The 68,117-nt window shown below is 46.7% G+C and overlaps 1 protein-coding gene across 1 annotated transcript; it reads right to left on the bottom strand.

Moving 5' to 3' along the window:
- Positions 1-27,274: 27,274 nt before the first annotated feature.
- On the bottom strand, positions 27,275-33,146 carry PDX1 (pancreatic and duodenal homeobox 1). The gene is made up of 2 exons (XM_011281516.3): positions 32,312-33,146; positions 27,275-28,822 (listed from the first exon to the last, which is right to left on the bottom strand). Exons 1-2 carry the CDS (start codon positions 32,712-32,714, stop codon positions 28,377-28,379), a joined length of 849 nt encoding a protein of 282 aa, XP_011279818.1. The 5' UTR covers positions 32,715-33,146; the 3' UTR covers positions 27,275-28,376.
- Positions 33,147-68,117: the final 34,971 nt, after the last annotated feature.

Raw genomic sequence — 68,117 nt, 5'->3', positions numbered from 1 at the left:
GCAAGACTTGGAGACCATTGGCCAATAAACCGTAATATAGAAGCGTGTGGGAAGAATCAAAAGAAAGGCTGTGTGCATGTCTGGAATCCACATCCGTAAAATAAAAACATTTCCCCCCCTGAAACCACTTTATTTATTTATTTATTTATTTGCTTCTATTTTGGGGTTTTCGTCAAACCACTTCAATGAAAAAAAATTCAAATTTCAGAAATCCAAATTCCTTTGATTCTTTTCATTTTTTCCTGTTACAATTCTCATCATTTCTGCAAATCTGACATAGCCACCTTAGTACTTGGACATCTGCTAGCGACGCATTGTTACACACATTAGATTCAGAATGACAGGGGCGCCTGGGTGGCGCAGTCGGTTAAGCGTCCGACTTCAGCCAGGTCACGATCTCGCGGTCCGTGAGTTCAAGCCCCGCATCAGGCTCTGGGCTGATGGCTCAGAGCCTGGAGCCTGTTTCCGATTCTGTGTCTCCCTCTCTCTCTGCCCCTTCCCCGTTCATGCTCTGTCTCTCTCTGTCCCAGAAATAAATAAACGTTGAAAAAAAAAAAAGATTCAGAATGACATTCTTTAAAAAAAAAAAAAGTTTATTTATTTTTGAGAGAGAGAGAAAGAGAGAATCCCAACCAGGCTCCTCCCTGTCAGTGCAGAGCCGGAGGCGGGGCTCGAACCCACCAACCGGACGATCATGCGCTGAGCCGAAACACTCAGATGTTTCACTGGACTGAGCCACCCAGGCGGCCCCAGAATAACATTCTTGATTATTATTTTTTTGAGAGGAGGGGATGCAGGTGAGCAAGGGGCAGAGAGAGAAAGAGAGAGGGAGAGAGAAGAGGGCCTTACCCCAGGCTGGACATAACCTGAGAAGTCAAGTCAAGTCAGATGCTTAACCGACTTGAGCCACCCAAGCGCCCCAAAACGTCACTCTCGGTCATGATCTTAGGCCCACAGAAAGCCAACCAGCAACATTTATTTCTCCTTTCTAGGGCTAGAGTCACGCAACTCACACTTAGTTCTCATTGCGACTCTTGGGTGGACCCTTGGGCAGAACCGAGAACTAAAAGCCCAGATGACCAAGTGAATGAAATGACCAAACGATCGTGCCGTCTTGAAGCCTGGACGTGAGTTAGGTTTCTAGATGCGCTTGGTATTCCCGAGTAAAGCTAGCTGGGCGCCGCTTTTGCAAACCTAAAGCCAGGCACAACCGACGAGAAGCAAGCTGTTCCCTTAGCGGGAACGCCCACCTCTACCCCAGAGAAACCGTCTGGATTTGAGTCTTTGTTTTAGACAGAAAAATGGAAGAAAACTTCGCTCAGGCCCAAACAGAAAGAGTTATCCAAAAGAGGCTAGGGGGAAGCATTCCGCCTGGCGTCAAGGCATCTGCGCGCGGCCCCAGCCACCAGGGAAGATAGACCCTCAGGTGGCAGCGGCCTCACCCCTTCCCCTGCAGCCTGGATGCAAGCGTCAGCGTCCAATCCAGCCTCCCCGGGGGGGGGGGGGGGGGGGTTCGTGCTGCCGAACCGTCCCCAAGGCCCTGAGAAGCCGCAGCCCAAGCGACACGTGCCTCCTCGAGTTCTCAGCGCTCCTCGGGGCGCAGGTGGCGCGTCTCTCCCGCCCCCGGGCGCCGGTGGCCGCCTCTTCACCCGCAGGGCTGGAAGGCTGCGCCGGGGGTCGCCAGGGGTCAGACCGGCCGGCCGCTCGCCCTCGCTGGGTCTCCGCGGTGGCCCAGGGGGTCCCCAGCTTCCTCCGCCACGCCACCTCCCCCCCGCGTGGGAGCGCAGCTGGAGGGCCAGCCAGGTGCCAGCTCGCCGAGAAGCCCAGGGGACACCTCCGCGCCACCCTGGAAGTCGCGCTTTCGAGACTGCAGGCGCTCTCTTTTCCTTCTTTTAATTAAAAAAAAAAAAATGTTTAGCGTCTATTTTTGAGAAGCAGCGACAGCGCAAGCAGGGGGGGAGAGCAGAGAGAGGGCGACACGGAATCCGGAGCAGGCTCCGGGCTCTGAGTTGTCAGCACAGAGCCGCACGCGGGGCTTGAACTTGCAAACGGGAGATCAGGACCTGAGCCCAAGGCGGAAGCTTAACCGACTGAGCCACCCAGGGGCCCTGACTTTCTTTTCCTTCTTTGCGACCGTTTGGCTTCAGCCGTTGCTTGTGCTTATTAGTTGAACGTACCGCGCTTCTTCAGGGGGCGTAGCGCTTTGGCGGGGGCGGTACCGGGAACGGGGACCGCCGGCGCTGCCGGGACCCCAGCCAGCCGGGAGCTCGAGAGTCGCTTCCCAGGGCTCAGCCGAGCAGCCCGGGGGACGGGGATGGGGGGCGGCTGCGGCGGCAGCCAGGCCGGAGGGACGATATTTTGAACCGGACGACGGGAGCGTTGGCGTGCTCAGCGCCAGTCCGAGCGTCCCCGCCCCGCGGCCCAGCCCGCGTCCCGCTAGCGTCGCGGCCGAGCTGGCGCGAGTGCCCGGCAGGCGGCGCTGTTGTCCCGGCAACGCAGGCGAGCGCCGGGCCGTAGGGGGCGGGGAGCGGGAGGGCCGAGCTGCGGCAGGAGCGACCCTCCGCGCCAGCATCGGTGTTTCCCCGGACCTCCCGGCAGGGGGCATCGCGTCCGGGGTCTGTCGCAGCGGGTGTGGCCTCGAGCCTCGGGTGCGAACGAACCTGCCCCTTCCCGCCTTCCCCCCGCTGCGCTCCCGCGCTCCCGCCCCCGGCCACCAAAGCTGCGGCCTGCCACCTGGGGAGAGGCCACCTCCCTAGAGCCGGCTTGGGGCCCCTGGGTGCCCGCCGCCCTCGCGGCTCCTCCCGGCAGGGAACAGTCTCCTCCAAACAGGTTTGCCCCTCACCAGACTCCGGAGAATTTTCCAGCTTAAATGATTAGTGGCGGTTTGAGGGCTGATCCCCACCCTGGGCCCACTTTGGGAAGTGTGGGGGAGGGGTGGAGGCGGGATCATTCTTAATCTCGTCTCACAGCTAAATAATTTACTAGAGGTTTTCTCTCCCTGCCAATTCCCTTCCCTGCACTTGACTTCCTGCTTTGTGAAGCCCCGGGGAGAGAAAGGCCAAGTCTTAATAAAAGTTAATATTAATAGCGGTGGAGGCGCCCTGCCTGTGGTTTTCCGACACCTGATCATCCCCTCCCCTCCCAAGCCGAGTCCCCTTCCTCTGGTGTTTCTTTGAAAATGGGAGATGGGACTTGCGCTTTGGAGTACGTTTGGTAAGTCAGGACACTGGAAGAAGGACGCTTGGGCCACGTTCTTTGCAAACCACATCCTCCTGCGGCTCAAGTGGCAAAGGTCGAGCGTGCACACAGTAGCCGCCCCACAGAAGCAGCGCCCGCCCCGCCGCGGCTCTGGCTCTAGAGCACAGAGTTTAGAGATAAGCGGGCAGGAGAGTCAGCAGGTTTGACAGGAGAGATACCCGCAGGAAGGGAACGGGCAGAGCAAACTCAGTGGAGGTGGGAGTGGGAGGGTGGGGAGAGCAAAATTGACTGGCGAGGGAGAAGTGTTCAGCACGCAGTTAAAAAAAAAAAATACAAAAGCAGCGAGGCAACAAACCCCTCTTGTAAAAAGAATACCTAGTGTCGGGGCGCCTGGGTGGCGCAGTCGGTTGAGCGTCCGACTTCAGCCAGGTCACGATCTCCCAGTCCGGGAGTTCGAGCCCCGCGTCAGGCTCTGGGCTAATGGCTCAGAACCTGGAGCCTGTTTCCAATTCTGTGTCTCCCTCTCTCTCTGCCCCTCCCCCGTTCATGCTGTCTCTCTCTGTCCGAAAAATAAATAAAAACGTTGAAAAAAAAATTAAAAAAAAAAAAAAAGAATACCTAGTGTCAAGGTCACCTTTTCCTAACGTGTGGTCAAAGGATTCAAACATGCGGTCTTTCCTATAGAGAAGTCTGGTTTGGTGTAAACTTTTATTGATGGAAGCGGAGGGCTTGCACAAACAATTCCTTTCAGCAAAGTTAAACAGTGCAGAAGCGTGGGAAAAACAAAAGTTAATTTCTCCTCTAGTCTTTCAATCAGCCCCGGAGGTATCATTCCAAGAGCTTTTTGTGTTTATGCAAACATATGTTACATACTATCTTGTACTTCCTTTTTCCTTCCTTTAAACAAAAACAAAGTCAAGTCATATTTATGGGTTGTTTTTATCACTTAATAATGTATCATGGGGATTCCCCAGCCCATTACATGGAAATCCGACAGACTCTTTTTAGTGATTACCACATTTTGTAAATTTAGATAGGTCAGAATCCTATTCATTTAGTCAACAATTTCCTGAATGTTTATTATGTGCTGAGAAAACAGCACTAAGATCACAGACGCACACCCCAAACTAATGTAACATTGTGTGTCGACTAGACTAAAAAAAAAAATAATAATAACTTGCCATGAAAGGCAGATAACAACCCTGGTATCATAAAATTTAAAAAAATAAGTTAAAAAAAGGCCTCTCTTCCTTAGCCAAATTATGGAAAGAGCCTAAATGTCCATCAACTGACGAATGGATAAAGAAGATGTGGTTTAATGTACACAATGGAGTACTACTTGGCCATGAGAAAGAATGAAATCCGGCCATTTGCAGCAACGTGGATGGAACTGGAGAGTGTTCTGCTAAGTGAAATAAGTCAGGCAGAGAAAGACACCTTATGTTTTCACTCATATGTGGATCCTGAGAAACTCAACGGAAGACTAGGGGGGAGGGGGAGGGGGGAAAAATAGTTACAGAGAACTGAGGGTTGATGGGGGGTGGGGAGGCGGGGAAAGCGGGTGATGGGCATTGAGGAGGACACTTGTTGGGATGAGCATGGCGTGTTGTATGGAAGCCAATCTGACAATTATATTTTTTTAAAAAAACCTCTATTCTTGGGCAGCTTACGTTCTAGTGGGGAGAGACTGCAAATAACCATATTTAACGACTTCGCTACTGACAATATCCAAGTTGCCGTCAGTGTTTTGCTATTATAAACAGTGAAAAGGTAAACATTTTTTAACATATATCTTTTTAGAGCGCACCTGGCTGGCTCAGTCAATAGAGCAAATGACTCTTGATCTTGGGGTTGTGAGTTCAAGCCCCATGTTGGGTGTAGAGATTATTTAAAATAAAATCTTAAAAAAACAAAAACCAACCCCCCCCAACATACACCCTTTTAGACCTTCATATTTTTTTTAATTTTTTTTCAACGTTTTTTATTTATTTTTGGGACAGAGAGAGACAGGGCATGAACGGGGAGGGGCAGAGAGAGAGGGAGACACAGAATCGGAAACAGGCTCCAGGCTCCGAGGCATCAGCCCAGAGCCTGACGCGGGGCTCGAACTCATGGACCGCGAGATCATGACCTGGCTGAAGTCGGACGCCTAACCGACTGCGCCACCCAGGCGCCCCTAGACCTTCATATTTTTAAAGGACAGATTACTTAAACCGAAAATGCTAAATCAAAGAAAATGCCCATTTTTTACTTTACTAAATATAGGCATTGTTTTCCAAAAAGGTTTGTGACTGCATTAGAGATTATCTTTTAACTTTTTATTAATCTGATGGACAGAAAATGCTAATTTAACCTTAGTTCCATGATTATTAAGCAGGTTGAGCATATTTTCACGTGTTTATTGGGTATTTGCATTTTCCGTGATTTGCCTGAGTCTATTATTTTATACTAAACAGAAAGAGAAGTGCAGAGCATCCACATCCCAGGCCCTGTGCTTGAATCTTTAACTTAAATTATTTGATTTAATCTTTGCAACAACCAGCATATAGTCCTATAAAATGGATTCTGATCCAGGCCTGACATCAAACATCACGTTATTTCAACCAGTATCAAGTCTGATTCCTGAATATAGCAGACTTTCTAAGTATAAAGGCAAAGTAAGAAAGTATAAAGGAAATAATGGATAGCTACCAAAAATATCATTTCAAAAACTTACTTATTAAAATTTGTTTAATGTTTATTTATTTTTGAGAGAGAGAGAGAGAGAGAGAGACAGAGTGTAAGCAGGGGAGGGGCAGAGAGAGAGGGAGACACAGAATCTGAAACAGGCTCCAGGCTCTGAGCTGTCAGCACAGAGCCCGAAGCGGGGCTTGAACTCGCGAACTGTGAGGTCATGAGCTGAAGTCGGACGCTCTACTGACTGATCCACCCAGGCAGCCCCATCATTTCAAAAATCTAAAGGCAAACAAAAAAATGACAAAATATTATTTGCTACAAAAACGACAGAATTGTGATTTTTAACATATAAATAATTCAATGCAAAATAAGAAAGCCCCTAGACTTCTGCCACTCCTCCCTCAAATAAACCCAACATACAATGGTGGGACAGGTAAAGGACAGCTGCTACTGATAGTCCTGTTCTAAAGCAGAGAAAGCGGAAACACACAGCAGTCATTGGTTTATATTAATTCTGAAATCCATCCAAGTGTCTGTTGCCTGTTTATTGATTGGGACGCCATCTTGCTCCCTGGGAGTGGCCATCTGGGACTTTTTCCTCTGCCCGGTTGGCCTTTGTTCCTGTTCTCTGAGTCATCCTTCCTTTTTCCATGAAACATGGTCAATGTTTGCAATATTTTCAGCCTGCTTCACGCCTAGAAGTTTGGGCACCCAAAGATCTCAGTTCATTTTGTACTATCTTTGTTCCTTTCAACTGAAAGTGACATAATTACTTTAACATCCTTGTGGATTTCTTATGTTTCAATTTATAAAACTATTCCCTTAAATTAAATTACCCACAAATCTCTTAGATAAGTCCTTCTCTACCTTGAGTCCCCATGAAGCCGTTGTGCAAAAGTGCCTTTAAGAGTTTTAGAAACCCAGGGCACCTGGCTGGCTCAGTGGTAGAGGATGTGACTCTTGATCTTGGAGCTGTGAGTTCGAGTCCTCTACGTAGGGTGTAGAGATTACTTAAAAATAAAAACTTTAAGGGCGCCTGGCTGGCTCAGTTGGTTGAGTGCCTGGCTCTTGATTTGGGGCTCAGGTCATGATCCCAGGGTTGTAGCAACTGTGCCCCGTGTCAGGCTCCATTTTGAGAGTGGAACCTGCTTAAGATTCTCTTTTTGCCTCTGCCCTTCTCCCTGACTCTTTCTCTCTAAAATTAAAAAAAAAAAAAAAACACTTAAAGGATTTTTAGAAACTCTATCGTTTAACAGAGATTATTTGTAAGGCTTTCCCTAAAATCCTTAGAAGTCTGATGAGCTCCAAAGTATACCATCTTAAAATATGGCACTTTGGGGCCACCTGGGTGGCTCAGTCAGTTAAGCATCCGACTTTGGCTCAGGTCATGATCCCGTGGTTGACCCGTGCCTCGGGCTCTGTGCTGATGGCTCAGAGGCTGGAGTCTGCTTCCAATTCTCTGTCTTCCTCGCTCTCTTCCCCTCCCCGACTCATGGTCTGTCTCTCTCTCTCTATCTCTGTCTCTCTCTCAAAAATAAATAAACGTAAAAAAAAAAAAAGGATCAATTCATAGCCAATCGTGTTTCATTTATATCTCCTCCATATTCTGAAGAAAATGCAAAGCATCATATGAATTCATCTCTAAATGTTTTAGAGAGTACCTTTAAAAGATATGGACACATTTACCATTGTCGTACCTATTTTTTATATATTTTTTCATTATTATATCTTAAAACAGCACTTCTGCACAACAAAGTCAACTTTATGGGAGAAAATATTTGCAAATTGTATTTCTGACAAGGGGTTAATATCCAAGATATATAAAGAACTCACACAACTCAATGGCAAAAAATCAATCTGATTACAAAATGAGCAGAGAGGACCTGATTAGACATTTCTTCAAAGAAGACATACACATGGAAAGATGGTTTAACGTTAATCATCAGGGACATGCAAATTGAAACCACAATGAAACATCCCTTCACATCTGTTAAAATGGCTAGTATTAAAAGACAAGAAATAGCAATTGTTGTTGAGGATGTGGAGAAAAGAAACCCTTGGGCACTGTTGTTGAGAACGTAAATTGGTAGAGCCATGGTGGAAAACGGTGTGGAAGTTCCTCAAAAAATTAAAAATAGGACTACCATTACCATACGATCCAAGAATTCCCCTTCTGGGTATTTACCCAAAGAAAATGAAAACACCAACTCGGAAAGATATATGCACCCTATGCTTACTGCAGCATTGTTCACAATAGTTAAAACATGGAAACAACTAAATGCCCATTGATGGATGAATGGATAAAGAGAAGGTCACACACACAGAGAGAAATATTATTTAGCCATAAAAAAGGATATAATCTTGCCATTTATGACAAAATAGGTGGACCTTGAGGGCATTATGCAAAGTGAAATGTTAGACAGAAAAAGATAAATATCATATGATCTCACTTATATGCGGAATCTTAAAAAAAAAAAGGAGACAAAAACAGAAAACGGAACAAACAAAACAGAGCTCACGGATATAGAGAACAGAGTGGTTGTTGCCTGAGGTGGGGTGTAAAGGGGAGGTGAAATGGGTAAAGGGGATCAAAAGTACAAATTTCTAGTTACGAAATAAGTAAGTCATCGGGATGTCATGTACAGCATGGTAACCGTCGTTCATAATACTTTACGGCATACTGAGGGTGGCTAGGTGAGCGGGTCTTGAAAATTCTCATTATGAGAAAACAGTTTTTGCAACTACACATGGTGATGGACGTTAACTGGACTTATTGTGGTGATCACTTCACAACATATACAAATATTGAATCATTCTGTCATACACCTGAAGCTAATGTAATGTTATGTCATTATACTTCAATAAAAATAGCGATATTTCTTAATATCGTTAAATATGTACTTTGAGTTCAAAGTTACAATTGTCTTGTAAGTCTTGTAAATGTTTTTATTTTATAGTTTTGCTTAAACTGGGATACAAAAAGGTTCATAACATTTTGATTGATTGATATTTCTCTTACGGCTTTAATAATCTATAGTAGAGATTAACCCCTCAAATTTCTTTGTGTTTTTAATCTTACAATTTATTTGATGAAGAACATTGGTTTATTTGTCCCAGGGGATGATCTACATTCTGGTTTGTTGATTATATCACATATATATATATATAATATATATATAATATATGTATGTTCATATATAAACACATACATTCATATTCCCCCTTTCTGAGATAAATGGTAGTATACTATATATCTAGAGTTATTTTGAAAATATGATTCTGGGGCACCTGGGTGACTCAGTCGGTTAAGGTCATGATCTTGTGGTTCATGAGTTCAAACCCTGCATCAGGCTCTGTGCTAACAGCTCAGAGCCTTGAGCTTGCTTCAGATTTTGTGTCTCCCTCTCTCTCTGTCCCTCCCCAACTTGTGCTCTGCCCCTCTCTCTCTCTCATTCTCAAAAATAAACATAAAACAATAAAATAAAATATGATTCTAACTTTTAGCTGAAACGGGGGATCCAAACAGGTCTCCCAGAATTTCACCAGTAACTATATTAAAGACAACCGGAAGGTAAAAGTAGTAGATAAAATTAAAAAATAAAGTAAAGAAATCCATGGAGGATTTTGGCATCAGGGGAGGGAAAAGAAAGAAGGAAGCGGATGTGTTGGAAAATTATAACCTAATAAGGAAAACACAGTAAGAAGCATAATTGACGGGATGGGAAGGAGGGAGATGATCGTAATGTTGAATTAATTCACGTATTTATTCCTTTAGTGAGTCTTTCGCTGTTTGCTGCACACTTGCCAAACACGAGACTCTATGTTGTGTATTACAACATTGATAACACTATGAGAGGAAAGTCAAGATGGAAAGAGGAAACATTTGGAAAAGAGATATGGACTTCTTTACATAGTTCCCTGCACATTTGTTTACCTTAGCGTGTCCCAGAACCAGAGGCCAGAAAACAGTTGGAAGGCTGGGATAAAGTAGGCTTTCTTGAATGATGTACCGTATCAGAGGTGATATGACAGGTGGGATGTCCATACCTGGCCGACCCTCAGGGACAGTCTTCAGTTTCAGGACTTGAAAGTCGGTATTTACAATGAACACATTTAAGGAAGATTTGCAAATTTTTTTTTTTTTTATTTACATCCAACTTAGTTAGCATACAGTGCAATAATGATTTCAGTAGAATCCAGTGATTTAGGGAATTTTTGCAAACTTTTATTCATTTATTTTATTTTATTTATTTATTTTTTTAAAGCTGCTTAAGTATTTATACTTTAAATTTTTTTTTAACGTTTATTTATTTTTGAGACACAGAGAGAGCATGAACGGGGGAGGTGCAGAGAGAGAGGGAGACACAGAATCGGAAGCAGGCTCCAGGCTCTGAGCCATCAGCCCAGAGCGCGACGCGGGGCTCGAACTCACGGACCATGAGATCGTGACCTGAGCTGAAGTCGGATGCTTAACCGACTGAGCCACCCAGGCGCCCCTTATTTTAAATGATGTCTATTTTTTTTCCAAATGGGACACAGTCATGTGAAAAATACAAATCATCAGAAATACAAAATAAGAGTGGAGGCCCCCCAAAGTTCCAGTAAGGGTCTGTTAAATTTTTCTGGATTCATAATATTCTTTTTGCTACTTGCAAACATCTACAAAATGCGGAATGTCGATGACGAAAAATAATTTCTTCTTTGGAACTTAGCTAGTGATAGCTGACATTTATTGCAAGAACTTCAGTAATTTGCCTAGGGCTGCACAGCTAGTAAATGGTGGATCAAGAATTCAAACCTGGGGCTGCCCGGCGGGCTCAGCTGGTACAGCATGTGACTCTTGATCTGGGGGGATTGTGAGTTCAAGCCCTGCATTGGGGGTAGAGTTTACTTAAGGAAAGAAAAAAGAATTCAAATCCGGAAGTCCAGCTTTAGAGTACACACTAGAGAGGCTCTCTAGAGCAGGGCTATTCCACAGAAATATAATCTGATCCAGGGCGACCGGGTGGCTCAGTTGGTTAAGCCTCTGACTTGATTTCCACTTAGGTCATGATCACAATTTGTGAGAGAGAGAGAGGAGAGAGACGCCCAAACTGCCTCCACACTGTCAGTGCTCAGCCCGATGCGGGGCTCGATCTCACGAACTGTGAGGTCACGACCTGAGAAAAGTCAAGAGTTGAACACTTAACGGACTGAGCCACCCAGGCGCCCCACCGAGTCCTAAATTTGATGTGCATTTTGCACTTTCGGCACGTCTCGGTTTGGAGTAGCCACCTTTCAAGTGCTCACTAGCCACGTGTGGCCGGGGGCTACTCTATGGACGATGCAGAGCCCGGCAGTTTGACTTGTTCCTTCGATAAATGCTTCCTGCAGGCCCACTGTGCGCCGGGCGTCATGCCGGGTGCTGGGGAGTCAGTGACGAGTTAACGTGAGATCGTGAGCACCACTCTGAAAAGAGAGAGAGAGAGAAGATTACTAGAGACACTACCTTAGATAAGGTGGACAGGAGACATATTTTTCCACTTTGGACGTTGGAATAGAGAGCTGGGTGGGCCAGGCATTGGAGAGCTTATTGTATTCAGGTGCTGCTTTAAGTGTTTTCCATACATGAACTCCTTTCGTCTTCACAAAATCCAAGAAGCTGGGTCTATTATTGTCCATCTTCCAGATGGAGACCAAAATGGAAGACAGTAAATAAACTTGCCCATGTTTACACGGTAACCCCCTTGAGCAGGCTTCAGGAAGAAGAGGTGCTCGGGCAGAGGCATTACGGGGTACAAATCTCAGGGGGGCTGTGGCAGGCTGATGGGACCCCCCCATCTCTCTGGGTCCCAATCCCTGGCACTTGTGAGTGTCGCCTCATAGGGCAAAAGGGACTTTGCAGATATGATTAACTTAAGGGTCTTGAAATGGGGAGATGATCCTGGATTATCCGGGTGGGTCCAGTGTCATCACTAGGGTCCTTAGATGGGGGAATGCAGGGGCACCTGGGTGGCTCAGTCAGTTGAGCATCTGACTCCAGATTTCGGCTCAGGTCATGATCTCACGGTTTGTGGAACTGAGCCCTGCGTTGTCGTGCTCAGAGCGGAGCCTGCTTAGATTCTCTCCCCCTGCTCGTGTGCACCCACTCTCTCTCTCTCTCTCTCTTAAAAGAAAGAAGAGGGATGCAGAGGGGGATTGGGTGACACACATGATGACTATGGAAGCAAGAGGTCTGGTGACTGAAGGCAGGGGTAGGAGCCCCGGAAAGCAGGCATCCTCTAGAAGCTTAGACGTAAGGAAACAACCTCTCCCCTCTAGCCTCCAGAAGGGGCACTGACACTTTTATGTTAGATTACTGACCTCCGGGACTGTGAGACAATATATTCATGTCATTTCAAACTGCTGAGTTTGTGGTAATTTGATGGCAGCAATAGAAAATGAATATAGGATCTACACGTGCGTCCTTTCTCTGTGCTCGATCTGGCCTCCGCGTCTTTGCTCTAGCCGCTCTCTCGGCACAGTCCCTCTCCTCGTCCCCTCTCCTCAGCTGGACCACTTCAAACTCTGCTAACATTTTCCTGGATCCCCAGGCTTGGTTTCTCCTTCCTCTGTGTTCCTTGAGCACTTTATATAACTCTCTGCTGTATCACTTATTACATTATATGATAGCACACTCTTCTTTCTACTTGTCTGATTCTCGCTTCAAAAGATGTACTTCCTGAGGGTAGGCATCCTGTCTTCTGTCTCTTTCCATCCCCAGTAATCAGCAGAGGGCCTGGTAAATAGTAAGCAGTTCATCCAAGTTTATGGCATAAAAACAAACAAACAGAAAACCACAGTAAGAATCACATCCTATAAAGTTGCCTTCACAAAAACAATTTGCTTACCAGTACCTTGCGCTCTCTGGCCAGCTTCCAACGGCCACAAAAGGGGTGGGGGGTATCTTACCATCCTCATACTCTCCCACCCCAGGAAGACTTCCCATCCCCCCCTCAGTCAGTTTGACCTTGAACCGTTCCGTCTGATGGCACCCTAAATCAGACAGCCTTCCCAAGTACTGTGCAGTTTGACCCCGCGTCATTATTTCTGGTTGTTGAGGCTCTACAGGTCAGCCAATGATTAACGAGGTGAATGAAGTGTTTACAGACTTTTAAAAGCAGACCTCAGTTGCAACTCGGTACACTTGTTACATTGTCCGTAGATTTAGTCAATGTTCTTTTAGATCTTCCCATTTTTCTTCTCAACATGAAGTTCGTAAGGTCAAGTAAGAAAAAAAATGTAAAACGTCATCTGCAATCCTTCTAATCACTGATAACATTTTTAAAGTTTATTATTAATTTTAAAATTAGTACATTCCTATTGTCAAAAGTATAAACAACACAGAAGAACATCCAGTGAAATGTAAAGGAATACCTACTCCCACTCCCCAGAATTAACCGCTATTAATAGTTGGTCATTCTTTTATCTAGTCTTTAAAAAAAACAACAACGACTGTAGGGGTGCCTGGGTGGCTTAGTTGTTTAAACGTCTGACTCTTGGTTTCAGCTCAGGTCACGATCTCATGTTTTGTGGGTTCAAGCCCTGTGTCGCGATCCACGCTGCCAGTGAAGAGCCTGCTTGGGATTCTCTCTCTCTCCCTCTCTCTGCCCCTTCCCTACTCATACTCTCTTTCAAAATAAACTTAAGGGGCGCCTGGGTGGCTCAGTTGGTTAAGCATCCGACTTCGGCTCAGGTCACGATCTCGCGGTCCGTGAGTTCGAGCCCCGCATTGGGCTCTAGGCTGATGGCTCGGAGCCTGGAGCCTGCTTCGGATTCTGTGTCTCCCTCTCTCTCTGCCCCTCCCCTGCTCACGCTCTGTCTCTGTCTCTCAAAAATACATAAATGTAAAAAAAAAAAAAAATTCAAAATAAACTTAACTATAAAGCAACTGTTTACAAAAAAAAGCACAAGATCGCAACAATAGTAATGAAAACAACTAACGAAATTCCACAAAACTGACTAAGGTCAATTAATTTCAAAAATCGCAGTCTTATTTTTAAGGACAGCTAAACTAATCGTGTGCAGGACGCACGTTGTGACTGTGCACGAGCCCTCTGGCCGCCCCAACCCTCTCAGATATTCAGTATATTGTGGCAAGGATAATGGGATGGATGGGGACTCTCACAACACTTTACCAGCATTGTTTGGTTACCCACATAACACCAATTTTATAAGTGGTGAAAATAAAACGGCTGAGAAGGAGGCCTTCAGCCACCTTTACAAGCCGATGGCTGAACTGAGCAAAGAAACCTGGGGTCTTAAATTGTTTGTAGTCTCTGCTCCACTTTTCATCATCGAGGGCTTGACAGCTATGTGGCTCTCTAGGTGATAGCTTGGATAAATAAATATGATGTGTGAAGTGATTTTATTTAACCTCCAAGGTTAAATAAAGTTCAAGGTGGAGCCCTAGGGTTTGCCTGTCGATATGGCCTTAGTTGTGACTGTTTTCAAGAATATGGACTTTGTGGCTGATTTATTTTCTTTAAACATGCCTTATGCATACTTTCCAGAATCAGCTACAGGGCTGGCCTTGAAAAAGCACCCTCCTTACGTCCAGGAGAACTCGGTTATATTTGCACAACAGGTTGAAAAGAGTAACATCTGAAAAGGAGTCTGTATTTGCCATTTGTTTTCATGACAGTGCAGAAGATACGGACTTCACAAACAATAGTGAGAATCTTAACAAATTCACACTCACATTCCACCCTTGCCAAAATTCAGCTCCAATCTTGGATTTTGCTTTCCGGAAATATTTCTACCATCTATTCACCTTTGCCTTCCCAGCATCTAGCACCGGAAGGGGTCCACAACAGACCCAGAATCGTAGCCCGGCCTAGCCCAGATTCCACATGGGTGGGACCAGATAAAGAGGTAGAGACCAAGAGGCAAGGTTCCCTGGGGACCTCTGAGAAACTAGCTACCGCAAAGAGACATGCTAGAAGTCAGGGAAGGTTCATAGAGAACATCCAATGGTTGATGAGCTAACAGACTTGATAGAGGACCCAGGGTATCATCCAGAGCCTAGTATAGTTATTATTATATTATATTATAAATGTATATAATAAATAATTACAATTATTTATCAAAAAATCTTTTTTTTGAGAGAGAGAATGAGTGCACGTGAGTGAGGGGCAGAGAGAGAGAGAGAGAGAGAAGTAGGGTTCACCTGAGGCTCCTGTTCTCCTGAGGCGGGGCTCGAGCTCTCCCCATGTGGGACTCGAAGTCACAAACTGTGAGATCATGACCCGAGCCAAAGTCATATGAACACAACTGAACCACCCAGGTGCCCCCCAATCAATCTTCATGTAAGGGAGGATAGAAGAAATGAAGAAAGGCAGGCAAACACAGGAAGAGTAAGTTGGTGGGTCCTTCCAGCCAGAGGCAACAGAACATTGTTTAGAGGCAGGACCGTGGTTTTGGAACTTGCACGTATGCACCAATGGGCCCAGAGAATGAAGGGGCCTGTGAGTCCCCACTGGGGGTTTGGCCTTGATGCTTCAGCCTATGGAAGCTGCTGAGAAAGTTCAGGTAATGGAGAGTTAAGAGCACATTCAGGGGCACCTGGGTGGCTCCGTCGGTTGAGTGTCTGACTTTAGCTCAGGTCACGATCTCATGATTTGTGAGTTCGAGCCCCGCATCCTGCTCTGTGCTGACCGCTCAGAGCCCGGAGCCTGCTTCGGATTCTGTGTCTCCCTCTCTCTCTGCCCCTCCCCTGCTCACATTCTGTCTGTCTGTCTGTCTCTCTCAAAAACAAATAAACGTTAAAAAAAAAAAAAAAGAGCACTTCACGTACTGGAAAGACCACTTTGACCTAGGGACACTGCCCTAAGGACAAAGTGTGAAGGAAAAACCATGGTGGGTGGAGACAGAGGAGGAAGCAGATTTGATACGGTTCTGGAAGGGAGAATGAACAGACCAAATATTCTGAGATTTGTGGGGTGAGGATTTGAGTACATATGTTGAGGACATTTATCTTAACATGCTGCATTTCCTTCCACATATTGTTTATTATAAAATCACATATTGTATGTATACGATTTCAAAGTAAACACACCGTAAGAAATACTACATTCCCAAAGCTTCTGATGTGAAACCAGATGCGAACACAATAACCCGCTGTTTTAAATTAACGTACAGATTTTTCCTTCTATTCGTCCCTCGATGACATGTCCTGTGGGGACAAATGACACCTTGTCTTTCTTCATAGGGATCCCATCTCACCAAAGCAGTGTAAAAACATAATTTTAACAATTAAATTTCAGAGTCCAGTCCTTTGGGGCGGCGCCTGGGTGGCTCAGTCGGTGAAGCGTCCAACTTCGGCTCAGGTCATGATCTCGCGGTTTGTGAGTTCGAGCCCCGCGTCAGGCTCCACGCTGACAGCTGGGAGCCTGGAGCCTGCTTTGGATTCTGTGTCTCCCTCTCTCTGCCTCTCCCTGACTCGTTCTCTTTTTCTCTCTCTCTCTCAAAAATAAACACTAAAAAAAAAAAAAAGACCAGTCCTTAAAAAGATAAGCTAAGTAGTCAGATATTTTCACGTGATAAATTGAGTGCTGTCTTGGCTCGTCACTACTGGTCTATGTGGGGTCTCCAAGGAGCCAAGAAGGCATGCCCAGTGAAGTTTGGGAGCTGAAGGAAAAAGATAAACTTAAAATGTCCCCCTTCACGATTCATCCTTATCCGCAAAGCACACCGAATGGTCTCCTGGTCCAAGGTCTGCTCAGGAGACAGAAACCATGAAAGTTACGTCCCTCACATGGAGAAGAAGCAGACATGAGAAACTATGAGTGAAAAAAGAACACAAAGGTATCATGTAAGTAACGAATGCAAGAGCCAGCTACCCGCCTAGGGCTGGGACAACAAAATAAAGAGGCGGTGAATATGAAAACTGAGAAACTTGAAGAGGGTGCCCCTGGAGCTGAGGTCTCTGGGGAGGGGCTGTGGGCAGCCAAAGGTGATGATGTCTTTGCGGGATCATTGCTGCCTTTGCGGAGGTGTGGATTCTGGAAAAACCCCAAACTGGAATAAACAGCTGCGAATGGACTAAAGTGGCAAGAAGAAGCCTGTCCTGGCTCGCACTGAAGTGAGCAAGAAACAGAAACAAACCCTCCCTCCTGCCTCTGGCCACCAAACCTCCCCCTAGTGCCTCCTACTGGTTGGTGGAACCAAACCAATAACCAGCTGCCCCAGGAGAAATGTAGTGTTGGTGTCTCGGCTCAGCTCCAGCATCACAAAGGAGAGTATAGGAGGGTGGGTTTGAAGCCGAGAAATAAGAGCCTAACGGTCACATTTGTTTTTAAAAGTGTTTGACCCAAAAGTGTTTGACCCGAGTTCTCCCCACTCCTTTCTTTCTTTTCATTTTTGTTTTTTCTTTTTTTTAATTTTTTTTTAACGTTTTATTTATTTTTGAGACAGGGAGAGACAGAGCATGAACAGGGGAGGGTAGCAGAGAGGGAGACACAGAATCTGAAACAGGCTCCAGGCTCTGAGCTGTCAGCACAGAGCCCGACGCGGGGCTCGAACTCATGGACCACAAGATCATGACCTGAGCCGAAGTCGGCTGCTTAACCAACTGAGCCACCCAGGCGCCCCCATTTTTGTTTTTTCTTAAAGTTTTTTATTTATTTATTTATTTATTTATTTAAGCAATCTCTACACTCAACATGCACTCAACGCAGGGCTTGAACTCATGACCTGAGGTCAAGAGTTGAGAACTCTAAGGGCACCTGGGTGGCTTAGTCGGTTAAGCGTCCGACTTCAGCTCAGGTCATGATCTCGCAGTCTGGGAGTTTGAGCCCTGCGTCGGGCTCTGTGCTGACCGCTCAGAGCCTGGAGCCTGTTTCAGATTCTGTGTCTCCCTCCCTCTCTCTCTCTCTCTGACCCTCCCCTGTTCATGCTCTGTCTCTCTCTGTCTCAAAAATAAATAAACGTTAAAAAAAAAAAAAAAAAGAGTTGAGAACTCTATCCACGGAGCCAGCCAAATGCTGTTCCACACCACCACCCCCCCCTCATTTCTAGTCCTTCTCCCTCTAAAGAGGATTTGAGTTGGTTTCCAACAAAGGCACATACTGTATAGGACATTTAAAACAAAAAAGCTTAAAATAGTTGAAGTAAGGATCAAGCACCACTCAGAAGTGTTTGCAAAACTTTGGGAACCAAAGTAGAAACACGTTTTATATTATGACTTAGTAGACATATATACACATGGCTGAAAAGTTTCATAAAGTAATACTTATGCTTGCTAAGACTAACACAGTCTGATATTTTCTGTTCTATTTTGTTTGCTCTATATATTTTATATTTTGTTTGTTCTATATTTTTTGTTCTATATTTATGTTTTTCGAGCTCTCATAACCCACTGAACTGACTTCATCAATGACTAAGAGGTTGCAAGCTACTGTGTGAAAACTGCTAATCTAGAGGAGGGGGAGATCCAGCGTTATAGCATTACAGACAACATTTAGCGGCCATTTCCATATCAAAAAGTACTTTTCACACCCTTTGTTTTATTGAACTCTCACAACAATCCTGTGAGGTGGGTGTTTCCCCCAACTCACCAATGAGAAAACAGATTTAAAGTAAACCAAGCCAGGCTTGCAGTTCTAAAGAGTAATGAATGGTGAATACAGAACTAGAAGTCAATTTTTCTGGTTGAAAATCCCAAACTTCCTCAACATGCTATGCTAGAATGAGAGACGTAGTTACTTTGAGCTCTAATTTTATTTTAATTTCTTTTATTTAATTTTTTTAACATGTATTCATTTTTGAGAGACAGCGAGATAGAGTGTGAGTGGGGGAGGGGCAGAGAGAGAGAGAGGGAGACACAGAATGGGAAGCAGGCTCCAGGCTCCGAGCTGTCAGCCCAGAGCCCGACGCGGGGCTCGAACTCACAGACTCAGAGATCATGACCTGAGCTGAAGCTGGACGCCCAACCGAGTGAGCCACCCAGGCGCCCCTGAACAGCAATTTTAGGTTTGAGGTTTTTGCTAGAAAAGGCAGACGATGAGTTGTACGGTGCTCATGGTCTGAGGCAAGCAAGCACGCAAGTTTATCTGAACAAGTCTCCCAGAATGAAATCCAAGGACATGGGCTCCCTACCTGGACTATGTGTAAGTATTGTTTCCACATGTGTTTTTTCGCAGAAAACACCAAATTATTATGACAATTTTTATATAGACTCTTGGCAACTGGTAGAGATTGCGAGCTGTCCCTGGTATTCATTCTACTCTTCCTCCTTTAATGTTCTCCCTTCCCATTTTTTTAAAGTTTATTTATTTATTTTGAGAGAGAGAGAGAGCAGGGGAGGGGCAAGCAGGCTCCCAGTTGCCAGCAGAGTCCGAGTCTGATGTGGGGCTCGAACCCGCAAACTGTGGCATCATGGCCTAAGCAGAAGTCAAGAGCTGGATGCTTAACCGACTGAGCCAACCAGGTGCTCCCCCTCCCATTTTTAAATTTTTTTTTTCAACGTTTTTATTTATTTTTGGGACAGAGAGAGACAGAGCATGAACGGGGGAGGGGCAGAGAGAGAGGGAGACACAGAATCGGAAACAGGCTCCAGGCTCTGAGCCGTCAGCCCAGAGCCCGACGCGGGGCTCGAACTCACAGACTGCGAGATCGTGACCTGGCTGAAGTCGGACGCTTAACCGACTGCGCCACCCAGGCGCCCCATCCCCCTCCCATTTTTAATTAGACAAATGGCCATCTAGAATGAAGACCCCATTTTCCAGCCTGCTGTACAGGTAGCTAAGTCTGGTTAATAAAGTGTAAGCAAGAGGGGTGTAACTTTCCTCAAGTGTCACTAAAGGGAACTGTATGCATTATCTATTGTTGTAACAGCAAGTCAGCACACATTTAAAAGCTTAAAACGACACAAATTTATTATCTCCCAGTCTCCTTGGGTTAAATGCCCCCTTTGGCTCGCACAATTCTCTGCTCCAGGGTTCAGATGGTTAAAATTAAGTTGCTGGCCAAATGGGCTCTTCTAGAAAGGCTTTGGGAGCAACTCAGGTTCTTGGCACAATGTAGGTGCTCATGTTGTAGGACTGAGGTCCCCATTTTCTTGCCAATTATCACCTGGCGGCACCCCTTAACTCCCAGAAGCCTCTCTCCAGTCCTTGCACCTACACCCTAGAGGTAGCAACAGCATATCAAATCCTCTCACACTTGGAAACTCTGACTCTCCCTTCTGCTGCATATCTTGGATTCCAAGCTAGAGGAAGTTCTCTGCTTTTAAGGGTTTATACGATCAGATTGGGCCTACCGGGTAATCTGGGATGATTTCCTTAATTTGAGGTTCCCTAACTTAATTACATCTGTAAAATCCCTTTTGCCCTGTTACAGAACATATTTACAGGTTCAAGGGATTACAAGGGGGGACATCTTTCAGTGATCAAGGGCTTACCCTCCTTTGTTTCTTTCCTCCGGCTGCTCAGAAAGTGGGGGTCATAGCTGGAGTATCATATGGGACAGTGAAATTAGGGCCACAGTTTAGGGGTAGCGGAAAGAGAAGCCAACGTAGCCTAAGTCCCAGACAACTCTGGAGCAATAGTCCAGTCCTCGATTATCTACCTCCAGACTTCCATGTAGGAGGGAAATTAACTTCATTCGTCAGCCACTGCTATTTGTGGTTTCTATCGGTCACTGCCAGAGGTAGCCAATACACTAACATCTAAGGAAATGGCTTATTAAGGAGGTCCTGGGATGAATCACCTATTCTTGGGGGCCTAGGGACCCCTGAACAAATTTCACCTAAAGATTTTTTTATTTTTGTCATCTCTACACCCAACACGGGGCTTGAACCAACCATCAGACTATCCCTAAGTTAGATAAACATGTGTGCTGTGGGATGCCTGGGCAGCTCAGTCAGTGGAGCACCTGACTCTTGATTTTGGCTCAGGTCGTAGGATCGAGCCCCGCATCAGGCTCTGCTCTGAGTGTGGAGACTGCTTGAGATTCTCCCTTTTTCTCCCTCTGCCCCTCCCCCATCCATGCTTGTTCTCTCTCGCTCTCAAATTAAAAAAAAAGTATAAACAAATGTGTCCTTTACACATAAAGCTAGCTGAATTTGGGCATCAGTCAGTGTGGCTGGCTTTGCCTCTGTGTTTTATAGAGTTGTTGGCCTATTTTCTCCCACTGGTCAGCACCAATGTGACTTTTCAGGCCAGACACTGTTATGAGAAGCCAGGAGAAGATCCAGCTACCCCTATCAGGGGAAGATCTGAGGACATCCGGGAAAAGGGACACCTCTACTTTGGGTCACTGTTGTTGTCTCCTCTGGGCTCCACTGTCCCTGCTCTAGTGGGACAAGAAAGACCTCAGCTTCAAGGGGCGCCTGGGTGGCTCGGTCGGTTAAGCGTCCAACTTCAGCTCAGGTCATGATCTCGCGGTTCGTGGGTTCGAGCCCCGCGTCGGGCTCTGTGCTGACAGCTCAGGTCTTCTCATATAGTATTCTGTTTCACCCTCGCGACAATCACATGGGATGGGATTATCCCTCATTCACAGGTGAGTTGACAGGCTCAAAGGGATTAAGTTATTTGCCCTATTTCAGAAGGGTAGTAAATAGTGGAGGCAGAACTAGAAGTTAAACCCTACCCAGGGTGCTGAGAAACAGCACTTTAAATTGCCAGATCTGTCCAGGGAGCCTTCGCTTTCTCCTCTGTTGGATCCATGGGGCATTGATGACAAAAGCTGGCATGAAAGTTGGCTTGTTCTTTTCCCAAATCTGTTTGTTTGTATCTTTGTGAGAGAGCCCCTTCATCCAGAGGAGGGATAATCTACTCGGCGACACTTCTGACCTAGAAAATTAGTCTTTCAACATTAAATGGAGAAAAGCCATGCATTTACTATTGCAATAAATTCAGTTATCTAGTATTTTCACCTAAAAAACATCTTGGAGATTATTTTGTACATTTTATTGGGTTTCTTGAGCTATGGAAGGGGGAACAGCTCCATGGGATATATTGATTTCAAACTGGCAGTGTTTTCACACATATCTAGAAATGTGAAGCTTCTGGATTTTTCAGGGCATGTATAAATTGGATAAATAATTTTTCAAGCTCTTAGGACTTGGAGATGACTCACTGAGAATTCAAGAAAACACTAGAATTTATGCAGGTGATATAAATTACTCGCAGCAGGGGCGCCTGGGTGGCTCAGTCGGTTGGGCGGCCGACTTCGGCTCAGGTCATGATCTCGCGGTCCGTGAGTTCGAGCCCCACGTTGGGCTCTGTGCTGACAGCTCAGAGCCTGGAGCCTGTTTCGGATTCTGTGTCTCCCTCTCTCTGCCCCTCCCCCGCTCATGCTCTGTCTCTCAAAAATAAATAAACATTAAAAAAACTTTTTTTTTAAATTACTCGCAGCAAAAAATACTGTAATAATTTTTATATGTGTAAATAATATGTGTAATACTGTAATAATTTTTACATGTGTATCACTGGAGGTAGAGTTGTTTGTGTTCTATAATGCAAAAAAGAATCTGATGATATAGCATATATTTAAGGTGTCCATATGGTCTGTGTTTAGGGAACGACTCCAAGCAAGTCAACTTAAAGTTGACTTATAAAATATCACTTAAGGTTTGAGCTATCTATCCTTTCAAAAGCCATGGCATCTTATGTAGAGAGAAAAATAATTTTGATGAAAAAAAGGAATAAAATTTCATCAAACATAATTTTGATGAAAAAAAGGAATAAAATTTATTGTGCCCAATCTAGCTCATGATACATAAATACAGTATACTTTAATATGGGGACTTGGTGTTGACAGGTTACCAGACCCATTTCAGCCAGCCACTTTCATTCTTAAAACAGTTACTGCTAGCAGAACTTGACCTCCGTTTCCTACCCAGACGTGTCCTACCCACAGTTGCCTGCAGCTCAGTTCCCCCTGCCCAAGCTGTCCCCAAGTAGCAATTTCCTGAAGGCTGGCTGCCAGCTTAGAGGCTATATATCACTCCTAGTCAGTTCCTCTGAAGGGAAGTCTTTTTGCTTCCCGCTGCCCTGCCTCAGTTTCCCTTTGGATCTACCCCCCCCCTCAATTTAGCTTGCCAGAATGGGTTTGAGTAAAATTTGATTTCAATGTCAACCCAGAAATTCCTTCTTCTGATCCTCTGAACTACTTGGTTTTCAGAAGAGTTCCTAGATGATGCTGTTGAAGTAGGGAAGACCTTAGTCATACATTTTTTTCTTAGAAGGAAAAAATAATAGTTCCTTATAGTTTAGTAGTCAGCTCCCACCAAGCTTCCAAGCTGTGTACTTCTCAAGACAGCTTTTCCCGCTTTCAAACATTGCGTCAACACAAAGAATTAAGACCGTTACCTGAGTGGATGGTTTTGAGCAGACACTTGGAAGATAGCTGTGCTGGGCAGAAAAAAACGAGTATAGAGGAGGGTGTCCCTGGTCCCCAGATACACATTGACACCCACTTAAGACACTCTAACCATATGCACACAAACATACATAGGCATACTTAGGCAAAGATAGAGACTCACTCCAGGACACACAGCACACCGACGTAGACACAAAGATCTGGAGAGAAAGAGAAGAGGGGAGAGAGAATGAGGGAATGGGAATATAAGAACAGGCAGATTTCATCAACTCGAAAGGACACAGCAATGCTTTGATTTCATTCCAACTTAAATGCTTTGAACTGAATTCCTTGCAGAGGAGATGGCGAGGGCGACAGGGCTAGACCAAGGGGGCTGAAATTAACGTGAGAGACCAAAACAGCCCTTGTGGTCCAAAAGGAGAACTTGGGGGAACTGAATAAGCTCCCATTTACTCAGGTAAGCTCACCAATAATCAGTTCAATCTCCATGACTGCAGATACCATCCGGAGAAGAGGTGATCAGACTTCTGTTTCAGAAGTGCCCAGCGCGCAGCAAGAGCCCCAAAACTGTTGCTGAATGCAATTGGGCACCGGTCCCGGATCGAAAGGTGCAAGCGAGTGACAGACAGCAAGCCTGCTAAAAACCACAGGCAGAGCCTGAAAATCATCACCAACCGTCAGATGTTGGTATTGCATGGCACGAGTTTTAGCTTTTAAGGTGAGAACTTCTTCGAGAAACTGTCAGGAAACCTACGGGAAGAGCTGTACCTCAGAAGGAAAGGAGATTTTTGTTTGCCGTGCACTCTTTCTGACACTGCGCGACTGCGGCTCTCTTCGCGAGGAGTCCCGAAGCTTCGGCCCCTGCTGCGTCGCGGGCGTGCTTTCCGGGGTTCTCCACCGCAACGCCCACTGTCTCGGTGGCTTAGAGAGAGGAGGGGAGGAAGTCGGTGTCGGGGGGAGGAAGTCCGTGCTGAATTTTACGAATCCCAGGACGGGCGCTTTTGACAGAGCTGGGAACCCTGCTGCAGAAGCAGGAGCGCCGGGGAGCGCTCCTTTTGGCCCCACCAGCGCGGAGCGGCGCTCCATCAACCTCGGGTAGTAGATTCCAGAAGCGCAGGGGGATGGCTGGGCTTGTGGCTCCAGGTTGCATGACCGTCGGGGGTCTGCCTTGACGGGCGTGGAGGTGCAGGCGGGCGCTCCTGGGCTTGTCTGCGCCCGGAGCAGAGCCCCGCGGTCCCGGTTCCTGGAGCGCACTCCGCTCGCCTGGCGGGCGCGCACTTGCGCGCGGAACTGCGTGCGGCTCTCCGGAGCCCCGCTCATCTTCCGCGCCGAGAACACTTGCCCTGAGGGCTTTCGAAGGCCACCGGTGCCTGTTTCCCGCAGGAGGGGGGCACGCCCAGCCAGAAGAGCAGAGGGAGGCTGACGGCCCCACCGGAGAGGCGGGTACCCGGGTCACCTCTGGAGTTCCGGGAGCTGGAGGAGATCACTTGACTGGCAGAACGAAGCCCTTCTCGAGGCCCCGCTGGCTGGTTTTTGTTGTTTTGCTTTTTCCCAGCTCCAGGAAGGTCTCTCCTCACTCCAGAGACGAGGCTCTGTGCGGGGGCTTGGGCTTGGGGCTCCAAGCGCCCCGGCCCCTCCGGCCCACAGGTCGCCTCCAGTTGGCCAAGGGTGGCCACGCAGAGTCGGAGATTCACGCGTTGAGCCCCACGCGGGTCGCCCTCTGGGGCCTGACGTAGTCCCCCCCCCCCGTGGCCAGAGGGGTCGGGACAAAGGCCCCCGCTCCGTTGGCGCCGCTCAGGTGGAGCGTCCAGGGGCACCCACGACCCGGGCGCCCGTTCCTCTCTTCCAGGCCCATCTGGCTAGCTGGGCTGCGCTCTTCGCTGCCTCCCCGGGGCCTCCCTGGAAGGCTGGCCTCTACCGGCGACATCACTGCGCCCCTGCCACTGCCCTCACCCCCACCGCGTGTACCGGCGCCTGGGAGCCGGGCTCGGGAATAAACACTCCAAAGACATGATCTCATTTAATCCCGTTAGGCGCCCATTTTATGGAAGAGGCAGCGGAGCATGAAGGGATTAGCTCAAAGCCACGCCGAATTTTATTTTCCGGAATTCGAGCCGCGGGCGCGGGGACTTGAAAGCCGGAGTTCTTCCCCGCGGGCCGCACAGGCCCTGGCGGCGGGTCTCCGAGTCGCGGTGAGCGGCCCAGTTGCGCTTTCAGCGAAGCTTAGGGATCCCGCGCCCTGTCCTGGGCGGTTGGAGACCGCACGCCTGGCCCCGAGTCAGCCACTGCGCCCCCGGCCGCCCCCGGTGGCCCACACCTCTTCTCTCGCATCGGCGAGCCCTCCAGCCCGCGCGGAGAGGCCACGGTGCGGTCAGGACAGCGCACGACATCGGGACGGGAGCCCCGGACAGGGAGGCCGGTTTGCTCGGGAGCCCTGGAGCCATCCCTGGCCTCCGAGGACCGGTCTCCGCGCCTCCACCGACCCGGCGGCTGAGCTTCAATTCAGCCAGTCCTCCCCACCCAGCGTCAGCTTCCCTCGTGTAAGATGGGGACCGTTTCACTTACCTGGCGAAGGTCGCTATGGGAAAATCCAGAGTTTATTTATGAGGGAGGGAGTCTTAAAACTAGGAAGTGCCCGCTCGAGATCAGTGGTGACGCGAACAGGTCACATCATCAGCGACAGCGTGGGGATTTGTCACAGGACAGGGGCTGCGAGGGCTGGCAGGAGACTCTCTGCAGCCAGAACCTCCCGGGATGGCTTCTCAAAAGAGTGATGTTGCCAAAACAGTGATGGGGAAGGAGGACTCTTTCTAGGTAGTGAATTTAAACACTTTACAGGCATTCTTTGGTTTAAATCTCACAACTTGGCCATCTAGTGTTCACTTCCACCTTACAGATGCGGAAATCGAGGCACAGAGTAGTTGAATCATTTTATCAAGGTCATGAGTCAGTATTTGAAGGACCCCGGGTTTGAAGGCAGATTTGCCTCACTCCAGAGCCCAGGCACGTGTGGAGAAGCTTTGGGCATGGTCATTGTCTCCCCAGTGAGACTTCTCACTGATGAGAAAGTTCCCCTTTCAGATCGACAGATTTCCTTTATTTTCTTTAAAAAATGTTTAAGTTTATTTTGAGAGAGAGGGAGCAAGTGAGTGTAAGTGGGTAGGGGCGGAAAGAGGGGAGAGAGAGAATCCCAAACAGGCTCTGTGCTGTCAATGTGGGGCGAGGGAGGGGGGGCTTGGGCTCAATCTCGGGAACCTGGAGATCATGACCTGAGCCAAAACGAAGCATCTGGATGCTTAACCGACTGAGCCACCCAGGCGCCCCTCTGTGGATCTCCTTTAATTTGGAGGGGCGTTAGGACTCAAATTCTTTCTTTCAACAAACAAACAAGACAAAACAAAAACTAAGCCCTGCTGTCCCTCTGCAAAAGAAAATACTAGCAACAGTTCCTGGGAGTGAGCCAGTGCCCCCCAAAGGTGGGAGCGCTCAGGTGCCCTTAGGTGCCCAGCTGCGGGAGGAGCAGGGTGGGCCCAGAGATTAGAAGCCTGCTAAATCAGGGCCTGTTTGCTCCTAATACAAGACACTGTCAACCTTGGGGCTCCAGGGGTGGAGACTCATCCAAAGCAACACTTCCTTCAGAAGAACCGCTGAGAAGGCCCTTGACCCAGACCTCTGTTTGGGGAGGCAAGAGTCCCCGCCAAGGCCTTGGCCAGCTGAGAGTGTTTCCTTGGCTGCTGCGTGGCCCAGGATGGGCTGCTCTTGGTTCTGTGCCACGGACAGCCAGTGGCACTTAGAACCCCCCACGCGTCTGGGCTACACTGCCTGAGAAATTCATCTTCAGTAGTGACACAAGTTAAAAATGAAACCAAACTGAACATTCAACCAGCTCATATGCTGCCCCAACCTCAAACCCAGACGTAGTACTTCTAAATTGCCCCTTTCCCCCTGGTTAGCACCAAAAAATAAAAATAAAAACACGCTGCTTTAATTTTTGAAGTGAAATGGAATCGGTGCGTGGCAAAGGCCTGAGACAAAGCGAGGAAAATGAGCGTGCATCTCTTTTCCATGTGATCTGTATTTATTAATCCTTTTCCACAAACACCACCTGACCACGGGGCCCAGACCCTGAAGCAAGCAGCTGACCTGTTAGGCAACCTTAAAACTTTAAATAAAAATAATCAGTTTGCAAACTCCCCAACCACATACGTTTTCATCATTTCTAAAGATGTGGAAATCAAGGGTCTCTGCAAATAGTTTCCAAGGTGGGCCGGGCCACACTGCTTGCCTTTCGGATTAGCCTCCCTTGCCCTGAGACTGGGAAGCAAATCCACATAGATTTAGCTCCAAATATCTTCAGTTTAGTGAAGGCTCGGGGGCCATCTTTCTCCCCCAGTCCCTTGCTCTGGGCCCACCTCCACCTGTCTTCTCTCCAAGCATTGGACAGACTGGACGTGCAGGGAGTCTGGCACCCTTCTGCCCCAGCCCCGCTGTTGCCCAGCCATCCTTGCAAGATGTTCTGTTCTCTTCTTTGGAGGAAAGAGATGCGGATTGAAGGATAGGAGCTGGTGAGGTATGTGGCTATACTCAAAGGATTTTTAAAAAGTAAGAGGAAGTTGGGGAGGAGGAAGAGGCGGGAGGATTATTCTAATCCATGGGCATCAATTTCACTAGGTCTTTGAAGCCTTGGAGGTTTCCTCTCCGTCATTTCTAAGCATTAAGGCAGAAGCCCAAGTAAAACGGGCTGTTTTAGGGCAGATTAAGGCACTCCAGCTTGCCTGCGGTGTGTTGGGGGCGCATTCCAACTTGTAGTTTCTGTTGTGGTTTTTCTTGAGCCGGTTTCTCTAAAGAGGTCCACGGTTCTGGAGTGCTAGGAGCTGCACAGCAGCGGCAGGTGTCGCCAATCCGACAATATCACCCGAAGAGGCCCCAGATATTACAGAAAACCTCTCTTCTCTTTCCAGAAGGTCTGCCGGCATCTCCCCAAGGTGCCCCGATTGGCACAGGCACCCGAGAACGCGAGTTCTCCCCTTCTGTCTGGGGTGGCCTCCCCCCTTTGAACGGCCAGGGCTGGTTGTCCACACCCAGGGTCCTACTCCTGCTACCCTCCCCCCTTCTTTACCAGCGGTCAAAGCCTCCTGGCAAGGAGGAGCCCCCGTCTCTCACCGGGGTTCCTGTGGCCGCAGGGGCGCGACACTGGAGGGCTGCGGCGACGCGCTAAGGCCAGGTGGCAGGCGGCCTTCTCGGGCGGCGGCGGGGACGGCCGGCGGCACAGCACCACCGGGGGGCAGCGGTGGCGGCAGCGCCAGCAGCTCTTCGCCCGAGGTCACGGCGCAGTCTTGCTCGGGTTCCGCATCCGCGCCACCCCCGGCCACTGTCCCGCAGCTGCGCTTCTTGTCCTCCTCCTTTTTCCATTTCATGCGGCGGTTTTGGAACCAGATCTTGATGTGTCTCTCGGTCAAGTTCAGCATGACGGCCAGCTCCACCCTGCGCGGCCTCGAGATGTATTTGTTGAACAGGAACTCCTTCTCCAGCTCCAGCAGCTGCGCGCGAGTGTAGGCAGTGCGTGTCCGTTTGTTTTCCTCTGGCTCTGCAACATAGGCGCCGCCTGTGGGCGACAGGGCACGTGAGTGTGGTCCCTCGACCCCTGGCCCCACCCACGCAGCCCAACACTGAAGCCCCCATCCTGGGAGTCCTGGTCCTCCCAGCTGTTCCTGCCACCCAGCCTCAACTTCCTGTCCCAGAGCTCAGTCTGGCCTCAAGCGGACTTTCTCCAGGAAAGGTTCGCTTTTCTTGGAGGTCAAAGCTGTGCGGGGCTCTCAGGCTCTCTCTGGGAGCAGGCCGTGGGCTCTATGAATCGTGGCTCTTCGGTGGCTTCACTCGGCCAGCGTTCAGGTTGATGGTGATTAAAATGCCCACAATAGTTATCCAAACGTACCCGATTCTACAAAGGCAATAAAGTGCCTTTAATATAAGACTTAACGCCCCCCCCCAGCTTTCTGATGGGCACCCACACAGCAAGAATACATTTCAGAGCACTACCCATTTCACACACTGACACAGAACTGACCCCCCAAAAGTTCAGAACATAAAACCAAGCAATCTTTATCACATACGATACACCTAATTTTTCCCATTGTTTACTATTTTTTTTAAAGGTCTCAGCTCAGTTAATTGATTTCACCACCAACTTGTAAGTACAACCCTCAGTGTGAAAAAAGCCTTGAGCTAATAAAAACCCTGATCTTATGACATATATTGTTATATCTGACTATTATCTCTCTAGTAGTAATATTGTTATAATCATTCCCAACTCCAGAGCTGGTAAATTCTTCTACAATTGTTTTAACCTCTGCCCAGGCCCCTGCCCTGGAGGAGAAGGGAAACTATTCTGGGCGCGGAGGAACGTCCCTGTCAGCCCTGGCCTCTGTGTTCTGGGCCCCAAATGCTGGCAAAGGTGAGGGGAGCCTTGGGGTCCCGCTGGGAGCGGAGAGCCTCACACCGGACGGGGTTGGAGTCACAGGCTCTATTCCAGCTCCTAGCCCAGGCCCAAGGAAGCAGCAGCTGGCCCACACGCCTGCTGTTCGTCGCTGTGCACCAGGTCCTGAACTTTTTCCTTTTTCTGCCAGGTACCGACTGCACCCCCAGGCGCAGACTTGGTCGAAGGTAAGTTTCACTAAACACTCTGGGAAGAGGCCTAAATCTGCTTGTTTTAGGGCGGAGTCTAGGATATTTCTCCTGTGACTGTTAGGAAGCCTTAGGCGATTGAAAAAGCTAGTGCGTATGTTTGGAGGGGAGACGGTTTATTAGGTGAGAGAACTAGGCCCGCTCTCCCCCAGGCCAAAAGGAGGCGCCCAGAATCCAAGGCTTGGGCAGAGTCAGCAGACAAGTCCCACTCCCTGGGGAGCATTTCCAGAGTCTTATGCTTCTAAGCTTTCCTTGGCATAGGAGAGAGGAGAGGGAGCCTTAAAGGAACGTTTAAAAAGGTCCTCTGAGGTTCTTAAATTCCATCCATAATCTCTTGGGACCACCCAAGGAGACCTATGCCCAGGAGGGCTTGGCAGGGGATGCCGGCGGGTGGCGTTACTTAAGATGTCAAGAGCCCCCTGGGTCTGCACCCTTCCCTAAGGCTCAGGGGGAGGCAGTTTAGGGGCAAGCCTGCCAGCATGGCTGCTACAATTCATTTTTTTAGGTCGTTTTCAAACGTTCCTACAGTATTGTTATTAGCATTCATATCTGTACTGCAAATGAGAACCCTCTGGTCACTTTACCCTTCCCAGGCGTTTGAAACCCCACAGGAGTGGACAGGCGAGTTCACACACGCTTGAAGCTCCGCTCCTTAGAGAGTTTCCCGGGAGGACCTCGAGGTCGCAGGAGCACCCCAAAGGCAGCTTCCAGGCGAGGGGGGTCGGTCCCTTCTCCCTGAGCTGAGCTTGCAGCGGGTCAGAAGGCTCTGGCAAAGGGCTTTCCGGCCGGCCGGACTCTCCAACCGCAGGATGTTAGTTACCCTTTCAGGGTTTCCTTCACCCCAGGGCAAGGCGGCCGATTAACCAATAGCATTTACCGTCTGGCTCCCAGGGTCCGCCCGGGCCCAGGCGCCACCAGAGCAGGGGTCACACTCCGGGGGTGGGGAGGTGACCCCACTTTAGGCTTCGCTCGCCCTTCCCCCCCCCCCCCCGGAGGAAGCTGCAAGGACGGCCGGGAACGTGGGAAACGCGCGTCCTTAGGTCCCACCCTGGTCGAAGGACGTGGTCCTTCCGCCTCCCAAGAATCCCGCGTTTCCCAAGACTCCCCGGCCTGCGGCGGCCGCCGCGCTGGGCCGCGTAAGGACGCAGTGGCGCGGGGCAGCGTCTGGCGCCCCCCTCGCCCCGGGCTGCGCGGTAGGTGGGGGAAGACTGCAGCCCAGCTGGGCCCTGTCCTGTCCCCGGACCCGCCCGGTCCTCGCCACTCAGCCTTCACGAAAAAGTGAGCTAAGGGAGAGGCGAGCCCCGGGCACCCTGGGCGAGCCCGGGCCCCACAAAGCCCCGCCGGGCCGCGCCGGGGTCTGCGTCAGGCACGGGGAGGGGGGGCAGACGGGGCGCCGAGCCCCTTTTCCCCTACCCCCGACTGCTGGAAGGAAAAGAAAAGTCAACTATGCGCCATGCAGGTGTGACCAGAGGTGGCCGCGGCACGGAAGCGGTAGCAGCGTGTAGCGGCGCCCAGGCCGCGCCGGAACCTGCCGCCAGCTCCTGGCGGGGGAGGGGGCCTGGGGGCCGCTCCGCGTCTTCGCCTCGCGGCTCCGGGGAAGACCTTCTGCGACACGCCGGGCGCCTAGGGCCGCGGCGACACGGGGCTCACGCCTCCCCCGGCACAGCTGTTGCAAGAAGGGCATTCCTTCTTCAGATTTACTTGCTGGGAAGCGGCGCGGGGAGACCCCCTTCGAACGTTTCTGCTTGCTCAGATAGCGCACCAGCATGGAAGACGCCTCTCCCAGCTGCCTGCCTCCAGCCTGAGCGGCTCGGCCTGGCGGTGAGTACCCCCTCCCCGCCTCCTCCCCTCCGCGCCGAACATCTTCGCGGGCTTGATGCAGTTCGTCTTCCCTGCTTTCCTGCATCCACTGAGCGCCCCCGAGACTGCCCGTCTCCTCTAATGACGGCTCCCGGGTGGGCTCAAGGCCACAGGGGCCCAGGACTCCAAAGGCACGCCCCGGCCCGGGTCGGGAGCATCCTAGGGTCTTGCTCGGCTTCCTAGACGCTCACGCCGTGGAGTCCTGGCCAGGTGGATCCCTCCAGTGGAGGAGGATCCCTCCGGAGAGTCCGAAGCCTGAGCTCAGCCAGGCCTTGGCTGGCTGGGGGAGCGCAGGCTGCTGGAGTTCAGCGTATAGATAGGGAAGGAAGGGTTTAAGCGCCCAGGGGGAGAGCTGAGTGGAAAAGACGCTCCAAAGGGGACCAGAAAGGCGCTTCTGCGCGGGATCGCCTCGTTGGCTCCCTGTGGAGTTTAGTCCGACCCTGGGTTGACCATAGGGGCTGGGAACGCGAACCGGTAGAGGGTCTTGGGGAGCCCTTCAGCCGGGACGGGAGCCGGTGAGGGGACTAAGGGGATGAGGGGCCGGACTTACCTGCCCAGTGGCCTTTCCACGCGTGAGCCTTGGTAGACTTCATCCACGGGAAAGGCAGCTGGACGCGGCCGGGCTCCTCCAGGGCGCCTGGCTCGGCTCCATCCGGGAAGGGCCCGGCCGGAGGGTGGGGGAGCGCGAGCTGAGCTGGGAGGTGGTGGTGGACGTGCGCCACCGCGGTGTCGTCGGCGAGGGCGGGCACCTCGTACGGGGAGATGTCCGGGGGGCTGCCCTGCTCCAGCGCGCCCAGGGTCGCCGGGAACGGGGGCGGCGGCGGCGGGGGCTGGCGGCCCATGTACAGACACGCGGGGGGACTGGCGCTGAACTCCGGCGCGGGGCCCCGCTGGTAGGCGCATGGGTCCTTGTAGAGCTGCGTAGCTGCGTAGTACTGCTCCTCGCCGTTCATGGCTGCTGCCCGGGCTTGGAAGCCGGAGCCGGGGAGTCGGAGCTGTGTGGCCCTCCCGCTCCCGGCGCCACCCCCGCTAGCTTTGACAGCTCGGCTCCGCTCCGCAAGGGGACCCGCCACCGGCGGGGACAGGCGGGCCGGCCGCAGCGCAATAGGCTCCGCTGTGCCCCACGTGGCTCAGCCTGGGGCCATTATTGGCCTGGCCGACTGCCTTAAGAAGCCAGGCCCAGGTACCCAAGAGCACCTGCATTTGTTTCAATTTTCTCTCTCAGCTGAGTTTCCCCGCACACACCTGTAGGCCGAGCTGGCCGTGCGATCTGAAGTGGAGCGTTCGTGAAACTCTTCGAGCTTACGTTCAATCATAGAAATGTATATTTTTCATCATACTTTAAGTGGTCTATTTTCCTTGTTTGTTTGATAATATACACAATACACTAATTCATTAATACAATTTGTATAGATACATATGCCGAGGTTGTGCATTTAAACTTTTTTGTAACTGTTAGGGAGTACGGTAAAAACAAAAAAAAAAGTTTGCAGACCCTAGCTCTATAGGAAGGACTTGGTCTTCTGTCTTATTTATGAAATTTGTACACGATCGCAATGATGTCAGTGAACTAACCCATAAAGACCCAGCATTGGTTGTATGTTTTTAAAATTTTTTTAATGTTTATTTATTTTTGAGACAGAGAGAGACAGAGCACGAACGGGGGAGGGTCAGAGAGAGAGAGGGAGACACAGAATGTGAAGCAGGTTCCAGGCTCCAGCCATCAGCACAGAGCCCGACGTGGGGCTCGAACTCACAAACCGTGAGATCATGACCTGAGCCGAAGTCGGATGCCCAACCGACTGAGCCACCCAAGGCGCCCTTGCTTGTATGTTTTTAAACTGTGGCGTGCTCGGGGGACTTCCGGAGAGTAAACTGTAACTTCAGAATTGATCACAGTGGCATTTAAATTTTTTTTTTTTTTTTTTTTTTTGGTAATTGAAGGGCATTATTAATTTTGATTTTGGGAAATTGGGGCTCCTTTGACCAACTCAGTGCAGTTTCCTAATGTGGCAGAGGGGGAAAGAATTAGCGTCCCCTCTTGTGGCTGGGAGGAGGGGACGGGGTTGGCACGGGGTTTCCAGATCCGCGATGGCTTCCCACGGATCCTGAGCCCCAGTCCGACCCAGCTGAAGAACGTGTGTTCTGCGTCGGATTGAAATAAGGCAGCGCTTCAAGAGAGGAGGGACGTGTTTAGAAAAGAATTAAAAGCGCTGCATTTTAATGACAGCGTCAGTCTCTGGCCTCCGCTGGGTAACTTAAATAGGGCCTGCGGTCCTCACTTAAATAGGGCCTGAGTTTTTCCGACCGGATGATGCAGACTATCTCCGGGTCGCGGTGGCGCACAAGCCCCGGCCTGAGCATGAGCCGCGCATCCGACCCAGTTGCCCAGGGCGTCCTGGGTGGCCTTGGACGGGTCCTACCGAAAGGACCACAGTCCTCGAACCAACACGGAAGGTTTTAGAAAAACTGGCCACCTTTGCAGAAAAGCCTTGGCAAGAAGGAACGTGAACCACCAGGAACCAGTAAGGGAGAAACCACTGCAACCTGACTTTCCTAAACCACAAACGACACCCAGCCCTTCACGAGGTAGATTGTAATGTATTTTCTCCTTGTGGAGATACCTGTGTTTTAAATGCGTACGGACCGAATGCGCTACTCACACACGCTCATTTTCATCAAAAAGCAAAAGCCAGTTGGGAAGGGGGACTTCCCTGCAGGTTCCTTGCGGCGTGCGATCCTGGTGCGGTCTCAGCATATGCGTTCAGAAGAGAGCTGGGCACCAGGAGGTCCGCCCGTGGGTGGGGACGCGCGCCGCACCCGGCCTCCTTGGTGTCCCAGCTCTCGGGAAGGGCGGACTGGGGGAAGCCGGTGGGGGAGGGCGGGGGGAGTTCCGGCGATTTCTTCAGGGAAAAGGGCCACCTGCGGCCCTAGGGGCCGGGAGGGAAAGGCGGTGGGACCCGCGCGCCTAATCTCTGCGCGTCCGCGCGTCAATGAGTCCATTGTTCGCCGCGGCCGCGGAGGACCAGACGCTATCACCCGGCCGCGAGTGACCGCATCGATCAGCAGGCAGGGCCCGAGGGGGGTTGCCCGGCCGGGGCGTGTTGACCCTCGGAGATAATCTGCCAAGTCGCCGCGGGTTGACTTGGCGACGCGGTTATGAGCGGGCGGCGAGCTCCGCTTGGGACAAAGATCGGCCGCCCCCCCCCCCGCCCCTTCCGTCTCCCCCTCTAACACCCGTTTCTCCCCCTCCCCCCTCGGCTACCCCCTTTACTCCGGACTAAGCCCGCAGACCCCCCTTCTCCTCCTCCCCTGCTCCCCGCCTCGCCTGCCACCCCCGACCCAGAGAGTGTTTATTTTGCACTTCTCGTCTAATTGCACATTTCTGTAAATTGGTCTCCATTTCGATGCTTCATTTGCTCGCATTTGATATTTTTGCTCGGCCCTGCAGAAAGAAAAGAGGCGCTCAGCAGAAAGCAAATCCGTCCACCGAGCTCCGGGGCAAAAAACCGGCCACCCGGGGCCGAACACAACCTTGGGGAGAAGTGGGCGGGGGTGCTGGAGGCGGTCAGTGGAGGCGCCTTCTCGCTTTCACAATTCGCATTTTCTGCCGCTCGTGGCCCAGGAAACAAAAGTCCAACAGCCATTTATTACGGTGATGATTATTAGTTGGGACAAAGCTAACAGCGTTTTGGGACTGGCTAATTATGACGTGTGTCTAATTATAACCCATGTAGAAAACGCGCCCCGCGCAACCCTCCACCGAGCAGGAGCGTGTGTTGTATTTCTTCTGTGGATATCGCTCGTGGTATCATAAAAGCACCAGGTCCATTACAGGTGAAATGCGTTTCCGCTCCGAATCCCCGCTGCCCCTCTCGCCTCCCACAGGCCCCGGAGCGATACCGAGCCATTAGGCGAGCGCCTTCCCGAGCCATTTAACAGCAGCTCTTATGGATAAATAAACAAAAAAGGCTGTAAACCAATTATAGTGTGGACAGTGAAAAAGTCGTTTATTAGCAGGACGTCCTGATAGCCCTCGCAGATACTGGAGGTCCTCGCCTGCCCTTTCCCTTCTGGAGATAGTTTGTGCCCTGAAGAACACAGGTTACCTAGCTCTTGGTCAGTAGCTGAATCTTCCAAGCATGCCAAGGGCCGAATTTGACTTGGTGGTGAGGATTTTTCAGCCACTGTGTCGGTGATGAATTGGTGTGGAATTTACTTTATCGGAGCATAGTTGTTTTTATGATTAACTTGCTGTTAAATAAAATAAAAATTAAACTATATCCCGAGTGGAAACGCTGAAGCAAACGATGTGATTGGTGTAGGTAACGAGAGAATACACCTTCCATAATTTACTTGGAAGTTTTGCACATTAGCCTTTACTTCGGTGGGGGCTGATGCTGGTTTTTTATTCCTCCAGGGCGAGTCCTTTCCCCCTCCCTCCTTCTCCTGGGGACTTCCTCCGAGTGTGGTACCTAGGTCTGAGAGGGTCAAGGAAAACTCGTGCAGAAAAAAGAACCTCGGGCTGTGAATCAAAGGCTTCCCATGCGTTCGTGGGGCAAACCAGCACAAGTGTAGAGTTGAAACTATTTCCCAGAAAATTCAGCGCCATTGTGTAAATAAATGCAGCCTAAAAATGTAATTTAATGGGACGATTGTCTTGGCTATCGTTAGTGGGAGAGAGGAGTGGGAGGGGGCAATAGGGCAGACTCGATGTACCCCAGGACTGTGGACTGCTCGGTCCCCGCACGCGACTTGGTGCTTTCTCCCAGGAGTGGCCCCTCGCAGCCCTTTCCTCGAGTTTCTGTTTAATCCTTCCGAGGCCTGGTTTACTTTGCAGCTGAAAGGAAAAGTGTGAAAGGAAGTTGGGATTCCAAAGCGTCTAAAGCCCCCTGCTTGCTCTCCCCCCCCCCCCCATCCCTGTGGCCCACTCTTGTAGTTCCCAGCCCTTGGGCCGGCTCTCCCCCAGGTTCCCACCTCTGCCCTACCACACAAATATATTCAGTCTCCCCAAACCCCAGCGCTTGCCATTTTCCCTTCTCTTCTTCATCCCCGGTAACCAGCTCCTTGCTTCCATTGAAATTCCCTTTTTTGCCCTCCGCCCCCCTCCCATCACTGTGTCCTGTGACTAATCCTTTGTTCTCCTGGGAACCTTTCCTTACCTCCGGGAGCCCAAAGGAGGGTGGACCCACATTTCCTGGTCATTCCAGCCTCCTTCCTGAACCATCCCGCAGTTCACATGGTTTATTAGTTAGAAGGACAAATCTTTTCAATAACATTTATTGATCCAGCAGCTATCACATAGCTTTTTATACGTGCCTGTCCACAAACTCCTTGGGTAACAGAAACTCAGTAGAAGAAATATGTTCTGGATTTGGTGTGCCTGGAAAACTTAGGAGCCACACATACCCATCTTCCAAATTGCCCTTGCCCTGCACAAGCTGTGTTCCTTGGCAAGTTACGCAACTCTACTAAGCCTTTCTGTCCTTGTTTGTAGAATAGAGACAAAGGACTGCCCCATAAAGTATACCCCTTGTATATAGTAATGATCCCAGCAGGCTCAGGGCACAAGACACTCTTTCAAGTATTTTGCATATGTAAATCCTCACTAAAATCGCGTGAGGTAGGTACCATTATTCTCATTTTTCTGTGCAGGAAACTGAAACATAGAACTTGCCCAGAATCACACACTGGATCCAAGCTGAGGAGGTCCGGCTTTAGAGTCCATTTTCTTGGATGTGACCCTATACTGTCTTGCGATGTAGTAAACAAGAAATTATTTTATTTTATTTTATTTTATTTAAAAAAAATTTTTTTTAACATTTATTTATTTTTGAGACAGAGAGAGACAGAGCATGAACAGGGGAGGGGCAGAGAGAGAGAGGGAGACACAGAATCTGAAACAGGTCCAGGCTCTGAGCTGTCGGCACAGAGCCCGACGCGGGGCTCGAACTCACGGACCGCGAGATCGTGACCTGAGCCGAAGTCGGACGCTTAACCGACTGAGCCACCCAGGCGCCCCAACAAGAAATTTTTAAAATTATCTCTGTGAGAATTCAGTGAGGCAAAATGTCTAATGTTCCTGGCTCTTCACGGGCACTGAACAAATGGTCTTCTCTTCCTTTCTCGTCTAGCATTGCTTTTAGTGCGTCTACAGGCGTTCAACTATTGGTCATTATTGCATCCAGAAGAATCGCAGAGCTGTTACCACAAGTCCATGTTTAAGGACCTGGTAGACCTAGAAAAGGTGTATTCAGAAACATTGCGTTTTAGGGAACATACTCCAAAGTGGGGCCCTGCTGTAAGTAGGGGAGGTGGGGGGCACTGGATGGCACTTGCTTCTGCCAGCCCCCAACAGGCCGCAGAGAGAGAAACAGGGACTTCTTTACATCCAGGGAAGCCCTGAACAGAAGACTTGAAGGGGGTGAACGGATCACAGCTAAATATGCGGTAGCTATCCCAGTAGACGTGGAATCCAGCATCGAAGCAGTGTCTTACAGCCAGAGCTCCACCCCCGTATTTTCCATGGTTCTTCCATTTCCAGGTTGGAGACGAAACTGTTAACATAAACTCAGAGGAAAACCTCAGATGGCTTGGGAGGGAAGGGAGCAGTTCTTGTGTGTGGGTCGGGGCAGTCCTGGAATCCTCCTCTCTTCCTGCTTTCTCCAGATGAGGAAGGTAGTCATGTGCAACCCTGGCCTTCTTCGTAAGGATGCAGAAACACGCCTGTCGAAGTGACTCCTCTGCATGTCCCCCGAATCTGAGACCCATGCAAAAGTGTTAAAATTAGAAATCTGTGGGGCTTAAAGCGGGGGGGGGGGGGGGGGGGTCAGCTCTATCTAGGGCACGTGCGTTCCCTCTCCTACAGTGATGAGAGTAAAAGCCAATCGTGGTCTCAAATTCACTGAATTTTCCTATTAGTAATTCTTCCTGCGGTAGATATGCCTTATCAGGGTGTTGTTGTGCAGAGAGAAGCTGTATTTGAATACGTTTACTTTGCGTATTTTCTCCAATCACATATTGCAACCCATTTACCTTTAGGCAAATCCCACAAAGGTACAGGTTTCTACTATGCAATGAAATAACAGAGATTCATAGCGGAGTGTTCCTGGAAGTGTGATTCATGAGCCACGTGTATTAAAATCACTGGGACGCTTATAAAACGCAAGCAGCCTAATCCCAGAGGTGCTGAATAACCATATGTGTGGGGTGTGGTGGGACTTGAGAATTTGCATTTTTAACACACCCGAGGTCATTCTTAAGTACACTATGAATTGAGAACAACAGGAAACAAACACTTGAGCTGTAATTTATTTGATGTATGGAGACTCATGGACGGTCTCAAAGGACGAGCGTTCTTCAAGCGTGGCCGTTCAAATAAAAATACACCTCTACGTCATAAGGTTGCTGTGAGGTTTCAAGAGAAGAAACGTATGGTGAATATGCCTTAGTTCATGCAGAAGGCATGTTGTTTGCATCTCTGCGTGGGCAAGCCACATGCAAATCCTGGACATTTTCAGATTTTCCTTTCTTTCTCACACATCCGTTCTTGCCTTATATGACTAAAGATTTAGAAAGGTTCAGCATGGTCTTATTTTATTATTGTGCTTCTCCCACTGAGCTCTTTGGAAACAGCGGGACTCTCCTTGGGATGTTAATGTGGCTCCAGTGTGGGCTCGGCCAAGTTGAGCTGGGCTCTTCCAGCCACGGTAGCTAACACATAAGGGCAAATAAAGGGAGGCAATAAAACCAAGGCAAATTGATTCATCTCTAGGCAGTACCCTTATAACTTGTGTCTTAATGCCATATTCTCTCTACATTGAACATGACCAAATAGCTTCCTTTAAAGGTAAGTGAATTTTATATAATTTGTGGCTAATTCCATTTAATTCTGCCCCCATGAGCATGTGATAAGGGAATGTTAAACTGGTTAACAGCAACAGGCTAAAAGGGGCATTGAGGAGGAGGCCAATATTTGATTTCCAAGTGCTCTGGCTCAGCGCTGAGAAATCCAGATTACTATGAGTGTGTTGGTTTCTTGGTTATTTGCTTTCTGTCCTCCTAGCTCCTGAGTAAAGGGCAGTGAGAAAAACACCGGGATCCCATCTGTCACAAGGAGGCTAGTTACAACAAAAATAACGACTCCTTTTTATAAAATCATTCTTGGTCTGACAAACTCCCCTCGGACTGCAGGGAATCAGGAAGAGTAAAAATAATAGAATCAATAACAACTTTGTTATCTAGTAACTTAAACAACCCTTGCCTGCTGGGATGGCAGAACAGGCTTTCTTATCTTGGAAACAGGAAAACTTTCTGGATGGTAAATTATTTTTTACAAAACGTTTCTAACTGGATTAGGTGTCTGTAGAGAGTGCCCCAGGTAGGAACCATGCCAAATTCGAATCACTTAGACATGATAATTTAAACCTTGGGTCGTTTTAATTTGGGTCGTTAAATCTGATACACACTGTTTCTTTTTATTTAGTAAAATGTCAACCGTGGTACAATTATTGGGATACTGAATGTATTTAATTGGAAAGTTAGAAAATTAAATGGTAAATTTTCGTTTAAATGTCTGGATCACCCGGTCAACTGGATTTTCATTCCTGTGTTAGTACTTGCCTACATCAGCACTTGGCCCATGCTGTGGTCTTCTGAGAGCTTTCATAATCCACACCTGAGTCTTCAGAGTCAGGAAATGTTCTCTCTCCTGAGTGATCTGTCTGTGTGACAGCAGGGATTGGGCCTGGTTTGATTTGGGTGTTCCGTGTTGATTTCTCTGCATGTAAATAGTGATGACTCAGTTCAGGGATTACGGAATATATCTTAGTTTGAAGAGAACCATCTCCCCAAAGTGCGAGTGTTCATAACAGCAACTAACTAGGTAGTTCACACATCACCGAGATTATCCCGACCCGGTTCATTCAGATACTTGAAGGAAAAGGAGAGGCCGAGGGGCTTAAATTATCCAGTTATTCTGTTTTAACTGCTTCCATTCACATCCAAGCTTGTCACTTGTATGCTGATGTTTTAGGACAGACCTCCTCATTTCACATTTCTTTATCCCTCTAACACCTTCTATAGGATGTCCTTAAAGTCTGAACACAGGTGACTCTACATAACATTTTGTGTTCCATGTATACAAGATAAAATATTATCTATGCATCCCAGACTTTATGGACAGCCTGTATGTAAATTGACCTATTTTTTTTTTTTTTTTTTTTTTTTGTGGAAGAGGCACATGGGGGCCTAACGTTTAGTTTAGGGGAAGAAAACCTTTTCTCTTTTCACTAATGCTGTATTGTAAAACATAATCAATCAGTGTTGTCTGCTTCATTTACAAAGCAATTTATTAGACTCTGCCAACATGGTCACAGTCAAACCTTGACGTTTCTAGAAGTTGGAGTTAGAGATTGCTATGAATCCAGATAAACAGCACTGTTTTCTTACCTTCCCAGCAAATTTCGACAGGCGATAACAAAAAGGCAAACACCAGTCTCTAACCCCTAGCCTGGCGTTATCTGTCTCCTGGCCTGTAATTACACAGGATTTGGAGCTTTCTCAAGAGAGTGGAGTGACACTGTTTACCTTTTTGTATTTATATGAGCAGTAGCCAAACTTAAATATAATAACTAGGGAAATTCAGTAAAGAAAAATACTGATTGGGAAAGAGTCAAGTTCTCTGTTTCTCCTGCCGCATTTCCTTATGAACCTCTTGCCTGCAAGCCCCAGGGCCATTTTTGAAGAGAATACCGATCGTATTCCATCCAGTATTTATAATATTCTAAGACTTTCGTTCTGATCATTGCTTGATATGAGGGGAGAAAAGAACTGGAGACGCCTTATGTACATCTTAGCTGAAAAATATAAGTTAACAGAGTTAAGTGGTGTTTCCACAGGGTGTTTTGTTTTGTTTTGTTTTGTTTTGTAAAGGACAGTGGAATGGTCTTGAGAAGAAGTAGATAAGGCACGTGGCCTGGCCTTTTCCTCATGCCTCATCTAATTCAAGCTCCCTTTTTTCAAAACATTTTGTTCACCTTCTAAAAATCACTAATAAGGGCAATAGAATTAATTAGCAGCTTAGTACCAAATTTTGCACAGAACTCTCTTATCTGTCAAATTCCTAGATATTTCAAACATTTCAACTCCTTTCTGTTACGCTTTCCATCCACAAGGAACCCCAAAGTGAGTTTAGTTTATGTTATGGAGTCATTATAATTTTTTGTCAGCTTGGTGCCTGGAATGAGAATATTGTACTGTAATAGGTAAGCAAAGATACTAAAGCCATAGTTCTGACTTTGCTGTTTTAGTCAAGGAGCTCTTTTGGATTGTAATGAATGCCAGGAGTCATTTCCCTAGAAAAACGCACGAGTGTGTAAGAACACAGAATTCTGCATGAGATTTCGGGAAATTCATAGCCCCCTGCCTCCTTAGCCCATTCATGTCCACCTTCAAACGCAAGCCAGTTGGAGCCAATCTACGCCCCACATGAGATTTTCACCTCTACTTCTGGATTTGGGGTTGAGGGTTCTGGAACTTTACCAAAGTTGCTGGTCAATATTCACGACGCTCATTGTTTATTTGGTTGGGTGTTCATGCTATATGCAGAGGACTTACACACTGGATAATTGTTGCTCAACTATCTAATTATACTCACTTGCTCCACAGGATAATAAAACATAATGTAGTCGAATGGTGAGTTTGGAACAGGTGAAATTATACTTCTAAGATTATTAGAAATTGACAGACTTACAGATGCTTTGGACTATGACATTGATCTGTTGCCATAAACGGTAGCTTGGCATAAGATTGTTCTTCTCTTTCTCCTTTCAACAAACTCTTATTTAAATATCTACTCTGTGCCAGGCGCTACGGCAGGTTTGGGGGTTATAAGAAAATAAGACATGATCCCTACTCGTGAGGCCTTCGATTTCTATTGGCGGAAAGGAAGCAAGTGCATAAGCAAACACACACGCGGCACAGAACTCCAGGTGCCCTGAAAATGTGGCTTTTCTACCTCTCATTTGAAGCTTGTGAACACATTACTCACGTAGAGACAATCTGGCTTTCCCTTGTGGTCCATTTTCAGTTATTTCCTGAAAGCAGATAGGGTATGGTCTGGCTTCATCACTTACCAGCAGTTTGACTTTGGACTTTGAGTTGACCAGTGTTTCACATTTCCCATCTACTGATGGCAGCTTGGTGAGTGGTGGCTCTGGGAGCAGGACTCTCTTGGTTTGAATCCCAGCATCCCTGCTTATTAGTTGTGTGACCTTGGGTAAGCCCCTTAACCCCGCTGTGCCTTAGTTTCCTCTTCTGTGAAATGGGAATAGTGATAATACCTACCACAGAGAGTTGTACCCATGAGTTAAAAATATGTGGGAAACACTCTGAAAAGAACACACGTGTAGAGTACATAGCACTTCGTTCATTCATTCGTTCATTCATTCAATCATTCATTCTTATTTAACAAATATTTATGGAATGCCTACTTTGTGTTGCACCCTGTGTTAGGTATAGGGGATACCATAATAGAGAGAGAGTCTCTGCCTCTAGTCTAGTAGGGAAGTCAGACAGTGAGAGAGGAAATTTAAATGCCCTGGTGAGATCTCTGTGGCAAACGTAGGTTGTGATGGGGAACACCATAGCAAGGGCACATCCCCCAATCTCGGGATGCTTCCTTCCTGTTTTACTAATCCCCTAGCTAAGGCACACACCTTCAGCTCTTTTAGGATTTTTCTCATTTTTTTTTTTTTTTAAAGAAACGTTCAAGAAAATTTAATTACATTAAAAAGACACATAACATAGGACTTACCATTTACACATTTCTAAGCGTACAGTTTCATAGTGTTAAGTACATTCACATTATCGTGTAACCCGGTCTCCAAAACTTTTCATTTCGCAGAACTGAAACACTCTGCCCAGTGAGTGACAGCTCCGCATTGCTCTGTCTTCCTAGCTGCTGGGAAGCAGCTGGGAAGTACCTCTCAGGGTTTCGTAATTTTCCTGCACGTTCTTCTTCGCCTGAGTGATGAAGTTTTGTCGTTGTAGTTACTGTCAAGAAGGTGTCGCTTTCTGTCGTGGGTTTCAGCTGCCTTTTTTCTTCCTGCTGCTGCTGCTGTTTTCTGGAATTCTGTGAATTCATGAACTTGGCTTCTTCCAGAAAAGAAATTGCTGTAAATCGAACAATATCCTGGGAACAGACTTGTCTGTCGCTGGGCTGATGGCCTTGACCGAGGGCTCATTGATGGCTCATCGCTGGGCTCATCTCTGTAGGAAGACACTAAGGAAGTGGGAGGTAGCCGAAGACTTGTTTGACATAAGTTGGAAGAAGACAAGGCGGTGAGGAAGCATGCACCTACACACGTGCCTTAGATATGCTCAAGTCCCCAGCTTTATGTTCCACACTTGTCCAACAGGGTGCAAGCGATATTTTAGGAATGCGAATCTGACAACATGCAGCATGGGCAAATCCGGAATATGACTAAGGTCGTTAGACCAGTTCAGAAGCTGTTACAGAGAAGTTGAGGTTTGAGAACGCGCAGGTTAGAGTCCCGATGGAAATGGAGAAAAGGGGGGAAAATGCAGAAGGTGAGAAAGAGAATGTAACAGCAGCAGTTGGTGATCTGTCGAATGGGAAGTAAAGGAAAAGGTGTAGGAGATCGGAATCAGTGTTTGCTGAACGCTGACTCTGCCAGGACCTGGCTGGGCCCTTTGCCCGTGGGACTGCCCTTATGACAGTCCTCTGAGTTAAGTATTACTCGTTTTACTATTGGAGAAGCAGAGGTTCAGACAGATTAACTAAATGGCTCAAAGTCATATGATGAGCAGCTGGTCATGTCATATGTATTCGCCCAGCATCCGTCTGACTCTAAAACCCATGCTCTTTTGTTACTAATGTGGCTTCGAAGCTGCCAGCCTTGGGGACTGAAAAACACGGCTTTATTCTGGACAGAAACGAGTTGATGGGGGGGGGGGGCGGTTTTCAGGGAAAGGTAATAATTAGTCCTATTTGAATGTGCTGAATTTAGGATAAAGGCGGGCAATGGAAATTCAAGGGGCTTTCAGGCATTTGGAGGCGAAGGTCTGAGTAAAAGAACAGGGCTGGCCAAGTGGGTCCAACTTGTTGATTGGCTTATTGAAAGATTGAATGTAAAGAGAGCCATGGATCAGTTCTTTTTTTCAACGTTTATTTATTTTTGGGACAGAGAGAGACAGAGCATGAACAGGGGAAGGGCAGAGAGAGAGGGAGACACAGAATCGGAAACAGGCTCCAGGCTCTTGAGCTGTCAGCACAGAGCCCGACGCGGGGCTGGAACTCCCGGACCGCGAGATCGTGACCTGGCTGAAGTCGGACGCTTAACCGACTGCGCCACCCAGGCGCCCCAAGCCATGGATCAGTTCTTGAGGACAGTCCCACGTAGGGGACCAAAAAGAGAAAGGGGAGTCGGTCAAGTCAGTAAAGGAAAGTTCTTGGGACTGTGATTTGATAGCAAAATAGTACATGTGCTTCAGTTTGGAGAAGTGTGGCAAGACGGAGGGTTCCAGATTGTCAAGCATGATCCAGGAAAGTCCTTTAAGATTTCTGGGTAGAGTAGTGCACTTACCTAATTTTAGTGCAAGTGCCACGGGCACTTTGTCTAACGTCATTGACTTCTGTTTTATACCTGCATCCACGAGGTTCCCAATTTCTGTCCCGGTTTCCTCTTAAATAGCTCTTGAATTGGCCTTTCCCTAATGCCGTTGGCCACTGCCTTGGTGTAGATTGGTGCTCACCCAGGCTCTGGTGACAGGTGTCCATCGATGGTCCCTGTTGCCTGCCTCTTCCCACCCCAGCACGTGTACTTTACCACCCGCGTTTTTTCCACGTGGTATGAATTTTGTAATTTTCTCAGTCTACACATAGGTTTCTGCGTTGCACGTAAAGTCACGCTCCTTGGCAAAGCCCAGGGAGCCCTTCAGTTTGGCACCAACCCTTTCTTCAAGCTGCTTTTCTCTCCCGCACGCACCAGATATTGCAATTAAATGACAGTTCTCAGCATTTTCTCATGCGTCCTGCCTCCCCAGCCACTGCCTGGATTAGCGCTCTTCCATGCTTGACCCTGGCAAACCTATGTTTATCACTCGAAGGCCAACAAAGCGGCACGTAGCTTAGAAAGGATGTTGAAACGGAGCAGAAAATATTGCTAGCGTCAAACTCAAACCCAAGAATAGGCACCCGTGGTCCATGTAATTACTATTGAGAGAAATGCATAGGAAGAGCCGCTATTTCTTCCTACTCTCTTGTCGGATTTCTCAGGTTGTGCCCACTGCTGGGTTATTGATGTCCACAGGAGGGTTTTTCTCTCTTTTCCCATTGTCCTCTCACCTGAGAAGGACACGATCAGCCGTCGTTCTCATCCTTTGCGCAGGACTTTGTCCAGATGGTGAGTGCCCTTGGCATTCTCTGAGCCTTAGGATGTGTCCTTAAGGCCTGGATGGTGAACAGGAAGATTTCTTCCTTGATTGTTCCCTACAATCCCAGGTTGGGTGGTTAAGATGGGTCCATAGAAGACCAACATGCATCGTATGCCGCCGGAATTGAATTTGAAAAACCTGCAAAAACTGAAAAACTGAAATGGCACATTGCCCTTAGAGCCAGGAGAGCTGCATTTCGGACTTGTCCCTCCTACTGGGTGGCTGTGATCTCAAGTGGCAGTGATTTAAAGGTGGAGGCTTGTGGACCATCTTGGGCATGTAACCTAGCAGGAGTTGGCAACCCTGGCATCTGGAGCGTCGGCCATCGGCAGTGTGTTTGGCGAAAGACTCTCCCCACACCTGAAGAAATTATTTGAAACGCAAGATTCTGGTGATCAGTCCGGTGATCTGGAGGAATCAGCTCCAGCTCCTGCCCGTGGAGGTGTTGTGAAGGTGGACGACTTGCTAAAAAGAAGACAGGCTGAAGCTGTGTCTCCGCCCGTAGGTAAAGCTGGCTGAGTACAACAGGTTCATTCAGACAGTGATGTGTCCACAACCCAAAGAACACCAAGGAAGGCCTGCAACTGTCAGAAGTTAGGAGAATCATAGGACGGTTTCTCGCTCAGAGCCTCCGGAAGGAACCAACCCTGCTGACCTCTCGCTGACGCTCCTGAACGGTGAGAACATGAATTTCTGTTGTTTTAAGCCGCCCGGTCTGTGGCAGTTTGTCATGCCAGCCCTAGGAAATCCAGAGAGACAAACTTCATTTTTCTTACCATGAAATATGATAGTTGTGCTAACTCATGGCGTGGTCGTGAGGATTAAAGGGGAAATCGTTTGTGGAGGCACACTGATAGAATTTCCATACTCTCTTCTTGTTTTTTGTTCGCTTTTGAGTACACTTCCCCCCCCCACCCCCAAGTCAGATGACTCATCACTCTTCCCTGCCTTACTCTTAGCCCCAAAGATGAGGAAAAATACCTCCTGAGGTGGAGGTAAGCACACCTGGTGGCGAGGTGAGATATTCAGACCACAGGTGAGATATTTTTGAACCTCTGTAGCCTGGAACATTCTGGCTCACTTCAAAGTGGTTGAAGAAGCTCCTATGATCGCCGTGTAAACGGGCTGCTCGGGAGTTAAAGTCCAGCACTAATTTTATAGCGACAGGGGCCTCCCTACTGTGAGGTGTGGGTGCCCTCCAAGGGTGCCTGTGAGCATCCTGATGTGTTTTCTCATAGCTGGAGGAGACACTCAAAGAACTTTTGTTTTTAGACTTGGAAGGGCTAAAATGCGATATCCAGAAAATGTTAATGCGTTTCCAAAGGATATAGAGCGGCCTCAAGAAATTGCCTTTTGGTGTTCTGAATGTACATGTCAGATATTTAACATTAAAAAGTAGATTTAAAACTTCTTTTTCCTGAAGCTTATGTTGCAGTTTTTGAAATTGCCAAGTTTTCTAAGGTCCTTTGATGCAATTTGGTCTCTGTTCTTAATGAGTGTTCCTTGGCTTAGGACCCCACCGTCCGCTCATGTCCTAAAAACACGTGCAAGTCTGCTTGCACTTTGAGCATCGGGTTCTAGAATGACCTACACATGAGTCCGATATGATTCCTTAGATTTGGCAGGGATCGCACAGGACATACCCAAGCAAGTTCCACATATAACTGTCCCACACCCTGCAGGGACGAGGAGGAAGGAGCAATCATAGAATTCTGCCAACACAGATTGTTTGGTCACGTGACTTTAACCACACCGCGAACCTGATTTTCCCTGCCTTAGTGTGAAGAGAGAGGACCGGCACAGGTTGCTATAGACTGAATGTCTGTCCTCCCAGACGTCCCGTGTTGAAATCCTAACCCCCAAGTGAGCGTATTTGGAGGTGGAGCCTTGGGAGGTGCTTAGGTCAAGAGGGTAGAGCCCTCATGAGTGGGATTAGTGTCCTTATAAAAGAGACTCCAGAGGGCTCAAGCTTCCCTTCTGCCACGTGAGGACACGGCGAGAGGATGGCCATCTACGAACCAGGAAGTGGGCTCTCACCAGACGCCGAGGCCCCTGGTGCCTAGATCTTGGACTTCCCAGCCTCCCAAACTGTGAAAAATAGATTTCCACTGTTTATAACCGCCCCTCCAGTCTGTGGCATTCTGTTAGAGAAGCCCAAATCGCTAAGACACAGGATGGGGCAGCCGTCAGCCTATAGCACTTCACTCTGGTGAGGTGGGGCTGGGGAAGGGGGGTGGGTAGCAAGGGGCAGAAAGATCATCCTTGTGAGGACTCCGTGCTTTTGTCTTGTCCAAGAGATCTTAGATTCCTCTGAATGGAGCTGAGGCCCTTCAGCTCCATCCGATACGGACCCCGTAAATGTAAACCCATGTCTTTGCAATCCTCCTTCCTCAGTGCTTACCACGTAGCAGGTGCAAACTAAATGTTTGATCGCCCCCCACCTTCCTCTCTTCCACCTTCCCACTCTCCCTTCTTTCTCCTATCCATAACTTCTCTGTGTCCGGTCACTGTCGTGCCAAGGACCGGGAGCTCAACGGCGAATTAGCCCCTGCTATTGATTTTATTTTTCATAAAAATAGAGTTGTACTTACTGACTGCTACTTTCCCCACCCATTTTTTTTTTTTTCTGGAATAGAATAAATGCTAGGCTGAGAGGCCTGAAAGGAAGGAAACACAAGTCAAGGAGTGGGTTGAGGTTTGAAGGTCCAGAGTTTGAGGTGGGTGAGGCATAGGCTGGGGAAAGAGGAAAGAAAAGCAGGAAACAGTTTCTCCGGCGATTGATCCCCCCTCCCCCTCCCCCCAACCCCCATCAATATCCTCCACAGAGCTGGTTAATTATCAATTTTCATGAGAGAAAGCAAAGCTGCCTGGCTCTTTTTAAAGCCCTGGAGCACCAAGCAGGCGATCCCGTGATATGTCTTCAGGTCACTGAAACATTTGCATTTTGTTGCACCCCGCCATTTATTCAAGGCTTCTGCATGCTCTGTGTGCTCTAAGATAGTCTCTAAGATGAGAAATAGATGTTTCGCTTTTACCATCTTTTTTGTTTGTTTGTTTGCTTTATCTCTTCTCTTTGTTCCCAGCCTACTTTAAAATGGATAAAAATGGCTGTATGTTCCATTTCCCTCACCTATGTGACTAGAAACTAGAGGTTAAATGGCTGCTTTTGTAGTAGTTCTGTTAAAAATTTTTTTTCACAGCCATTATGAATTTTCCAGCGGTCTGGTTCTCTAAGCCTGTCCTCTTCCTCAGAACAAGACAGGGACAACATTGCACTTTGACTACTCATTGAACCACCCATTGGGTTCTTTGTTATTGTTATCAAAGGGTTTAGTATCCTCTTTTTAAAATCCCAGAATTAGGTCTCCTGGCTGTTGGTACGTGTTTCATTGACTATACCAACATATTTTTTTCAATTCCAGTCTCACTTTCTTGCATATCCGTCCCTCCCTCTGAGGTTACTTTTCTTCTTCAGATGATATTCTTTAATGATGGCAGGGGGTAAGGAAATACTGTAAGTCTCTGTATATTTTAAAGTGTTTTGACTTTTTCCTTCACACACACACACACACACACACACACACACACACACACAAATGGCGGTCGTGCTGGATATTCTCTGTTTGCCTCTCCCAGTCCATTTTTCATCCTTCTCCGTTCTGCTCTGTGCTCTGGGAGGCTGCCTTTAGGTATTGCACGAACAGGCTCCTTTGTGCTCTCCCTGACGGTTGGGTTTAGTCCGTAAGAGGCACTAAAAAATCGGACTTACAGCTTAGCCTACATAGTGTAGAGTCATTTCTCTGTGCTCCTCCCTCTAAGTATAATGGCAAACTCTGGAAACAACATGAGAGATACCAAAGGACAGCTCTAAAAGGTGGAAAGAAGAAGGTATGCTGGTTGGGGCCCCAGAACCGAAGGCACAACACAATGGTAGGGCACTTTAAAGCCACTCAACCAAGAGAAAAATGTGAGCCAGGCCTGGTATTTCCTGACCACCAACCTAGCAACAGAAGGCAACTGAGGTGGGCGCATTCCTCTTCTGGATGAAATAGGAGACCTGCTGACCAGGTGAGCCCCATAGCATCAGCCAGTGGGATGAGTTGGGAAACTCACTGAAAATAAGTGCCCGAGTAACATGCTCTCCTTCCCTGCCAGGCCAGAAAGCTGCCGCCCCAACTGAGAAACACCAGGAAGCAGGGTGGCACTGGCCAGTGGGATCACACCACAACAGATATGCAGCTTGGGGAGCCGTGGGCCTGTCCCCCACTTAGAGATGGCGGGTGGCCTGGCCTGATGGAGTTCCTTCTTACCAGAATGCAGCACATGCGGGGACAGATAGAAGCCCCACGTACCAGACAAACCAAACAGAGCAAAATAACACTGCAGGGGCTCTAAAAGTTAATTTGTTATTTAGAACCAGATCCCACAAAATTAGGAAAGAATCTGTGTGCTAAATCTAAGCAGGCTAGCTACTTGCTAAAACAAAACTTAAATAGGACCCAGAGACTTTCTACAATAAGAACTAAATGTCAGGAATAAGTAAAAAAATCACCTATCATACCGGGCACAGGAAAATCACAACTTGAATGAGAAAAAGCAATCAACTGCTACCAACACCATGATGAATCAGATTAGAATTATTTGGCAAGTATTTTATTTTATTTATTTAAAAGATCATTTTTTAACATTTATTAATTTTTGAAAGACAGAGACAGAGTGTGAGTGGGGGAGGGACAGAAAGAGAGGGAGACACAGAATTTGAAGCAGGTTCCAGGCTCTGAGCTGTCGGCACAGAGCCCGACGCGGGGCTTGAACTCACAAACTGGGAGATCATGACCTGAGCCGAAGTCAGACGCTCAACCGACGGAGCCACCCAGGCGCCCCTACCTACCACAGACTATTCTTACGAGTTTTAGAAATCATATTTGAAACCAAAATATAACAGTATCTGGTACTCAAGACAACGATATGTCAAAGTAAGGAAGATAAAAGGACTTGAATGGAGAAGGAGTTTTCCTCATCTCGCACGAAGTGTTAAAACTTTGACGCCAGTAGACTGTAATAAGTCACACATGTGTTTTGTAATGTGCAGAGCAAACACTACGGAAACTATACAAGGAGATACACCCAAAACCTATAAATCAGTAAAGTGGAGTCCTAAGAATTGTTCAAGTGGCAACAAAAGACAAGCAGAGGAAACAAAATATCAATAGAATGGCAGACGTAAGTACTAACATATTAGCAATTATCTTAAGTGTAAATCGTCAAAATATTCTAATTAAGAGTTACATGGGGCGCCTGGGTGGCACAGTCGGTTAAGCGTCCGACTTCAGCCAGGTCACGATCTCGCGGTCCGGGAGTTCGAGCCCCGCGTCGGGCTCTGGGCTGATGGCTCGGAGCCTGGAGCCTGTTTCTGATTCTGTGTCTCCCTCTCTCTCTGCCCCTCCCCCGTTCATGCTCTGTCTCTCTCTGTCCCAAAAATAAGAGTTACAGACTAGTGGGTGGATTAAAAAAATTACTGAACTATATGGTAATAACAGTTCAAAGTCAGCATCACAGGTGGTTCAAAAGTCAAGGATGAAAAGAAGACACACTATGTACACGTTGATTAAAATAAGGAGTAGCTCTACTAATATCAAGTAAAGGAGAATTCACAGTAAAGAAAATTACTAAGGACAAAAAGGGATATAACAAACATAATGATTAAAAGGATTGATCTACCAGCACCAGGAAGACACAACAATCGTAAAGAGCTATTTAGCTGTTTTAGAACCTCAAAATAGGTGAAGCAAAAACTGAGGGAACTGAACAGAGCAATAGACAAGTCCATAATTATATACGGGGATATCAATATCCTAACTTTCAGCATTTGTTAGAACTATTAAATGGAAAGCAGCAAAGTTTAAAAGACAAGACATGAGGGCACTGGGGTGACTCAGTTAAGTGTCTGTTGATTTCAGCTCAGGTCATGATCTCACGGTTCGTGGGTTAGAGCCCTGCATCAGGCTCTGTGCTCATCTTGTGGAGCCTGCTTGGGATTCTCTCTCTTTCCCTCTCTCTCTCTGTCCCTCCCTGCTCTCTCTGTCTCTCCCAAAAGAAATAAATAAACTTAAGAAAAAGATATGAGTGATACAATCAACCAGTAAGACCTAATCAACATATATAAAACACTGACCACCAACAGCAGAATATATACTTTTTTCCCCAAATACCCTGAGACATTCACCAAGGTAGACCATATCCTGGTCCATTAAACAAACCTCTACACATTGAATACAATAGAGTATGTTTTCACAGTAGGTTTTCTGAAAGTTTTATAGTTGTACATTTAAGATCGTGTTTTGAGTTAATTTTTATACAAGGCATGAAATTTAAGTCGTCATTTTTTTTTTTTTAACTTATGGATACGCAGTTGCTCCATCAGCATTTGTTGAAAAGACCATCCTTTTCTCCATTAAATTGCTTTTGTATCTTTGTCGAAACTCAGTTGGGTATAATGGAATCAAACTAGAAACCAATAACAGAAAGGCAACAGGAAAATTCTCGAAGAGCTGAAAGTTGAAGATCACACTTCGTAATAATCCATGAATCAAAGAGGAAATCTCAAGGGAAATTTTAAAAATATATAAAAGTGAATGAAAATGAAAATACAATATAGAAAAATATGTAGTACTCAGCTAAAGTAATGCCATGAGTAAAATTTATAGCACTAAATGCTTTCATTAGAAAAGAGGAGGGGCACCTGGATGGCTCAGTCAGTTGAGCATCCGACTTCGACTTAGGTCATAATCTCATGGTTGGTGAGTTTGAGCCCCACATCGGGCTTTGTGCTGACAGCATGGAGCCTACTTTGGATTCTCTGTCTCCCTCTCTTTCTGCTCCTCCCTGATTCTCTCTCTCAAACATAAATAAGCATTTTAAAAAATTAAAAAAAAAAAACCAGGAATTTTCTCAAGTCAATAGTCTAAGTTCCTACCCCAAGAAACTACAAAAAGAGGAAAATAAACTCAAAATGAGTAGAAAGAAGGAAATAATAAGAACAGAAAACGGCAAAATTGAAAATAAGAAATGATAAGAGAAATCAAACAAGATCAACATAAATGGAGAGACATACTGTACTCATGGATTCAAAGATTCAACATAGCAAAGGTGTGAATTCTCCACCAAACTGACCTGTAGGTTTAATGCAGTTGCTGTCAAAATCCCAGCAAGACTTGTTTTGTAGGCATAGACAAGCTTATCCTAACATTGATATGAAAAGACACAGGATCTAAAATAGCTAAAATAATCTTGGAAAAGAAGAATAAAGTGTTAGGAATCAGTCTACCCAATTTGAATATGTATTATATGTCTGTGGTAATCAGGAGTATGTTATTGGTGGAAGGACAGACACCTAAATCAATGGAACAGAATAGAGAATCCAGAAATAGACCCACACAAAGATGCCCAACTGATTTTTGACAAACTGATTTTGACGAAGATGACAATTCAATGGAGAAAGGATGGTCTTTTTAACAAATGGCGAGAGAAATTATATATCCATAAATTAAAAAAAAATACCTAAATTATTTTGTAAAAATTTTTTTCATGTTTATTTATTTTTGAGAGAGAGAGAGACAGAGAGAGAGAGTGCAACAGAGTGAGCAGGGGAAGGGCAGGGAGAGAGGGAGACACAGAATGCAAAGCAGGCTCCAGGCTCTGAGCTGTCAGCACAGAGCCAATGTGGGGCTTGAACCCACAAGCTGTGAGATCATGACCAGAGTTGAAGTCAGACACTTAATTGAGCCACCCAGGCACCCCAAGACCTAAATTTTTATGCCTTATATGAAAACTAACTCAAGGGGTGCCTGGGAGGCTCAGTCAGTTAGGTGTTCAACTCTTGGTTTTGGTTCAGGTCATGATCTCATGATTTGTGGGATTGAGCCCATGTCAAGCTCTGTACCGAACAACATGGAGCCTGCTTGGGATTCTCTTTCTCTCCCCGTCTCTCTGCCTTTCTCTCTCTCTCTCTCAAAAAAATAAATTTTAAAAACTAACTCAAAATTAATCATGATTTTAAATATAAAGCTATAAGACTTTCAGAAAGAAATCTTTAGAAAATAGGGCTAGGCAAAGTGTTCTTTGAGACTTGACACCAAAAGTACATTCCCTAAAAGGAAAAATGGATAAACTAGAACTCATCAAAATTAAAAACTTTTGTTCCATGACTCTGTTAAGAGGATGAAAAGACAAGCTAGACTTATGGGCCACATGTTTAACAAAACTAGTATCTGGAATACACAGAGAACTTTCAAGACTCAACAGTTAAAAAAAATCCATTCAGAAAATGGGCAAAAGCTATGAACAGTCATTTCTCTGAAGAAGTCATACAGATGGCAAATAAGCCCATGAAAAGATGTTCTTCATTATTAGCCATTAGGGAAATGCAGATTAAAGCCACAATGTGATGTCCTACTGTAATTTTATGTGTCAACTTGACTAGGCCATGGGTTGCCCAGATAGTTGGTTAAATCACCGTGGGTATTTTTGTAGGGTATTTCGGGATGAGATTAACATTTGAATCAGTAGACCTAGTAAAGCCCATTGTTCTCCCCAGCGTGGATGGGCCTCAAACAATCCATTGAACGCCTGAAAAGGCTGAGTAAGGGAGAATTCTCTCTGCCTGTGTTCGATCTAGGATATCGGTTTTCTCCTGCCTGTGGACTTGGTCTGAGACTGGAATTCACACTCTCCACTCTCCTGGTTCGCAGGCCTTGGGAATCGAACTGGAATTACACCATCAGCCCTCCTGGTCTCCCGATTTGCCAACCACAGGTCTTGGAATTTCTCAGCCTCCACACCCACGTGAACCAATTCCTTATAGTACATCTCATTCATATGTATGTGAATTCTACTTTCAATACCTATTTCAGCAACTTTCCACAAAATACATGCATATATAGGATTAGTAACGTTTTATATATATATATATAAAATTATGTTTCTCTGGAGAACCCAGACTAATACCACTACGTGCTTAGTAGAATAAAAAATAATAACACCAAATACTTGTGAGAATGTGGAGAAACTGGGTCTCATATATTGCTGGTGGGAATATAAAAGGGTATGCAGTTTGGAAAGCAGTTTGACAGTTTCTTAAAAAAAAAAAACAAAAACCTATGCATTTGTCACATGACCCAACAGTTGCTCTCTTGGCCATTTATCTCGGAGAAAGAGAAGCTGATGTTCACACAAAAACCTGTACCTGAGTGTGCAGAGCAGCTTACTTGCAATAGCCCCCAAACTGGAAACGGTGCCAGTGTTCTTGTACAAGTGAATGGTCCAACAAACTGTAATGGCTCCATATGTGGAATGCTACTCAACAATAAGGGAATTAACTTGGATGAATCTCGAAGGAAATATACTGAGTGGGAAAAGCCTATGCCAGAAAGTTACATACTGTATGATTCCATTTATATAACATTTTTGAAATAAAAAAAAATTATAAAAATGAGTAAAAACTACCAGTTGCCAGAGTCAGGGAAGGGGAGAGGGGTGAGGTGGTATGGGGATGTGGTTACAAAAAGAGGGCAGGAGTAGTCTCCCTGGCGTTGGAAGAGTTCTATATCTTAACTGTGGTGATAGATACACAAACCCATGTGACAAATTTAGATAGAATCCAGTATCTAGTGTCTTCAGATAGAATACACTAAGTGCACACACATACACTCACGTAAGTACAAGTAAAACTGGGAGAATCTGAACAGTGGATTTTATCAATGTGAATCTCCTCATTGTGATTATCGAACTACAGTTTTGCAAGGTGTTACCACTGGGGAAACTGGATAAAACATACATAGGACCTCTTCATATTATTTCTTAGAACTGTATATGAATCTGTATACACACATACATACATGCGTGAAAGGTTTAATAAAAAAACCACCAGAGATTGAGAGATTGAGATAGGGGTACTTACTCCTCCTTGCTTTGTCCCTGTAGGTTGGCTGCATCTCTCTAAATGGGTAGTGTTCCTGGGGGATGTCCTCTCTTGTGGTAACTGTCCTTGGGTTCTCTTTAAGGCTAGGGTTGTTCTCACTGTTGCCAGCTTTGGGATGCTGCACTGTCCCTTGCTGCACATCTTTAGTTAGATTTATTCCCAAGTACTTTATTGATGTTTGTAGCTATTGCAAATTATCTTCCTAAAATTTCATTTTTGACTACTGTTTCTGCTTCTTATCCCTCTCTGTTTTATTGTGCCTTGGACATAATAGATGCTTGATAGATATTTATTCATAAATTTGTTTCTAGGATTTAAAAAATGTTTTTATTTGTTTTTGAGACAGAGAGAGACAGAGCATGAGCAGGGGAGGGGCAGAGAGAGAGGGAGACACAGAATCCGAAACAGGCTCCAGGCTCCGAACTGTCAGCCCAGAGCCCGATGCGGGGCTCGAACTCACAAACCACGAGATCATGACCTGAGCCGAAGTTGGCTCAGTTGGCTTAACCAACTGAGCCACCCAGGTGCCCCCTTCTAGGATTTTTGAACGTGTGTATGTTTTTCTACTGTATCCTTAGTGTTGGAAACCATTTGTAAGCAACAAATTGGATAACCTAGATGGAATGGACAAATTCTGAGAACCATACAATCTAGCATGACTGAATCAGGAAGAAATAAAAACCTGGATAGGCCTCTAACTAGTAAGATATTGAATCAGTAATCAAAAACCTCCCACCAGAAAAAGTCACAGACCAGATGGCCTCACTGGCAAATTCTACTGAATACTTAAAGAACTAATGCTAGTCCTCAAACTCTTCCAAAAAATTGAAGAGGAAGGAATACTTCCTAACTCATTCTATGATTTTACATATAATCAATTATATATATATATATATGAATTTATATGTATATATATGAATTATATATATATATGAATTTTTTTAAAGCATGCTGACTCATTCTATGAGGCCAGTATTACCCTGATACTAAGCCAGACAAAGAGACTACAAGAAAAGAACAGTATGGACTAATAACCCTTATGAATATTGATGCAAAAATCCTCAAAGGATATCCGCAAACCAAATTTAACAACATAGTAAAAGAAGGATACACCGTGACCAAGCAGGATTTATTTGGAGTGCAAGGATGACTCAACATCCAAGAATCAATCGATATAATACACATATTAATTAACTGAAGGAAAAAAAAACACCACATGATCATCACAATAGATGCAGAAAAAGCATTTGACAAAATTCAACACCCTTTCATGATAAAACACTCAGCGAAGTTGGAATAGAAGGAAGCTTGCTAACATGATAAAGGCTGTGTATAAGAAACTCACGGCCAACGTTACACTCAATGGTGGAAGACTGAACACTTTTCCTCTAAGATCAGAAAGAAGACAAGGATGCCTGCTCTTGTCACTTCTATTAGACCTGATATTGGAAATTCTATCCAGAGAAATTAGGCAAGAAAAAGAAATGAGTCATGCAAATTGGAAAGGAAGAAGTAAGACTATTTCTTTTCACAGGTGACATGATGTTATATGTAGAACCTACTAAAGAGTCCATAAAAACACTAAGTGCTAATACATTCAGCAAAGTTGCAGGATACAAAATCAACACAGAAAAATGAGTTGAATTTCTAGGCACTAGCAGTGAACAATTCAAAAAGGAAATCAGTAAAACAATTCCATTTACAGTAGCATCAAAAGAACAAAATACTTAGAAATAAACTTAATCAAGGAGGCGAAAGAGTCGTACATTGGAAAAAAACAACATTGCTGAAGGAAATTAAAGAAGACACAAATATATGGAAAGATACCCCATGTTTACAGATTGGAAGACTTAGCACTGTTAAGATGACAGTTCTGTCTAAAGTGATGTGTAGATTCAACGCAATCTTTGTCAAAATCCCAATGATGTTTTTGCAGAAATAGAAAAACTCATCCTAAAATCCGTATGGACTCTCCAAGGGACTCCCAAAGAGCTAAAACACTCTTGAAAAAAAAGACAGTTGTAGAACTCACACTTCCTGATTTCGAAACTTACTACAAAGTGATGGTCATCAAAACAGTGTAGCATTGGCAGAAAAGCAAACATATATACCAATGAAACAGAATAGAGAAGCCAGGAATAAACCTTTCAATATCCAAATGATTTTTGCTAAGGCTACCAAGATATTTGAAGGAAAGAATAGTTTTTTCAGCAAATGGTGCTGGGAAAGCTGGATATTCAATGCGAGAGAATGAAATTAGACTCTTACACTATACACAAAAATTAGTTTAAAATGAGTCAAAGGCATAAACATAAGAGCTAAAACGATAAGACTCTTAGAGTGACGTAGGAGGAGTATCTTCATCACATTGGATGGGGCACTGGTTTCTTGGAAATACCATCAAAGCACAGACAACAACAGAAACACTAGATAAATTTGACCTCATCAAAAATGAAAACTTTTGTGTATCAAGGGAGATTGGAGTGAAAAAAGCAAGCTATGGAATGGGAGAAAATATTTGTAAAGCCCATATCCTTTTGTTGAAAGAATATTCTTTCTCCATTGAAGGGCTTTTGCACCTTTGGCGGTAATGGGTTCAGCACTTCTGTGTGGGCCTATTTCTGGGCTCTCTGTTTTGTTCACTGACCTATGTGTCTGTTCCTCCTCGGACGGCACACTTTCTTGGTTAATGGGGCTGTTGAGGAAGTCTTAAAAATCTAGTAGAGTGATTCCTCGCATTTAATTTTCCATTGTCAAAATCGTTTAGGTATTTTACTTCTTTTACGTTTCCATATAAATCTTAGAATGGGCTTGCTGGCATTTTGATAAGAATTGTGTTAAATCTATAGATCCATCTGGGGGAGAATTGACATCTTTCTCACGTTGACTCTTCTGATCCACGGATACAATATATCTCTGCTTATTTAGGTCTTTGATTCGTCAGCATTTTGTGCTCTCTAGCCTTTTGAGGAAAATTTTAGTGTTACTACATGTTTTTTTACATATGCCCACCCAATTCCCAATTCCTAGATATTGCTGAGAGGAACCTTTAGCTCCAGACTAGAATTAGACTTTCTCTTACGGTATGTCATATATTTCAAGGGCCCTTAGTATTCAGAGTACACATTCCCAGTCATTCATTATCTATTTAGATTAACCATATGTACTGCAAAGTTCTTTGCCTAGCATTGATTCCTTTTCTGTTTCCTTCTTTTCGCTTTTTATTTATTTTTTCTTCTCCTCCTTCACCTTCTCTCTTCTTCCTCCTCCTTCCTGACAAAGTTTTTTTCTGGGCAGTTTTTCTCATACGGATTATGTGAATGATGATCTTTCGATACTTGTATCCCCACAAATACCTTTCTTCCACACTAACGAGTGGATAATGTCTTTACATGTTATATATCCTTGGCTCCCGGTCTTTTTTTTTCCTCATTTGTAAATATGATTTCAAAATATTCTCCAACTTCTGCTGCATATGAGAAGTTAGTGCCAGTTGATTTTTTTTTCTTCTGTAAATAACTTGTTCTTTTGGTCTAGAAGCATGCACATTTATCTTTAACCTTGGAATTTTGGAAATTTTTTTAACGTTTATTTATCTTAGAGCGCGTGCGTGAGTGGGGGAGGGGCAGAGAGTGAGGGAGACACAGAATCCAAAGCAGACTCCAGGCTCCAAGCTGTCATCACAGAGCCCGACGTGAGGCTTGGACTCACGAACCGCAAGATCATGACCTGAGCTGAAGTCGGACGCTTAACCGACTGAGCCACTCACATTGGAATTTTGAAATTGTACCGGGATGTGCTTCGATGGGTGCCTTTTTATCCCCTCTCCTAAACCTGCGTAAATAAGTCTGCAAATAACAAAATTTTCTTACCCTTTCCTTCACGTGTTGCTTATTTTCCTTCTTGCATTCATATTACTTGCATAGTAGATCTCCAGGATCAATCTTTGAAGTTATCTTTTATGTTCCTTTAGATATCCCTTCCCTTTGTATTTTTATCCTAGGTTTTGAAATTGTTTCTTCCACATGGTCCTTTTTTTTTTTAATGTTTATTTATTTTGAGAGAGAGAGAGCATACAAGGGAGGGGCAGAGAGAGAGAGAGAGAGAGAGAGGGAGAGAGAGAATCTCAAGTAGGTTCCACGCTCAGCACAGAGCCTGGTGAGGGGCTTGACCACTCCACCATGAGATCAAGGAGCTGAAATCAAGAGTTGGATGCTTAACCAGCTAAGCCACCCAGGCGCCCCCTACATGGTCTTTAAAAACCATAATTTTTATCTCAAGACTGGCAATTTTATCACTCAATTTGCCTATTGAATTTGTCAGTTTGGGAAGAAATAAACATTTGTAAAGAGGCGGTTTTGTGGCTTTAACTGAATCTCCTTAAGGGTTCCGTAACATCAGTCCTGGCAACAGATAATCTCCCAAATCCTATGACCTGTAGTGGAGAGAAGGGTCTGTTTCGTGCAGTTATTCAGACATTCTGTGCTAACAGAAGTTCTGACATCTTCAATACTCAGTTTAAAAAGACGGATTGAAACATCATGAAAAAGGTGCCTGAAACTAGATGGGCAAGGTTGCAGGCAGTTACTGGAAGTTTGCAGCAAGTTGTTGGAAGAGGTGCAGAAGTGATAGATGGGTCCCGTAAGGAATGGAGATACGTCAGATAAGTCCCTGCTGGACTCTCCCCTCTCAGGTGGCATCTATGCATCCGGTCTGACCCAGGGGGAGAGAAAACTTTGTTTCTGCTAGATGTTTCCCAAGATTCTTTATCTGCTCCTTCCTCCCCTGAGGAGCTCAGGATAGACTGCCGGTTAAGAGCTTGTGCCCCGAAGTGAAGACAGACCCAAGTGCAAGTCCTTGCTCTGCCACTAACTAGTTTTGGGTCTTTGGGTTGGTCACCTTGAACAGGCTAACTCTGTAAGCCTCATTTCAAACTTCAACTCTAAACTGGGGTTGGGGCGCCTGGGTGGCCCAGTCGGTTAACCATCTGACTCTTGATTTCGGCTCAGGTCATGATCTCACTGTTGTGAGAAAAGAGCCAGGCCACCCCACCCACGAAGTTCCCCTTTCAGAAGGCGCTGGGTGACCAGATAACTGGCCATTGGCACGACCCTGCTTTTTCCTCCCCGCCCTACCCCTGCTTTCATTCTTGCATTTCTGGTTTAAATTCACCAATAAAGAGTGAGCCTGCAAAAAAAAAAAAAAAGAGGGGGAGACAGCCTGCAAAATCCAGGCCCCCCCCCCCCTCGACCCCAGTCAAGGGAGAACCCGGGTCGATGTGAGCTCGCTACCCTCACCACCTGCGGTCTCAGCAAGCCTTGGGCTCGCTGTGCACCTTTCAGGAATAAACTTTGTGAGTCGATAAGCCTTGTTTTCTCAAAGTTCCCTCAAAGCTGATTGTTGGCTGAGGTACATCTTGCAATCAGAGCAAAAACCACAAGGGCCCAACGGGCCACAACACTGGCTCTGGGTGGGGGACATGTCTGCGGGCTCATTCCCCGTGGTCTGGGCCCAGGTGAGAGTCCCCAGGCATTCCTAGCTGATAGCATCTCCAGTGACAGGGTGAAGGGGACACAGATCCGTAGCCCAAACTTACCTTTTTAATCTTCGCTCCCATATGACTCTGCTATGAATACACTCTTGCCAATCTGGACAATTTTTGACCACTTCCCCTTTGTTCCTTTCATCTGGAATGTTCTCTCATCCATTTCTACTTATCAAGATTTAACCTGTTCCTTAAGAACAAGCCTTTTTTTTTTTTTTCCCCAATGCCACTTTTTCTTGATCTTCCCTAACAAAGGAGGACTCTCCTAACTTAATTTTTGTAGAAACTTGTTTTATTTTTCCTATCGCTCGTGGTTACTATCAGCTTCTCGTATGAGTCAGTACCGTGGTAGGTGCAAGTGGCAGGATCTCCACGTAGTTTAGCAGAGAGGGAATGGGTAGGCTCAAAGAACTTGAAATACGGAGGAAACGTCAGGCAAAACCAGATCCAGAGCCTCAGATTATCAAGCTGATCAGGGTTCTTAGCCTCTACCTTGAATTTTTACTTACTTTTGTGAGTTGGCTTAATTATCATCTCCTGCTCACTGGTTTCCTCTTTGGAAGGAAAATGGACCTCGTTTAGCCCAACGCCATCTTGACAGCTTGTGATCCGGGTTATAGAGAAGAAACTTCCCATTGTCCTCTGAAAGAAGGGCCTTGGGAGGAAATCCGACGGGCTGGCTTTGGTGACCTGCTCGGTCCTGGACCATTAGGGGCCGGTGGGTTGGAAGGGCCTGATGATCCAGGTCTGGGTCTTGTGCCCATCCTCACGTGAAGAGGGAGGGAAAGCTTGCTGGAAGGATCAGGGGATCAGTCATTACAGTTCACTCTTCTCCTATGCTGTATGATAACTCCTGGAACACAGGGGCCATGCCTTAGCCTAGAACCCCTGGAATAATGCCTTGCTCAGATTAAGCCCTTGGGAAATCTTTACCGAATGAATGAACAAACAGTTTGTCTCAGCCTCACATTGGCAAGTGCACGAGGCTGTTGTTGAACAGAGTAATCAGGCTTTGGGAAATACCCTCCCAAGTGTAAAATGTAAACTTGGTAGACAGATGTGTTATTTATTGGTGGGCAGCGTAGATACAAGAACCTAAGGACAGCAGTAAACCCCGCTAACGACAAGAGCTGGAAACCTTTTTCAGTTACTTGTAAATAGAAGATTTGACGCTTTGTGGTCTTTCACTTTAAGATAAAATTTGCTGAGAAATTTGTACCTTTGGTTCTAGCCCAGGCAGGGGTGATAAAAATATGGAAAAAAAAGAAAAAAGAGGATTTAGTTGGGACTATGTCTGTGCTGATGCTTCTACTGCAACCATGTGACTTGAAAGTGTAAAACATGTTGTTGCATTTGTTTTCTTTATCCCCTGGGGGGTGGGGGCAAGGTATCTGGTGGAGAATCTTCACCTGCAATTTGAATACAAGTACCCATACAAGCTCAAGGCCTTAGCTCTTACCGATGGTTAGAGAATGTGTCATCTGGGGACCACAGTTCGGCTGCCACAAGGTTCCACGTGTTTTATTTTAGGGAAGGATGTGGGGATACAAAATGGGGGATTAGTCTGGTTTTCTTGGGGCAGATTCTTTGAAGGAGAGGATTAATGATTAAAAAGTAGAAAAATGGGGCGCCTGGGTGGCTCAGTCAGTTGAGCATTCAACTCTTGATTTCAGCTCAGGTCGTGATCTCACGGTTTGTGAGTTCAAGCCACGCGTTGGGCTCTGTGCTGACAGTGTAAAGCCTGCTTGGGATTCTCTCTCACTCTCTCACTGCCTCCCTCTCTCTCTTAAAATAAATAAATAAACTTAAGGGGCGCCTGGGTGGCGCAGTCGGTTAAGCGTCCGACTTCAGCCAGGTCACGATCTCGCGGTCCGGGAGTTCGAGCCCCGTGTCAGGCTCTGGGCTGATGGCTCAGAGCCTGGAGCCTGCTTCCGATTCTGTGTCTCCCTCTCTCTCTGCCCCTCCCCCGTTCATGCTCTGTCTCTCTCTGTCCCCAAAATAAATAAACGTTGAAAAAAAAATTAAAAAAAAAATCATCATCAGATGCCAAACCCAGAGGGAAATTTTGACAAGGAGCCGGATTGTGCATTATTTTAAATTGTCTCCTCATGGACCGCTTATTGGCTGTAGTGAATAAATTCGGCAACAACTTGATCAGGTGGCCAAAATTAATAATTCCAATAACTGACAGCTTCACGTCCTATGCCTCCAGGTGTTACACCCCGAGAAGGGCTCTAGAAACGGCAGACAAACACAAAATGAATGGGAGAAGGGGACAGACTGTATTGTTCGAAACTGTCAATGTCGTAAAAGACAAATAAAGGTCGCGGAGATGTTTCAGGTTAAAGGAGGCTAAAGAGACGCGCCGTACCTGACCCTCAACTGGACTTTGTATCAGAGAAGGGACGTGCTCTAAAGGACATGATCCGTTCAACTGATAAAAAGTAGAAAACAAGAATATTAGCAGTAGGCTCAAGTATTACACCAATAAAAAGTATCAGTTGATGACAGGCCTGTGGTTATGTGAGAGTGCACCCACACAGCACATGTCTACACGCATGGACACATACACATGCAGTTTTTAGAAAAAAGGAATTTACGCCAGGATCTCTGACCCATACAGAGTGATTTCTCAGCTCCCCACATTCCATATTGTGGGAACTTCTCCAGCGAGAACTGGCTCCCAATGACATCAACAGTTGTCTTCATTGGCTTCATCCTATAATATATCTAAAGTAGTTTTAGAATTGGTTCGCCTTTATTACTGCCACAAATACACCTGCTGAAAAGAGTTCAGGATTTGTTGCCAAATTTTTACCTTCCTCCCTGCCCCCTACACTCACCCTGTCCCAAACTAAGGATAGATAGTTACTTGATCTAGTCCCCCACTGAGGTTGTCATGATACTCATTTGACAAACAATAAAGTTCATTTTGTTTGACTTCACCATTTAGCCTTCTGTTTTTCTGAAAAGAGGCATTCTTTTTTTTTTTTTTTTTAATTTTTTTTTCAACGTTTATTTATTTTTGGGACAGAGAGAGACAGAGCATGAATGGGGGAGGGGCAGAGAGAGAGGGAGACACAGAATCGGACGCAGGCTCCAGGCTCCGAGCCATCAGCCCAGAGCCCGACGTGGGGCTCGAACTCACGGACCGCGAGATCATGACCTGGCTGAAGTCGGACGCTTAACCGACTGCGCCACCCAGGCGCCCCTGAAAAGAGGCATTCTTATTGACTTCATTTTATTTTTGAATAATACATTCAAATGGATTCAAATGGAATACATGGATTCAATTTTATTTTGAAGATGTAGGACATTACGGGCACCTGGGTGGCTCAGTCAGTTAAGTGTTCGACTTCGGCTCAGGTCACGATCTCACAGTTCGGGGGTTCGAGCCCCGCGTAGGGCTCTGTGCTGACCGCTCGGAGCCTGGAACCTGCTTCACACTCTGTGTCCCCCTCTCTCTCTGCCTCTCCCCCGATGGTGCTTTGCCTCTCTCTAAAATAGAGAAACATTACAAAATTAAAAAGAAAAGATGTAGGACATTAATATGCTCTCAAAAGTCAAAACTATGCCAAATATCATATTCAGAGAATCGTTATTCTCTCCTGTATCCCTTCTACTCCATTCTCCCCTTCCGCTTAATAGTGGTGGTTCTGCTGGTCCTGTGTTTCTTCTTGTAATGAGAAGCAGGTCGTGTATTTTTTCTCATTGCCCCTTCTTTCTTACACAAAAGACAGCATACTATCTATGTCTTCTTCTGCCTTTTTTCTTTTTCACTTTACATTTCCTGGAAATCGCTCCATATGGCTTGAGAGAGATCTTCTGCATTCTTTGCTTTTCCATCTTCAAGTTCACCGAATCTTTCCTTGGCCACATGCAGTCTGCTCAGGAGCTCGTCCGGTGTATTCTTCATTTATGTTTTGTGGATTTGATCTCACATTTCCTTCCCATTCTTTCTCAAAATTTCCACCTCTCTGCTCATACTACCCATCTGTTCTTGAATATTGCCTACTTTCCCCATTAAAACCCTTAGGTATTAATCGTGGTTATTTTAAATTCCTGGTGTGATAATGCCAAAAGTCTCAGCTCTATCCAAGTCTGGTTCTGATGCTTGCTTCCTCTTTTCAGACTACTTTTTGCCTTTTGGTAGGCTTTGTCATTTTTCATTGAAAGCCAGACATGATGGGGTGCCTGGTTGGTTCAGTCGGCTAACCGTCTGACTTCGGCTCGGGTCACGATCTCTTGGTTTGTGGGTTCGAGCCCCGCATCAGGCTCTGTGCCGACAGCTCAGAGCCTGGAGCCTGCTTTGGATTCTGTGTCTCCCGCTCTTCCTCTCCCCCTCTCCCGCTCATGCTCTGTCTCTGTCTCTCTCTCTCAAAAATGTAAAAAAAATTAATTAAAAAAAAAAAAAAGCCAGACATGATGTATTGGGTCAAAGAAACTGAGGTAAATAGGCTTTAAGAGCGAGTTTTCACGTTAATCTGGCCAGAAGTGAGGTTGTATTTGCTCTTTGCCAGGGCTGGGGTTTCCAAGGCTGAAATTTTCTTTTGATATCCTTGGTTTTGAACCCCTGGCTGTCTTTGGGTTTCCCCGAGACACTCAGTCTTAAATGGGGCCTGAAGTTTGCAGTTCTTTCCTGTAATCTCCAGGAGTCCCACTGGTGTGGCGGTAAGGCATGGGAGGGGGAGAAACAGTATATAGTCCTGTCATTACATTTCAGTCTTTAAGTGAGCCCTGGGCCACCTCAGCCACCTGCCCCACCCTCCCACACCTGTTAGGTAAGGAATACTGCAGGGTCCCGGAGTGGGTATTTCCCTCCCCACGGGTCTGTTAGGCTCTGGTGAGACCCGGGGGGGGGGGGGGGGTATGCTCTGGCAAAATATTTTCTCTTGAGGGCAGGCCATCGTCAAGGAGAGCGGAGTGCTCTGGGCTTATTTCAAAGTGGTTACCTTCCCCCTTCCCCCTGAGGATCTCGTGGGACTCCTGGAGGTAAAACTCAGCAAAGCGTGGGGTGCTCGAAGACGGGGCTTGCGGGTTTTTCTTCTCTCTCAGGCTAGCCTCTAGAAATTAGTCATCTACCCTCAAGTGCCCCTGCCACGCCCCGGTGCAGCCTGTACTCCCTCTCACTCTGATTTTCTATATCTGCCTACCTGTCTCTCCAGGTTTCAGAGTGTCAGCATGTCTGATCTCAGTCCTTGGATGGATCTGAAATCACCGTTGATTTTCAGTTTCTTTAGCTATACCCCGCCCCTCCAGCCCTCTTGTGAGGTTGGGAGTGATGAGTTCCCGGCTCTTTGCCTGTCAGACCAAAAAATAGATGTTGGTGCTATTGATTTTCACATGTTGATTTTATAGCCTGCTAGCGTATGAAGGTTTTATTGTCTGAATTGCTTTATCGTTGGTTTTCTGGCATGTTCTAGATATGCTAGTCTGTCATCTGCAATTAGAGGTTGTTTTATTTTCAGAAATGGTTTTTCCTTATGCCTGTTTTCTTTAGTCAAATTGCACTGACCAGAACGCCAAGAAGAATGTTAAATGGTTGTGCAGATCATGGGTGTCTTGCCTTGTTTTTGACTTTCATGGCAATAGCTCTTGCATTTCTCCATTAAAAAAGAAGCTGACTTTAGGGCTGGATTTTATATATTTTGCCATGTGTTTTAAAACATGGGTTTTATTATTTAAGTATGGCAAGGCCAACAGATCAAGAGATGCCTTTCGTTGGAAAGATAACTTGTTGGGGTGCCTGAGTGGCCCAGTTGGTTAAGTGTATGACTTCGGCTCAGGTCATGATCTCACCATTTGTGAGTTCAAGCCCCACATCAGGCTCTGTGCTGACAGCTCAGAACCTGGAGCCTGATTCAGATTCTGTCTCTCTCTCTCTCTCTCTCTCTCTCTCTCTCTCTCTGCCTTTCCTCTACTAGCACTCTCTTTCTCTCTCAAAAGTAAACAAAAGTAAACAAAAAAAAGATAACTTGTTATACTCAGATCCCTCAAAGAAGGGACGTGCCGCACCTTGGGGGACCACATGAGGAAGCCCCAGGGTCAGCCAAGAGGAAGGGGGAGAGGTAGGGGAAAATGTATGTGGTCAGGAGCCTTTATTGTGGTTTCCGTGGAAAGGAAGGGTGAGGCCAAGTAAGCAGGTTTAGGATGGCTGGCTTGAATAATTTCAGCAGGCTCTTGGGCCTAAAGCCTATCCTTAGTTGTCTCTTACTTGGCTCTGGGGTAACTAGGGTAGGGAGATCGTGGTCCAGAATCTGAGAGCCCAGTAAAGGAGGTGATCTTATAGGTGAGTTGTTTACTCTCTCTAGGAATGAGCTGATCCTGGGAGGGGTCACTTTTCTTGGATCAGCAAGTCCCCAGGTGTCAAAGCAT

Source organism: Felis catus, chromosome A1 (assembly GCF_018350175.1).
Source record: "Felis catus isolate Fca126 chromosome A1, F.catus_Fca126_mat1.0, whole genome shotgun sequence".
NCBI classification, from domain to species: Eukaryota; Metazoa; Chordata; class Mammalia; order Carnivora; family Felidae; genus Felis; species Felis catus.
The sequence above is the reverse complement of the archived record's forward strand: the minus strand, read 5'-3'. Positions and strand labels throughout refer to the sequence as shown.

What these genes read in the sequence shown, in the direction of transcription:
- PDX1 (XM_011281516.3), bottom strand. Translation starts at nt 32,714, where the DNA reads ATGAACGGCGAGGAGCAGTACTACGCAGCTACGCAGCTCTACAAGGAC. An exon ending in GTGGAAAGGCCACTGGGCAG is followed by an intron (nt 28,823 to 32,311) that starts GTAAGTCCGGCC and finishes TGTCGCCCACAG; the next exon opens with GCGGCGCCTATGTTGCAGAG.